General features: G+C 40.1%; 1 protein-coding gene across 4 annotated transcripts; it reads right to left on the bottom strand.

The window, feature by feature from the left end:
• Positions 1–64,700: 64,700 nt before the first annotated feature.
• NHLH2 (nescient helix-loop-helix 2) lies at positions 64,701–68,334 on the bottom strand. Of its 4 annotated transcripts, none has more exons than XM_058439824.1 (3): positions 67,691–68,334; positions 66,223–67,285; positions 64,701–65,126 (listed from the first exon to the last, which is right to left on the bottom strand). In XM_058439824.1, exon 3 carries the CDS (start codon positions 65,116–65,118, stop codon positions 64,711–64,713), a length of 408 nt encoding a protein of 135 aa, XP_058295807.1. In that variant the 5' UTR covers positions 65,119–65,126; positions 66,223–67,285; positions 67,691–68,334; the 3' UTR covers positions 64,701–64,710. The 4 variants fall into 4 exon arrangements, with proteins under 4 accessions (XP_058295807.1, XP_032010783.1, XP_058295806.1 ...); XM_032154892.2 differs by having other exon boundaries at positions 66,957–67,285; XM_058439823.1 differs by lacking the exon at positions 67,691–68,334 and having other exon boundaries at positions 66,957–67,487.
• Positions 68,335–69,070: the final 736 nt, after the last annotated feature.

Raw genomic sequence — 69,070 nt, 5'->3', positions numbered from 1 at the left:
AGGAAGGAAGGAAGGAAGGAAGGAAGGAAGGAAGGAAGGAAAAATTTAATTCAGTAGACAAGAACAGATAAATGGAAAGCTTAAGGCTACTTTGTCCTGGAACAAGGGGGGAAATACAGGGTTCTCAAGGGCAGCAGTAAAAGAATAGGAAAAAAAAGCCCTAATATGGAGGTCATATCAAAGGGTCCAAATGGAGGGTATGGTAGGCGGAATAGTGCCCCCCCACAGAATGTCCAGTATAATCCTCAGAACGTGTGTGTGTGTGTGTTGCCTAATATGACCAAGGAGTCTTTGCAGATGTGATTAAGTTACGGATCTTGAGATGGAGAGATTAGCCTGGATTATCCTGGTGGATGCTTGTGAAACAGAGGCAAGAGGGTCAGAGTGAGAGAAGGAGATGGAGGATGGAAGCAGAGGCTGGAATGACACAGGCCAGCAGCCAAAGCACGTAGGCAGCCTCTATCTAAGAGGTAGAAAAGGCCAGGAGAGGATTTTCCCTGAAAGCCTCCAGGAGGAATGCAGCCCCGCAACCAATTTTAGACTTTTAACCTCCTAAACTATAAGACAATACATTTGTGTTGTTTTAACCACTAAGTCTGTGGTAATTTGTTACAGCAGCAATAGGGAACTAATAGAGGGTGACAGTGAAAACTGACTCCTAAAATGACAAAAAGCTGCCTATCCTATAGCCTCAGCTGTTTTATCTGCAAAGTAACCTGTACCTTCACCTAGCCCCATTGCCTGTACCAAACAGATGAGAAAACAGCTCAGCACAGCTCAGTTGACAGGGTCGTTTACATTTATGGTTCCTTTGATCCTCACTCCATGAGGGAGCTGGGACATATGTCTCTTGAGGCAAGTCACTAACACCTCTGAAGGCCTCTAAAATAATCTAGATCCACATTCTCCTACCTTTTTGACCTTTCTTTTTTATGGTAATATACCGTCTCTCAAGATCTCTCCTTAGGAGTTTTTTTAAAGTTGCCGTTTTTGTGTAATATATTTGAAAAGAAATAATTTTCAAATATGTCTAGGTTGATGTATTATTACAGACTCTTATAAAATTCATTTTAATATCATTCTTAATAATTATACAGAATGAAGATAAATTATACTTTGCCAGTTTATAAATGATTCATTGTTTAATTAAAATAGACAACAGAAAGGTTGATTTGTTAGCAAATGTTTAAATGGCATATTGGTTTAGGAAACATATATGAGAAATAAAGATTGAAGTTTTTCCTTTTTTTAATTTTTTTAATTGAGATATAATTGATAGACAAGGAATTGCACATATTTAAAGTGTGACATTTGATACGTTTTGGCATATGCATACATGCATGAAACTATCACCACAGTCAAGATATTGAATATATCCACTGCCTACAAGTTTCTTGAGTCCTTTTATCATCTATCCTTCTTCCCTCTTTCTCCCCTTAGTCCTTAGGCAACCTCCAATTTTTTTGTCACTATAGATTAGTTTTCATTTTCTATAGTTTTATGTAAATGGAATCATACATTACCTATTCTCTTTTTTTTCTTTGATGTGGCTTCTTTCACTCAGCATACCTATTTTGAGATTCAGTAATGTTGCCTATATTAATTGTCTTTCATTTTTATCACTAACTAGAATTATATTGTATCAACATATACAATTTGTTCTTTCCCCATTAATGGAAATTTGTGTCATTTTTACACATAAAGCTAAAATTAAAATCTGTGATTCAATCTAGTTAATATAGTGTGAATAAGTATGAATCAAAGTAGGGGTGTTTTGGCATATTCCATTATTCTGTATTATACTATTTCTTGAAAAGACTCCAATTCTACTGAATTGCCTTAACATGTTTGTTAAAAAGTGGTCACCCAGCCAGATGTGGTGGCTCACGCCTGTAATCTTAGCACTTTGGGAGGCTCAGGTGATCGGATCACTCGAGGTCAGAAGTTCATGACCAGCCTGGCCGACATGTGAAACTCCATCTCTACTAAAAACACATAAATTAGCTAGGTGTGGTGGTGCGTGCCTGTAATCTCAGCTACTCTGGAGGCTGAGGCAGAAGAAGCACTTGAACCCGGGAGGCAGAGGTTGCAGTGAGCCAAGATGGCACCACTACACTCTAGCCTACAGGACAAAAGCGAAATTCTGTCTCAAAAAAAAAAAAAAAAAAGTGGTCATCCATATATATGTTGGTCTATTTCTGGGCTCTCTGTTTTGTTCCTTTTATTTATCTTTTTAAAATGTCAGTGCTGTGTGTTAGTTTTTATTACTGTAGCTCTGAAAGTCTTGAAATCAGGTACTGTTAGCTGTCCAACTTTCTTCTTCTTTTTCAAGTTATTTTGGCTATTCTACGTACCCTACATTTCCATATGAACTTTAGAATCAGTTCAACAAGTTCTAAAACAAAAATCTGTTGGGAGTTTTATTGGGGAGAATTCATATCTTTGCAACACTGAGTCTTCGGAAACATGAACAAGATATATCTCTCTATAAATTTGTCGTTAATTTTTTTAAGCAATGTCTTATAGTTTTCCCTATTTAGGTACTAGATCCTTCATCAGATTTAATCTTTAAGTATTCCATATTTTGGTGCTTTAAAAAAATGATAAAGTTTTAAATTTTTTATTTCAATTTGTTGATAGCAAATATAAATATAATTGCTTTTTGTGTGTTGGTGTTATATCCTGTAAACTGGCTAAATTTATTAGTTCTAGAAGCTATTTTGTAGATCCCATTGGATCTTCTTCATAGATGTTATTTCGTCTGCAAAGACCTATTTATTTCTTCAGTTGAAATTTGGATGCCTTTTTTTTCTTTGGCTTGTTTTATTGCACTAACTAGAACCTCTAGTACAATGTTAAACAGACATGCTAACTGTCTTGTCCCTGATCTTAGGAGAAGAGTTCAGTTCACTTACTGGCAGGGTGGTAGCTACAGTTTTTGTTTATTTGTTTTATACAGATGCCCTTTGCTAGGGTTAGGAAATTGACTTCTTTTCCTGGTTACGAGTTTTTCTCAAGAATGGATATTGCATTTTCTCAAATACTTTTTCTACATCCACAGAGATGATCATATGTTGGTTTTTTTTAACTATGTTGATTTGGTAAATTACCAAATTGATTTTTTTAAGTTAAATCAAACTTGGACTTATAGTATAAACCCCATTTGGTCATGATGTATTATCATTTTTATAAATTTTTCAATTTCATTTATGAGAATTTTGTTTAGAATGTTTGCACCTTTGTTCATGATGGATATTGATCTGTAGTGCTTTGTGCAGGTCCAGATTGCCATTTGGTATCATTTTCCTTCTGCCAGAAAAACTTCCTTTAACATTCTTGTGGTGCAGGTCTGCTGACAATTCTTTTAGCTTTTGTTTGTTTGAAAATGTTTTTATCTTGCTTTTTGTTTTTTGAAAGATACGTTTACTGGTTAAAAGTTTTAGGTTGACTTCTTTTTCTTTCAGCACTTTAGAGTTGCTCCACTGTTGTCTTGCTTATATTCTTTTCTATAAGCAATTACTGTCATCCTTATGTTTGTTCCATTGTATATAACTTCTTTTTTCCTCTGGCTGTTTTCAAGATGTTGTTTTTATCAATAGTTTTGAGTAATTTGATTATGATGTGCCTTGCTTTCATGATTTAGGTTTTTGTTTTTGGTTTTGGTTTTTTTTTTTTTTTCATGTTTCCTGTGATCCTTGGATCTGTGCATTCACAATTTTCCTCAGATTTGTTAAATAGTTGGCCATTATTTCTTCAAATGGCTTTTCTGTCTCCTCCCCATTCTTAAGGGATTCTCATTATATATATTAAGCCACTTGGGGTTTCCTAATTTATGTTCTTTTTATTTTCTAAAATTATTATTATTATTATTTATGCTTCATTTTGTATAGTTGCTATTGCTGTGTCTTCAAATTCACTAATCTTTTCTTTTTAAACATATAATCTTTTGTTAATACCAGTTAGTGTTGTTTAATCTTGGAAATTATGGCTTCCACCTCTAAAAGCCTGATTTGGGTCTTTTAAATATTTCTTTGTCTTGAATTAGGTTTTTCAAGATATGAAATACAATTACAGTAACCATTTTTAATGTTGTTGGCTACTAATTCTAATATCTGTGTCAGTTCTGAGTCAGTTCCAATTATTATTCTTCTCATCATTATGATTCATATTTTTCTGCTTCTTTGAGTACCTAATAATATTTGATTAGAGGCAAGACCTTGTACATTTTACTTCATTAGCTACTGATTTTAAAAATATTTTTAAATCTTTTCTACTTTTGTTCTGAAATGCAGTTATTTGGAAACAGTTTGATCCATTCAGGTCTTAATATTAAGATTTTGTTTTGTTTTGTTTTTGGTGGGACAAAAGCAGCAATGAGCCTAAGACTAGTTATTCTCCACTATTGAGGCAAGACTTTTCTGAAAGCTCACCCAATGTATTCATAATCAGAATACACAGGTATTCTGAGGTTTTCCAGCCTGGTTGGTGAAAGTTGGCATCATCACTGGCTCTGTGTGGGCCCTGGGTACTATTCTCTCTAGCTGAATCCTTTAGATTGTTCTTTTCCCTAGTCTGACATAGTTTCCTTAAAACACATGCATTGATCAGTGCTCTGCTCAAGAACCTGAGGGTAACGCCCTGCCACTCTTCCAGGTTGTCTCTCTGTGCAGCTTTCAGACTCCTTGGTCTCCTTGGATCCTCAGTTCTATCTTCCCAACACAGGATTCCACCTTAGTTACCCCTCCCTGTGCCACTGCCTAAAAGCTCTCTCCAGGCATTCTGTGGGGCAATTGTAGGCTTTAAATGATTTACTTCCTATCTCCCAGGGATTATGCTCTTTTGTTGCCTACTGTGCAGTATCTTAAAAACTGTTGCTTCAAATGTTTTTTATTTTTTTATTTTTTAGTTGTTTCAGGTGGGAGGGGAAATTGGTCCCTGTTACTCCATTTTGCCTGGAAGCAGAAGCCTTAGAAAGTTGAAATTTTGTGTCTTAGTCAATTTGGACTGCTATAACAGCATACCATAGACAGGGTGGCTTATAAAGAACAGAAATTTATTTCATACAATTCTGGATATTGGGAAGTTCAAGATGAAGCTGCCAGCAGATTTGGTGTCCAGTGGAGAGCCTGCTATCTGGTTCATAGACAACTGTCTTCTCTTTGTGTCCTCACGCAGTGGCAGGGCTGAGGAATCTTACAGGGGTATCTTTTATAAAGACACTAATCTCATTCATGAGGACTACCTTTCATTACCTAATCACCTCTTGAAGGTCCCCTCTCCAAATATCATCACATTGAGGTTTAGGACTTCAACATATCCATGAGGTAGGGGCCATAAAGTTTCAGTCCACTGCATTTATCTATGTATTATACAAGTAAAAGTAGACAAAAACTGCTTTCATGAGCTGATGGTGGGTATTCTTGCAGATTGCTTATTTCAAGTAGTTTAGTTTGTATAAAGTTTTGTTTATTTCTAAATAATTAGAAAAGCTAATGATAGGCCGGGTGCCATGGCTCATGCCTGTAATCCCAACACTTTGGTAGGCCAAGGTGGGCGGATCACCTGAGGTCAGAAGTTCGAGACCAGCCTGGTCAACATGGCAAAACTCCATCTCTACTAAAAAATATTTTAAAAATTAGCTGGGCCTGGTGGTGTGCGCCTGTAATCCCAGCGAAACTCCATCTCAAAAAAAAAAAAAAAAAGAAAGAAAAGAAAAAAAGCTAATAGTATATCAGTAAGATTATGCTAGAATGCAAGTAACAAAAATCCAATGCAAGCTAGCTCAGCTTGTGTAACTAGAGATGGGGAAGGCTGTAGGGTCAGTGTGATTTGTCTGCTCAAGAACACCTTCAGATGTTTTCTGTTTTCATCTCTCTGCTCTGCCTTCTCTTGTCTTTTTTTTTTTTTTTTTTAATACTTTAAGTTCTAGGGTACACATGCACAATGTACAGGTTTGTTACATATGTATACATGTGCCTTGTTGGTTTGCTGCACCCATTAACTCATCATTTACATTAGGTATTTCTCCTAATGCTATCCCTCTCCTATCCTACCACCCCACAACAGGCCTTGGTGTGTGATGTTCCCTGCCCTGTGTCCAAGTGTTCTCATTGTTCAGTTCCCACCTGTGAGTGAGAACATGCGGTATTTGGTTTTCTGTCCTTGTGACAGTTTGCTGAGAATGATGGTTTCCTGCTTCATCCATGTCTCTATAAAGGACAAGAACTCATCCTTTTTATGGCTGCATAGTATTCCATGGTGTATATGTGCCACATTTTCTTAATCCAGTCTATCATTGATGGACATTTGGGTTGGTTCCAAGTCTTTGCTATTGTGAATAATGCTGCAATAAACATACGTGTGCATGTCTCTTTATAGTCACATGATTTATATTCCTTTGGGTATATACCCAGTAATGGGATCACTGGGTCAAATGGCATTTCTAGTTCTAGATCCTTGAGGAATTGCCACACTGTCTTCCACAATGGTTGAACTAGTTTACACTCCCACCAACAGTGTAAATGTGTTCCAATTTCTCCACATCCTCTCCATCACCTGTTGTTTCCTGACTTTTTAATGATCGCCATTCTAACTGGTGTGATACAAAATCAATGTGCAAAAATCACAAGCATTCTTACACACCAATAACAAACAGAGAGCCAAATCATGAGTGAACTCCCATTCACAATTGCTTCAAAGAGAATAAAATACCTAGGAATCCAATTTACAAGGGATGTGAAGGACCTCTTCAAGGAGAACTACAAACCACGGCTCAACGAAATCAAAGAGGACACAAACAAATATAAGAACATTCCATGCTCATGGATAGAATAATCAGCATTGTGGAAATGGCCATACTGCCCAAGGTAATTTATAGATTCAATGCCATCCCCATCAACCTACCAATGACTTTCTTCACAGAATTGGAAAAAACTACTTTAAATTTCATATGGAACCAAAAAAAGAGTCCTTATAGTCAAGACAATCCTAAGCAAAAAGAACAAAGCTGGAGGCATCACACTACCTTACTTCAAACTATATTACAAGGCTACAGTAACCAAAACAGCATGGTACTGGTACCAAAACAGATATATAGACCAATGGAACACAACAGAGGCCTCAGAAATAACACCACACATCTGCAACCATCTGATCTTTGACAAACCTGACAAAAACAAGAAATGGGAAAAGGATTCCCTGTTTAATAAATGGTGCTGGGAAAACTGGCTAGCCATATGTAGAAAGCCGAAACTGGATCCCTTCCTTATACCTTATACAAAAATTAATTCAAGATGGATTAAAGACTTAAATGTTAGACCTAAAACCATAAAAACCCTAGATGAAAACTTAGGCAATACCATTCAGGACATAGGCAAGGGCAAGAACTTCATGACTAAAATGCCAAAAGCAATGGCAACAAAAGCCAAAGTAGACAAATGGGATCTAATTAAACTAAAGAGCCTCTGCACAGCAAAAGAAACTACCATCGGCGTGAACAGGCAACCTACAGAATGGGAGAAAATTTTTCCAATCTACCTATCTGGCAAAGGGCTAATATCCAGAATCTACAAAGAACTCAAACAAATTTACAAGAAAAAATCAAATAACCCCATTGAAAAGTGGGCAAAGGATATGAACAGATGCTTTTCAAAAGAAGACATTTATGCAGCCAACAGACACATGAAAAAATGCTCATCATCACTGGTCATCAGAGAAATGCAAATCAAAACCACAGTGAGATACCAACTCACACCAGTCAGAAAGACTGACTTCTCTTGTCTTAAACCCTCACCATAGTAGTGGCTAAGCCTGTTGAAAGATGACTGCAAACAACTCCCGGGCTCCATAATTTTTCCTCTAGAAAGAGCGTGTGAAGATTTTTTTCCCCTCAGAAACCAGCCCAGCCATCTTCTCCAATCTCATAAACTAAAATTGAATCATGTGCTCACAACTGAAAAATAGAATCCACTCAGACTCCGGTGGGGTCAGTTCCCTGAAAGCTGGGCTGCCAGAGAGGGGTGGAATACCCAAACAATACTCAGGTCACTGTCAAAAGTCAGAGGATTGAGGGGACTGAGGGCACTGCAATCACAATGTCCACTTGGGTGGGCATCAGACCATTTGTAAATGCTTTGAGACAGGTAATGTAAGTGTGAGCAATCTCTTCCTTCCTAATAAATGAAAAGCCAAATTTGTTATAATTATGATAGTATCTTTTGCACTCTCATTTTAGATATTTTTGGAGACAACTGGATGTGTACATGGGATTTAGGTCATATAAATTAAACTAATAGAGTTATGAAGATCACCTTGAAGTGAACTTGCAGAATTAATAATATTGGTATGTTCCTCTTCCCTTGTGTTTCAGTACCAAAGTTTCTTGTATGTTCTTGTCTTTATGTGTTATAGGCACAAATTAGGCAATATGATGACTAAGAACAAAGACAGTTGAAGGCTCTGCAAGAGTCAAAACCACTGTGGCAGCTGAGTGATCATCTGAGAGCCTGAGTCAGGAGCTGGCCCGTCTGACCCCACTAAGGGCCATGTGGACTAATATATTTAATCAGAGGCACTCAGCAGTTTTATTTTAAGTGGCAAGACATTTAGGTTAGTATTTTAGATACTTATAAAAAAATAAAATTGAACAAGACGCCTTAGTGCCATTAATGTCATGAACCCTGGGAACACTGTCACAACCCCCAGCTGAGAAGTGCTGAAACAGGCCATTTGTAGGACTCTCCACGTCCCAAGTGCTATACCGAGCATCTTACATGCAATGAAGAATATATATCCTCACAGATATATATTCTGTGAGGCAGAATAGAAGATTGCCAGAAGTAGTCACTGGCATTGTCTACATTTTACAGATAAATAAAAAGGTGAAAAGAGGTGGTATTCCCTTGCCCGACGTCACCGGATAGTAGGCAGTAAAGTTGTGTCCCAAGCAGCTGGGATTCTGGCACCAGAGTATGTGTAATTAACCACTACACTGTACGCTTCTGTAAAGTGCTTGGGGCAAATTTTTTAGATTAAATAATGGCTTTGGCTTCACAGATATGAATAAATCAACATAAGTGTTGGATTTTTAGCAGAGGTCTCTGTATTTCACGCCAAGCTCTAGTCTCAGGAAGTATTGTTGCAAGTGCTTTCACTTCTTTTGAGACTTAATACCAGAAGTCTAGATTAGTCGATTCTCAATCAGAGGTGATTTTGATTTGGCAGTGTCTGGAAACATTTTTGATAGCCACAACTCAGAGATGTGTTGGCTGGGGTGTTCCTGGCCCCTAGTGAACAGAGCTCAGTGATGTACTAAATATTCCACAATGCACAAAACAGCTCTCCACTACAAAGAACCGTCCAAACCAAAATGTCACTAGTGGTACGGTTGAAAAACCCTGAGCTACACTGAAACAGAGCTTGCAATGTGTGCATTGAGATCCCCTCTCTGTGGACACTTCCCGGAGTTCTGTCCCTGTGACTTGAGTAGCAGTCATCATGCCTAACCCTGCTCACAGAGCCTAAAGAATACATGGCACATTTCATTCCTTGTTTGGTATATGAGCACTGGTTCAGCTTGTGTTGTCCTTTATAGCCCTGTCTCCTTGCCTCACAAGCTATGGGATAAGTTTAGAGTGGGAGGAATGCTTTCTCCTTAACTGTTCCAGGACAAGCATTCTCAGTGTGTCTGGCTCTTTTATGTTTTCTGAGTCATGCTTTAATATAGTCCTTTGATTCTTCTTTCTGCCTGTCCTGTTTGCTAGGTTCTTGTGGTAGCAGCCACCCAGTCTCTCAAATCCCCTGTCATCCTCAGCACACAACCAGCCTGTTGGAGCTGAGGTGCTCAAGCTTCTGTGTGATTTTGTCCTGTGGTCAGAGCTCTCAGGTGCTTTGGGGTACACAGACACATGACCGAGGTGAAGCATGGGGCAGTTCCTTGCGGTGTTGGTGCAGTGGCACCCCAAGGCCTGTGGGCTCATAAGAACAGGAATGATATCTGCTAGGGCAGCATCTCAGCACTGCTTCCGGAATAGCTTCTGTATCTTGCAACATGTGGTCTGCATTTGTAGCATCCAGAAACATTCCATTGCCACTCCTTCCTAGAGCAAAGGAACTGCTAATCCTCCCTCTGACTCATAACTAAAGCCAGCTTTCAAAGTGGTGAGGTTGCAGAGCTTGAGGGAGGGGCCTCATGGTCCCAAATACCTACTCCACTTGTTTGCTGCTCCAAGGAATTCCTACACAGTCAGTTAATATTATTATCACTCACTCCAATTTTATAGATGAGAATCCTTAAACTCAGAGAAGTTAAGTGACTTTTCTGAGGTGACACAACTAATAAGCTAGGTGATCCATGTCTATATATTTCACATTCACTACTCTCTGCTGGGTTATTACCAAGAAATTCCTTGGCCTTATTTAATACTGGATAGGACTAATTAAGTGATCCAAGTATCTAAGCAACAAGGGTATGTCTGCACCAACAAACCTGAATGTAACTTCTGGATCTGAAAAATAAAATATTGATGGTCCCCAACTTATGATGGTTCAACTTAACAATCTTTAAACTATACCATGGTGCAAAGGCAATATGCATTCAGTAGAAACCATACTTTGAGTACCCATACAATTGTTCTGTTTTTCACTCTCAATGTAGCATTCAATAAATTACATAGGATAATCAATTATTTCTTATAAAATAGGCTTTGTGTTAGATGATTTTGCCCAACTATAGGCAAATATAAGTGCTCTGAGTATGTTTAAGGTAGGCTAGGCTAAGCTATGATGTTCAGTAGACTAGGTATATTAAATGCATTTTCAACTTATTTTCAACTTAGAATGGATTTATAGGGACATAACCCTATTACAAATAGAGGAGCAAATGTATCTGGAATAAAAAATATACCATATGGGATTAAACCCAGATTAGACATTGGGGTAAAAATAGACCAGTGAACCAGAAGAAATAGCAATGAAAACTACGTAAATAGAGTACAGACAAACAAATTGGAAAAAAATAGAATCCCAGTGACCTATGAGACAATGATAAATAGCTTATCATACCTATAATTGGAAGCCCTGAAAGAGCAAAGAGAGGAGAGATCAGAAAAAAAAAAATTCAAGAAATAAATGGCTAAAAGCTTTCCACACTTGATGAAAACTATAAACCTACACATTCAAGAAGTTTAACAAACCCCATCAGAGAAAGGATAAAAGGAAAACAAGGCAAATTATAATGAAATTTCTGGAGACAGAGGATAACAAGAATTATTAAAAGCAACTAGGGAAAATACTTTATCTACAGAGGAACAAGTATAAGAATGACAGCATACTTCTTTCTAGAAACTATCCAAGCCAAATAACTGTAGAGAAAAATGAAAGAAAAAAAACTGTCAACCTAGAATGTTTTGCTAAGAGAAAATATGTTTCAGAAGTAACAAGTAAGAATGGATTTTAAAAGGGCATAAAGAAACTTGTGAGGATGGAAAAGTTTATCATCTTGATTTTGGTAATATATACATGCACACAAATGTACATAAAATTGTACATTAAATAGTGCAACTTACTGTAGGCAAATTATGTATCAATAATGCTGTATAAATTATTAACAAAAAGGAGAAATTAAGACTTTTTCAGATAAATAAAGGCTGACAAATTCATGACCTACAGACCTTCACTACAAGAAATGTTCAAGGAATTTCCCCAGGAAGAAGGAACATGATGTCAGATGAAAATTTGGAAGTCAACAAAGGAATGAGTAGCTCCAGAAGAATCTGGTAAGTATGACTGTTTAAAGCAAAAATGATATAAATGTATTATGAGATATATAGCCTATATAAAAGTAAAAAGACCTTGACTCTTTTTTTAAAAAGTAAAATGTATTATAACAATAGCATAAAGAATAGAATGGGAGAGATGGAGATTTACTGTTGTAGGGTTGTTATTTTATATATGAAGTAGCAGTATACAAAATGCAGATATGTTAAAGATAAAGGACAGAAAAAGAAATTTCAAGTAAATATTAATACTAATCAAAGGAAAGTTGGAATGGCCATATTAATTTTGAAACTAGGAATTTACCAGAGATAATGAGGAACATTTCATAAGGATAAATGGGTCAATTCACCAATATACCTAAAATCTATAAGTCTGTATGCATCTAATAATATAGCTTCAAAATAAATAAGACAAACCTGATAGAACTGAAGGAAGAAATAGACAATATACTACTATGGTCAGATATTTTAATTTTCCTCTCTCAATAACTGATTTTAATATTTCTATATAGTCAGATATTTTAATATTTCTCTCTCAGTAACAAGTAGGCTGAAAATTAGGGTATAGACATCTTGAATAGCACTGTCCATCAATTTGAACTAACTGATATTTATGGAATACTTCACTTTTTAATGTGGCAAAATGTGCACACCTTTTAAATACACATGCATCAAGAAGGTAGACCATATTCTGGGCCATAAAACAAGTGTCAGTGGATATAAATGTTGAAATCATACAGAGTGTGTTCTCTGATTACAGTAGAATTAAATTAGAAATAAATAACAAAGGCCAGGCGCGGTGGCTCACGCCTGTAATCCCAGCACTTTGGGAGGCCGAGGTGGGTGGATCACCTGAGGTCGGGAGTTCGAACCAGCCTGACCAACATGGAGAAACCCGATCTCTACTAAAAATACAAAATTAGCTGGGAGTAGTGGCACATGCCTGTAATCCCTGCTACTTGGGAGGCTGAGGCAGGAGACTCACTTGAACCTGTAGGTTGCGGTGAGCTGAGATCGCACAATTGCACTCCAGCCTGGGCAACAAGAGTGAAACTCTGTCTAAAAAAAAGAAAGAAAGAACAAAAATATGAAAACAATCATCAAATATTTTGAAATTAATAAGACACTTCCAAATAGCTCATTGGTCAAAGGTAAAATCACAAGAAAAATTCAAAGATATTTTGAATTGGATAAACATAAAAGCACTAGATATCAAAACTTGTAAGATACTTCTGAAGTATTTCTTTAAGGGAATTTTACAGCATTAAATGCTTATTTGAGAAATGAGGAGAGGTCTCAAATCAGTTATCTCAGCTTCACTTGTAAGAAACCAGAAATAAAGCAAAATTAACTCCAAAATAAGCAGAAAGAAGGAAATTATAAAGATGAGAGCAGAAATTAATGAAATAAAGAGAAAATAGAGAAAATTAATGCATCCAAAAGATGGTTCTTTGAAAAGATACATAAAACTGATAAAAAAAGTCACCAATACTAATCAGAAAAATGACACAAATTACCAAAATTATGAATGAAAGCAGGAACATCATTACGCATCTTACAAAATTCCTTGAAAGATACAAACTACCAAAATTTGTTCAGGAAGAACAGCCTTATATCTATTAAGAAATTTGAATGTGTTGTTAAAACCCTTCTCACAAAGCGTACTCCAGGCCCATATGGCCTCGCATTTAAGGAAGAAATAATCCCAACCCTACTCAAACTCTTCGAGAAAACAAGAAAGAAGAAAACCGTCCCCTCTCATTTTTAGGAAGACAAGAAAACAAGAAAATGATATTGTAAGAAAGAAAACTATAAACCAATATAATTTTTGAACACAGACACAAAAATTCTTAAAATTACCTTAGCAAACTGAATCCAGCAGTATATTATCATGACCAAGTGGGATATATTTCAGAAATCCAAAATTGGTTTTGAAAATTAATCAATGTAATTTATCATATAAACAGAAAAACAAAAAAACAACATATGATCATTTCAATAGATGGATAAAAAAGCATTTGAAAGCTCAACATCCATTCATGACTAAAAAAAAGAACTCTCAGCAAATGAGAAATAGAAAGGAATTTCCTCAACTTGAAAAGGAGCAATTTCAAAAAATCATAAATAACTTCATATTTCATAGGGAAAGACTGAATACATTTTTCCCCCTAAAATTAAACAGGAATTTCAACTCTTACCATTTTTATTGAACATTGTACTGAAGGCCTAGCCAATCCAATAAGACAAGAAAAAGAAATACGACATATACAGATTAAAAAGAAAAAAAATTGTTTCCATTTGTAGATGACATGATTGTCTATGTAGAAAATTCTAAGGAATTTACAACAAAAGCTTCTACAACTAATCAGTGAGTTTAGCAAGGTTAAAAGATATGTCAGTATGCAAAAATCAGCTTTATTTCTATATGACAGTAATCAAAAGTTAGAAAGTAATTTTAAAATACTATTTACCATAGCAACATTTACAGGGTTAGATTTAATAACATGTATAAAACCTTTATGCTAAAAACTATAAAATATTGCTAACAGAAATAAAAAAATACCTAAACAAATGAAGCAATACACCATGCTTATAGATTGGAAAATCCCATTTTGTTAAGACTTTAATTCTCAACAAACTGGACTATATATTCAATATAATCCTAATGAAAATCTCAGAAATCATTTTTATAGAAATTGGCAAACTGACTTTAAAATTTATATGGAAATAAAAATGATCACCACTAGTCAGAAGAATTTTGAAATAGAAAGCTTGAGGACCTACCCTACTTGATTTCAAGACTTACTGTAAAGCTACATTAAAGAAGATAGTATTATACTGGCATAAGCCTAGACACAATGTAACAAAACAGAGGGCTGAGAGCAGACTCAAATGAATATGAAGAATTGATTTTCAACAATGTTGTCAAGATAATTCAATGGGGAAAAGATAGTTTTCAAAAATAGTCTTGGAAAAATTGGATATACCTCTGAAAAATAATTAAACTTAAACCTTGCTTCATGCTATACACAAAAATTAAATAAAAATGCCTTGCAGTCCTAAATGTAAGAGCTAAAAACTAATGATACTTTTAGTTATGTGACAGAAAATATTTGTGACTGTGAATTAGGCAAAGTCTTCTTAGGTAGAACATAAAAATAAAGAACCATTAAAAAGTGATAAATTGGACCTCGTTAACATTAAAAACCTTTTATCTTTAAAGGATATTCAACCTCATTAAAATTAAAAACCTGTGACCTTTAAAGGATATCATTGAGAAAATGAAAGCCATAGACTGCATGAACATATTTGCAAAATATTTATCTATCTGATCAATAACTTGCACCCAGAATATAAAAGTAATTTTTACAATAATAAGACAAATAACCCAATTAATAATTGAGCAAAATATTTGAATGAACACTTCACCAAAGAAGATACATGAATGGTGAATAAACATGTGAAACAATGTTTTACATCACTAATCATTAGAGAAATATATATAAAAATCAAAGTAAGATGCCACTGCATTACTCACTGGAATGGCTAAAATTAAAAAGACTGACCACATTAAGTGTTAGCACATGGTGCAACTGGAACTCTCAGACATTTCTGGTAAGAATGCAAAATAGTACATCCTCTTTGGAAAACATTTTGGTGGTTTCTTTTGGGGTTAAACATCCTTACCGTACAACTCAACGATCCTCTAGATATTCATCCAAGACAAGTGAAAACTCATGACCAAAGACCTGTAAACGAATGAATGAATGTTCCTAGCAGATTTATGCATAATAGCCAAAAACTGGAAACAAATTAAATTATGAACAGATAAAACTTTGTGGTGTATCCATATAATGGACTACTCCTCATCAATTAAAAAGTACAAACTGCTGATATATGCAACAACACAAGTTGTCATGCTTAGTGAAAGAACTCAGAGTCAAAAGACTACATATTATATGATTCTATATAAATGAAATTATAGAAAAACAAGCTATAGCTATTAATTTTTCAATAGGTGAAAATTTTATGAGGTGATTATTAAATATGACCAATGTTGAAAATTAAATTATATAAACATGATTACATTATATTAAAACTAAGTTAACAAATACCCCAAAGTCATACACTTCTTGCTTATTTTACTATAATTTCCTAACAGATATGCTCTTCAAATTATTTTAATCTATTGTATCTGTATTGTAGAAATTCTGTATGATGATGCTGTATTGCACGCCTCTTACCAACTCTGCATTCAGTGATGTCATGTTGGTAACATGAAATTGACCATGATGAGAATATTTACACCATGGAAACTGGCAAATAATAAATTAGGGTTTTGTTTGTTTTCCAGGAGCACTGTTAAACATTTGCCAGCACACCATTGAATATATGCATAGAAGATTCTATCTCAGGAAAAGGAGAGAATATATAAGATGGATGAAAAGATCTTTCTGGAAGAGGCTGGATTTGAACTGACCCTTGGAAAACGTACAATATTTAGCTTGATAGAGAAGGAAGAAAAGGACATGCCAGGCACAAGAAACAAAAGCAAAAACGAAGGGACAGTCTGGCTGGAGTGAAGGCTGTGTATAGCCTTAACGAGCAATAATGCTGTGAACGTATGCTGGATCCCGGCTGAAGGAAGCCTAGAATGACAGCTGTGATGGATTTCTGTTATCTCTCTTTCTTCTTACTTTGCCCCTTCTTCTCATAGTAGCCTTCTGCCAGCAGCCATGCTGCACCAGTGGATTCTGCCCCACACAGAGCACACCCCACCCTCTGTCCATAGTGATAGGTCCTAGGAGAGACACACAGCCCAGTATGGTCCAAGCAGAGCCCCCAAGCAGATGTTTCTTAACTGGATATGGTATGCCAAAAGATATCTTCCCCTTCTGTAGTTACTAAGCTTGAAGAATGGCAGTCCAGAGCTGACTCAAGACACATCAGGAGGAGATAAGAGAATCAACACATAGTAAAAGCAGAGATAAGAGAAGAAGAGAGGTTTTGAATCTTTTGTTTCCGTTGTCTTCAGATCAAGTCTCCCTGATCTTTCTGAAGTTGAATGTGCAAGCCAATAAATTCTCCCTATTTTGCTTAACCTGGATCAAGTTTTTTTTTCTGTCCTTTGCAATTAAAGATTTGAAAATAGTACACTATGCTCAGAATTTTTAACGTATATTCTTTATCCCTGAAAACCTGAACTTGTGTGTGAAAGAGCAAAAGACAGGAGGCCAACTCTTTTATAGCCATGTGTCCCACTGTTGGGAGGGGTTTAGTTTCAATTTTTCGCCTGTCTTAGAGGGCACTCTAGCAGATGAGGTGAGCCCTGGGCCTTGGAACAGGAAGGACGTTTGAGGTCATGTAAGCCAATAATTTGTTGTGGTTTGCCAACTAAATTCCTGGAGCTGTTGGCTTCCACGGAAATGCCCCAGGATGTGTTAAGTGGGCCTACAGGGAAGTTCTCAGCTCCCCTGCTCTATTAATAGCAATGCAGCTGTGGATGGCAAGGCAACCAGAAGGATGCTGGCATAGTACGGATAGCACATTGCATGTATTTATGCTGTAGTCCGACACATCACGCACACTGCAAAGAAACTGTTTTCTTCTGAAATCAAACCCCAGTATCCTCCAAGGTGTGAGCAGAGAAGAATGCTGGAAGAAGAATCCACCCAAGCAGGAGAGGCAACTGAACAAGAATTTTTAGAAACCATTCTCCTGAGTTTTCACCTCCCACTTGAGATTCTCACCCCAGAGCGCATCAGTTTCCATTTAACAGTCAAGTTCGAAGGTGGACAAAATTGTTTCCCTTGGTTCTTCATAGCACAGCTGAGATAACCTGACATTTCCAAAATGAATTTAAATACTAAGGGAGAACAAAAATGAAATTATAGCAGTCAGTACAAATAGCGACTTTCCAGAGTTACTGGTTTCTGATCCTAAGGTAACCACGGGGTGGTCTTAAGGATAGTGTGATAATTTAGATTATCGTTCAGCAAATATTCATTCCCTATCCCTTCCCACTGTGGACGGAATATACATCCCTGTCTCACTGATGCTGAGCCATGCCTGACTTTCTTTGACCAATGGAATGTTAATGGACGTGACATTGACAGAGGCCTTAAATGTGCGTGGGTGGTTTGGCTTTTGCATCCAGTGATCTTCCATGAGAAGATAAGCCTTCAGTAGCACTTCCCCTTCAGCTTGGACCCTAGAATGACATGTGGACCGGACCTAAGCCCAACCTGAAGCCAGGAGCACCACCTAGAAAACCCACAGCCTGAAGCAGAGACTCCTGGGCGGCTCATCCTAGAGCAGCTAAATTGTAGAAAACCTGCAGACCATAAGTATGAGGCTGGTTGCGGTGACCACTGGGTGCTAGGCCAACTTGTTTCTCAGCATTCCAATAAGAATAGTTGATTAATACACATGATGTAATATCACAAGTCTTGTCTAAAATGCCTTCCTTAGAGGAAGTCCTGCCCATCTTATTGCTTGCTACCCAGGTGCCGTATCAGGACATCTTGACCTCGTTCCTACTGGCCAGTGAGCCAGTGACACTGAGGAAAACATGATACCTGCCTCCAGCTGCTGATGAAGTGTTAAGCTTATCATCCTGCTCGAGAAGAACCCCTGCCACATCACACATGCCCACTCCCACAGTGGAAAGCAGTCTTGCTCTAAAGAGTAGTATAGTATAGTATAGTATAGTATAGTATAGTATAGTATAGTATAGTATAGTATAGTATAGTATAAAATATGTCTGAACCAGACAATAATTGCAGTGAATAAGAAGACCTGGCACACTTGCAACTGCCATGCTCTTCCAGCAGCTTGGAATGCCCATCCTTCCCTTCTTTGTGGAGTGAACTGCACTTACCCGTCAGCTCTCAGCACAGTTGACATTACCTCAGTGGCCTTCCCTGAGGAGACAAAATGCTCCACTAGCCACTTCCATAATTCTTTTCTTCTTCACACCACTTAGAGGTACAATTTCACACTCACTCATAGGAAGATTTGTTTACTGTCCATTTGTCCCAATATGTGAGCTCCATGAAGGCAGGAGCAAGCTTCAGGTTGCTTTTGCCATGCCTGGCACATGGAGCGCTTAATAAGTATCTGCTGAATAGACTAGACTCATAGGCTCATGTTTTTTTCCAAGCCTCAGAGCTGCCCCTTTTCTAGGTAATCATTTGATTACCTGGGTTTTCTTTCCTTAGTATAGCACTTTTTATCCCACAGCTCATGAACTCATACGGTTCTGACCACAATTGCAAGGTTTCTCCCAGCCATTCAAAGTCATAGAAACAAAGAAATCACACAAAAAGGTCTTACCATCTTCATCTTGGAAGTGAGGACACAACCTCTTCAATTAACAAAGGAAGAAACTGAGGCACATTCTCTCATCCAAGTTTACTTGGCCAGCCATTGGCAAGTGTTAGAGCTGTTGACAGGAAATTGGTTCTGCCCCCTTATGTTGTCACCGTGGGCATAAATTGTTTTCCTCCTCTAACGATGACTTTGGCACCAAATACCATAGGTCTGAAACACTGGTTTCTTATTAAGCAGCCCTGGCTTTAGAGGGTCTGTGAGTGAATAAGGACGGATTGGGAGCTGTCCACTGGCCAGGTGTTTGGTAGCAGCTGCCACTTTCCTTCCTTTGTTTTTTCTACCATCACTGGTTTTAACCCTCATCTAGAAGGCCACTTTGTCTGGGACAGGGAGATAATTTAGTCTTGCATCTGTTTGGCAGCTTCCTGATTACCAGCTGAGCCTGATTACACAGTCTGTGTGCCTGTCCCAGGACAGACGTGCTGCTGCGTCCTGGAGGAAGGAGGCGGCTCCAATGGTGGAATTGCATTTGGGGTCTCATTTCTAACACCTCTCTTTGGCTAACCCAGACCCAGTCCCACAGGCGACTGGCTCTGAGTTCCACTGTTAATTTCAAAGCACTTTCTCTCTCCAGCAGGGGTCCTAGTGGATAGACCAGGCTCTTCTCTCTCTCCACACCTTAGATCTGCCCCTTTCCTAGGAGATCCTTGGTTTTCTGTACTTTCTCTAGCAAAAATAACTTTCATTCATGAATTCAACAAGTTTAACTAAAACAGTTGGCAAACATTTATTGAGGACTTTTGTGCCAGGAATTTGAGATATGAGTTGAGTAAGACACAGTTCTGACCCCAGGAGCTGTCAAAATAGAGATAGAGACAGATATGCAGCAGTTCCAATAGTGGGAACCCCCAGAAAAAGACTAGTTTTCTCAGAGAAGGGGTGGCAGGGAGTAGTTCTGGAAGGCTTCACAGAAGAGGTGCCACCTTAGTGGGTCTTAAAGAGAATAACTGGGGTTTGCTACTATGTGTAGCTGAGTAACACACAGAGGCATGGAGATCCAAGGCAAGTGAGGTAGGGGGAACAGCATTGGTAATCATGTCCATGATGGGTCAGAGAAGGTGAGTAATCAGATATGCCTGGAAGACACCAGGGGAGAGGTGGCTGAGGCTGGAAAGTCTGGCTGAGGATAGAGGGTGAAGGATGCTATCTGACATGCTGTGAGGCAGGCAGAGTTACAAGCATCAGTTGCAAATATCAGCACCTGTGTGAACATGAAGCAGTTTGTGAAGCTTCTACTTCATATAAAAATATTACTTTTATATGATAGGTTAAATATTTTCCTGGAAAATAAAACACATATAAGTAAACTAAGGAAGATTACTTCTAAAACATTTGAATAATTGTCAAAGGGAATGCTTGACATCCATTGAGCTTGCAGTGTATGAGACACTGTATAAGCACTTGATATATATTCACCTCCCTTGGCCTTTACAACTTAGCTAGGCAGCAGATATTATTTTTATCATTCCCATTTGGTAGATGAAGAAAGTGCCTAGTCATAGGCTTTTGGTGAGGAATACAATTTGAAGTCAGTCAATCTGATTTCAGGGACAATGCCACAATCTTTATGTTCTTTGGGAGATAATCAGAATCCTAAACTAAAGAATGCTTAAGATTTCCTAATTTCTACAGGCAGTGGGGAGCCACAGAGGATTGCTGAGCATAGGGGAGATTTAATAAGTTGATGATGAACTCTCTCTGTTGAGCAAATGAGGAAGATAGAAGAAATACTTGCAGAAGTTTCAGGGGTAGCACTTCATACAATGAGACCACTGGGAAACTTCAGTCCTAGGGAGGCTAGGCATGTGGGGAGGGCTCTGCTGAAGAAAGGCTTTGTGCTAATGTGTGTCTATGGAGCCAACTGTGTGAAGTGACAGGCTCTGAGGATGGAGGCTGCCTGTGCACATCAAAGAATGGCCTTCCTATGTCTCCATGGCACAGACCCTGGTCACATACTGGTCTTTTTAGCCTTCCATATCCCTTAAATCACCCCTCAGCAGGAGCACCTGCAATTATGAAGTCAAATATTCTAACCTGAATTCCTTTTCTATTCGTATGACCAAATTCAGCAATCTAAGGACAATCTCATAAATGTTAGGTGGAAAAGAGCTTTACCTTGCCAGTCCAAGTACATAAAATGATGTGTGTGTTCCCCAACAAGCAGAGGCGAAACCTGCTTTTATAAATGACCTCTGCCAGAGCATTTTCAGAATTCCTGCAGCGTGAGACGCCTTTCACCCACCACACTGGAGTTACTTCCCTCAGATTCACCACTTCATGGCTTTCCAGTCTGTATTGTCTTTGTTCTTCTCTGACCATCTTTCCAAACTAACCTCAGAATTATGTTCCTGCTTTTCCTGGGGTCTGCAAATCCTCTGTAATGAGCAGCCATCTGCAGATTCATTTTTATGCAGTTTCCCTTCCCCCTTCAGACTGGTAATAAAAATATTAAACAGGACTAAACCCAGGGCTGACCCCTGCTGCACCCTGCTAGACAGCCCCCCTTGGGATTGGCTGCCTTTTATCATTGGCCTTTTTTTCTTGCAATTTTTTGTCCAATTTACAGTCACCTCCCCCTGTCCTCAGCCTAGTCAATTAGAGCCGAATGTGGGAGTAAAAATGTTGAGAGATATCCCAAGCTTTTCCAGTGAAAGTCCAAATCTATGTCTGTTTCTATACATCAGGAAACAATTTTGGGTAAAAACTGAATGACACCATATTAAATATCAACATATTTTTATGTTAACCATAATCTGGACTGTTGACTTAATATTTTATTTTCAACAAGTTCTTTGGTATCCTGTCTTCATGAGTTAACATTTGCTAATAAAAAGTAAAAATTTCACTCAGTTTCTCTTTTTGATTGTAAACTCAGACTAGGGGCATTTCGTACTTCAGTTTCTTCAGATGTAAATAAAATGAACAAATTTGTTTACAACAAACTCCAAGAAATGTTTGATAGGACTACAAAGGATTGTTTATCCTTTAGAAATGCTTTGTCTTTTGACACAATTATTTCCCCTCATTTGGGGATCTTACCAAGAAAGATGCTGGGTAAATCTCTTTCATTTTTATTGTGTGTATTCCACACATCTAGAAGTCCTGGAAGAAGAAGAGGAGCATATCACTCCACTGGGACTGCTTTCTGAATGCATGGATGTGCTATGAAATATAAATGTATCTCTTCCTGGACAGAGTTTTCTTTTTTCCCTTGCTCTCCTGAGACGCAGGGCTCATGGCGTCAAAAGCTCAGGTGCATCTAGCCATAAGAAGGCGTCTTTTCAGCTCTCTTTATCTTTGCCTCAGTACCCTCATCATAGTAATGAGGATGGACAGAGATTTAAAAGCAAATATGATCTAACAAATAGGCCAGACCCCTTTCTAATCCACATTCAGAACAAAAGATAGCACTTCCTGGAATTAACTCCTCGGGAGAGAAACACTCTCATCTAGTTGTGGAAAATCTTTTCCTTTCTCTCAAAATATTCAAAAAGCCTTATACTTTTAAAAGGACCATAAAGAGAGAGGCTTCAATATTTGGCCTATAGTTTAAAATTTTGTGTGACTTTTTCTTGGTCAGGAATGCTTTAACAAACAAGATCATCCAAACTAGAAACTTCAATAATAATTTTTATGTTACAACTGCACAGAAGTGCATGAAATAAGAGAAACCCCACCATTCTTCATATATTTTGACTGTATTGTATACAGAAAAGATATAGTAAAAATAAAAAGGATTGTGTAGTTCACAGAACACTCAAGATATCACTCTCCATGATGAATGAATTTCTGAAAATAATATATATTAAATATAGCACATATGACGGATTGATTTATTCTATACCCATAATATTTGTGTTGTATATTATTCAGGTGCTATTTTCACAAATGTATGTCTAAAAACATCTATAAATGTGACTTCACTGGTTAGCTGTCTCATTGATATGGTGATGTGGGTCTTCAGCCCGGCTTTCTTTGTATCTCGGTACATCAGGTCTCAATGGCAATGGAGTGGGAGCTGTCCCGCTTCTGAGTCCCTGAAGCCCAGGTTGTGTTTGTGTATGGGGAGAGTTAATGAGAACAGAATGGCTTTCTTCCCCTAGCTTCCCCAATCCCATCTGTTCAAACAAAAGGCCGAAAGGGAAAGAGAACTGAGACCCTGCTGGTCAAGGGGGGAGGAATAATAACACATATCCTTGGGCAACATTTCAGCACATGCAACCCTTTTATACTGTGCTTAAGCTTTTATTCAGACAAAAGGAAGTCGGGCCAATGTAGGTTCTATTTAAAACTAAAATTAAAAAAAAAAATACATTAGGCCCAAAGGTCATTTTTTTTTAAATAAGAACATTTGTAAGTCTAGATTGAAAAATGAGAACTATGAAAGGAAAGGAAAAAAGCAATCTGTTTGTACTGAAATCTGCTGAGTAATCCACCTGTGTAGACAGTTGTAGAAGACCAATTTCACTTACTTTGAATGAAGTTGAAGGACAAGTAATGAGCATTATAATAAAAGGAGTTAAAAAAAAAAAAAGGCACTTCCTTAACTTCCTAAGAAGAGTCCACGAAAATATTGTGATTTCCAGTTGAGGACAAGAAAACCAGTTACCTTCGGTTCATCAGGTTAGCGGCTTGCCCACAGAAGCATGGCAAGCAACTCTGGAAGGTCAGAGCAACATTCCCTGGAGCAGTTCATTGAGGCTGACTGGCTCCTAGAGACGGCTGCTTAAATCCCAATGGGCCACCCTCAAGGGATTATTTCACAAGATTTGCCAGTGCCCTGATACATGCTGCTGTTCATTAAGGCAGGAGAAGAAAAGATTTCCTGGGTATTTACTCTACGATTTAAGCCAGAGCTATTGGGCCATCTTACCATCCATAGGAAGGTGAATTTGCAATCAGTTTTCTTTTATCTGTATTATAAATCATATATTTTAAGTCAGTCACCACAATAGCTGCATTACCATCACATACATACAGACTTACCATTTTTTTGAAAGTGTATAAAATAAATTCTACCCTCTCCTCTTGAGTTAACTTTGATGCTATCACTTCTGTAAAAAGGAAAATAAGAAAGGATGAAGATATTCACAAACTGAGATTGCCAGGAGTTAAGATGTTTAGGTCACTGTATATTTGGAAAAAGAAAAAAATCCACATCTTCAGGATATTTCCCAAATGACAAAAAAAGAGAAAGGAAGGGGAAAATAAAAAGTAAATGTGAGCATTAAGAAATGTCATCTTAGGACCTCCTGGGAATTGTGAAAGCCTGAGAAAATTTTATAAGAAAATGCAATTAGAACACCTAGGACACGCTGAGACACAAAGTCTGGCTCCTTCCATAGAAGGGCCATCAGCTACTTAAGAAAGGCAAACCAAACCTGAAATCTAAGGGAAAAGAAACTTCCTGAATGATGGGGGTGGCCTCTGAAGGATAAGTAAGCTTGTGTAAAGTACGAGTTTAGCAAATCTTGATTATCTCGGTGGACATTTTCTCATAAATGTTCATTTGTATTGTGTCATCAACGTTCAATTGTGCATGCAAATGTAAGGAAAAGCAGGGAAATGACAGTCCAAAGTGGTGATTGAGCAAAACCATATTATCTGGCTTTCACCTGCATCATATTATTCTTTTCTTTCCTCATTATTTATTTTTGCTTGGGCTAATTTTAAAATGAGTTTTTATTCCCTTGGTACAACAGTGTTGGCCCAGAATGAAAAACACACCCCAGTAATCCACAGAGAATGTAATCTACAACATTAATAACTGGCGGCTGAAAGCATTTGCCTATTCCATTTTCCTCCTTTATTCCTAAAGGAAAACAGGAATATAAATTACGCCTACTTTATAGAAGACCTGAGTTCTTTAAAGGGTCAGCTACAAAAAAAAATTTTTATTAACAAAATTAGATTTTGCCGTGAATGTCCATCTCAAAACTAAAGTTGTATACCATGTAAAAAGTTTGCTCTTGGAGATAATGGGAGCCATATTTACAAAATAATATGACTCTAAATGAAACTGCCTTTGCAAAATTATGACAGTAAGAGAAATCTGACGTAGTTGACTTCATCTTGCTTCTAACCTCCAAGCTGTTCTTGGTCATTACTGGGCATAGGCCAAACTAACTTTGGGAGAAATATAGTTTATAGTTTAATCTTAAAGCAAGGATGATAATAGCCCTTCCCAAAACTAAATTGCCTTTGTAAAACTAATGAAAGCTTACAAGGTTAGGATTATGAGAGGGGCCTGAATTCTGCTAAGATATAGGCGTAGTTAAATGACAACTAGCCATTGTTCCAGAGGTCACAAGAATTGTAACTTCCCCAATTACTCCTGTAAATAATATCACTATTGTAGAACCTATGATTGGCCTTTTGAGATGTTTTTCAGACTTTTGCATTGCTGATGAGGGCTGACCCTACCCAGACCCCCAAATGATGTCTCAACTGGTCCTTTGGCTCCCACCCAGAGACCGACTCAGTGCATCAAGACCTTTTTCCACACCCCTATGATTTCATACCCAACCAAGCCACATTCCTCATCCCCTAGTCTCCTGCCCACGAAACTATCCTTTAAAAGCCCTAATCTCTTAGTTTTTAGGGAGACTGATTTGAGTGATAAATTAAGTTCCTCCTCATGGGCTGGCTTCTCATCAGTTAAACTCTTTCTCTACTCCAATGCTGTGGTCTCAGAGAATTGATTTTGTCTGTGCAGTGGGCAGGAAGAACCCACTGGAAAAATCACATAAAGATAGTACATTTAAGGTTGAAAAAAATGATCAAAGCTAATTATTGGATGATCTCCATTGGAGGATTTTCACTATGCTGTCCACAGTAGCCACAAGAGACAAACATGCCATGGTTGGGACAGACTCCTTAGGTATGACAAGGACTCCCCCAACCCATGCCCCTATCACTGCAGTTTGAGGCTACTTTAAAAAAAAAAATTTGTTCTGTAGTTTTTGCCTCCATTTCGTATGAGGTCATTATGCAAGTAAATGGGACCCCTTCTGTCTATATATATACATTTTAAAGAGGCAATGCATTCTTCACATTTGACTTAAATTTAGACATATCGATTTATTCTATAACCATTCATTGTGAGACTTGAATTTAGATGTATCAATTTATTATATGACCATTAATTGTGAGACACTAAATAAAGGCTGTAATGGATTAAAAAAATGCTGTGTCCAGGTACATGTGAGGGAGTGGAGAATATGGTCTGCCAGGTTGGGGCTTGTATATTTATCCAGAGGGTGATGAGGAGGCACTAGAGCCGGAACACAGAGGAGGTGTGAGCAGATCACTGAGAAACAAGCATACCTCAGATATTGCAGTTTCAGCTACAGATCATTGCAATAAAGCAAATATCACAATAAAGCAAGTCACACAAATTTTCTGGTTTCCCAGTGCATATAAAAGTTATATTTACATTATACTGAAGTCTATTAAGTGTGCAATAGCATTCTGTCTAGAAAACAGTGTACATGCGTTGATTTAAAAGTACTTTATTGCTAAAAAAACTGTTAACAATCATCTGAGCCTTCAGCAAGTCAGAATCGTTTTGCTGGTGGAGAGTCTTGCCTCAGTGTTGACGGCTGCTGACTGATCAGTGTGGTGGTTGCTGAAGGTGGGAGTGGCTATAGCAATTTCTTAAAAGAAGACAACAGTGAAGTTTATCCCATCAGTCAACTCTCCTTTTCATGAAGGATTTCTCTGTAGCACGCAATGCTGTTTGATAGCATTTTGCCCATAGTAGAACTCCTTGCAAAATTGAAGTCAATTTTGTCAAACCTGCCAGTGCTTTATCAGGTAAGTTTATGTGATATTCTAAATCCTTTGTTGTCATTTCAACAATGTTCACAGCATCTTCACCAGGAGCCGATTCCATCTCAAGAAACCACTTTCTTTGCTCATCCATAAGAAGCGCTCCTCATCCATTCAAGTTGTATCATGATAGATAAATATGATATCAATTTAGCATTGATGTCATCAATGGGAAGCAACTGCAGATGTTGCAGAAACAGCAGAAGCACTAGAATTAGAAGTGGCGCCTGAAGATGGAACTGAATTGCTATCAGTCAGTTCAGACGAAGGTTTTAGCATTGACTTCTCCTCCCTAGCTATAAAAGTCCTAGATTGCATCTTCTTCCAGTGCAAGGCTATTTCATCTACTTTGAAAATGTGTTATTTAGTGTAGCTGCCTTGATCAATAATCTTATCTAAATCTCCTGGATAACTTGCTGCAGCTTCTGCATCAACACTTGCTGCTTCATCTTGGACTTCTTTGTTTTGGAGATTTTTTTTTCCTTAAACTTCATGAATCAATATCTGCTAGCTTCCAACTTTTCTTCTGCAGCTTCCTCACCTCTCAGCCTTCATAGAGTTTAAGAGATCTGGGGCCTTGCTGTGAATTAGGTTTTGGCTTAAGGGAATGTTGTGGTTGGTTTGATCTTCTATTCAGACCATTAAAACTTTCTCCGAATCAGCAATAAGGCTGTTTCACTTTCTTACCATTCACATTTTCTTTTAATTTCCTTCAAGAATTTCAAGAACTCTTCCTTCAAGAATATTTTCTTTACATTTGCGACTTGGTTAACTATTAGGTGGAAGAGCCCTAGCTTGTGGCCTATCTCAGCTTTCAACATGGCTTCTTCACTAAGTTTAATCATTTCAAGCTTTCAATTTAGAGAGCTGTGTGACTCTTCCATTCATTTGAACACTTAGAGGCCATTTTAGAGTTATTAACTAGCCTAATCTCAATATTGTTGTGTCTCAGGAAATAGGGAGACATGAGGCGAGAGAAAAAGATATGGAATGTTTAGTTGGTGAAGCAGTCGGATCACACACAACATTTATCAATTAAGTTTACTTTCTTATATGGGTATGGTTAATGGCATCCCAAAACAATTACAATAGTAACATCAAAGATCACCAATCACAGATCACTATAACCAATGTAATAATAATGAAAAGTTTGAAATATTGTCAGAATTACCAAAATGTGACACAGACATCAAGTGAGCATATGCTATTGGAAAAATGGAGCTGATAGATTTGCTTGACACAGGTTGCCACAAACCTTCAATTCGTACAAAAAAAAAAAAAAAGACTGTAAAGTGCAAAAAAATGAGGCACAAAAAAGTGAGGTATGCCTGTATTTGTAGCTACAGTTGACCGTTGAAAAACAGGAGTTTGAACTGCACAGGTCCACTTAGATTTTCTTCTACCTCTGCCACCTCTGAGACAACAAGACCAACCCCCCTTTTTCTCCTCTTCCTCAGCCTGCTCAAAATAAAGACAGCAAGGATGAAGATCTTTATGATGATCTACTTCTACTTAATGAATAGTAAATATATTTTCTCTTCCTTATTATTCTCTTAATAATATTTTATTCTCTCTAGCTTACCTTATTTTAAGAATACAGTATATAATGCCTATAACATGTAAAATACGTTTAACTGACTGCTTGTTATTAGTAAGGCTATGGTCAACAGTAGGCTATTAATACTTTAGTTTTGAGGTAGTCAAAGTTATATGCAAATTTTCAACTGTGTGGGATAGGTGTGCGGGGGGATAGGGAGATGGTTTCTCTAACCCCTGGGTTGTTCTAGAATCAACTGTATATTCTTTAGTTTAACCAAATTCTTTCTCACTAAATGAATTAGTGGCATCGAGAGATTCCTGCAAAGACATAGCAGACTAAAGCAAAACAACAGAATGGCAGAGCCAACCTTCTACTCTTAGCCTGAGTTCTTTGTCAGCCATGTTATGAGATTAAAGCAAAGACGATATAATAAACTCTGACAAAAAGTCAGCCAAAAAAATTAAAAATTATCAAGAGCTTTTGAAATACAGCTTTGTATCATTAACCACAGGGTATGATCTATATGGTGTGTGTTATGTTTTCATGAAGTGAGGTATCTTTTTGGCTACGTCTGCCATGAAAATCTAGTAGATAAATAAACTGGGCTTAGAATCACAACTTTGAATTACCACATTGTAAAACATTAAGCTAAATTTGATTTTAAAAAATAAAGTGTATCCAACTACATTACTCTCACTAAAAATATTATTGTGAATTATAATTATAAAAGAGTACAAAAAGTTTTCATATATTAATAAAAAATAATTTTAGAAATGTTAATTTCATCTTTATTTTTTTTTCCAGTTACTGTGCTACAGAACAATTCATCCCAAAACTTACTGGCTTAGAACAGCAACAATATTGATTTTGCTCACTATTTTGCAAGCTGGGGAAAGCTCTCAGGGATAGCTTGTCTCTCCGCCACATGGTGTCGTTTTGGTTGGCTTGAAGGCTGGGAGCTAATGCTAACTGTCAGCTCCTTTCCATGTGGGCCGTCTTCTCGTATGTTGGCTCAGGGCTCCCAAGGCACGTGTCCCAAGAGAAAAAGAGCTAGGCAGAAGCATTATCTTCGTTTATGACCTAGTCTAGTTAGCCAGCACAGTTATAAAGTTCTGCCAGGTTCAAAGGGAAGGAACATAGCCTTTCAGTCAAGTAGTGTCAATGTCACACTGCAAGATGAAAAGGTAGGAACAGATTATGTTGATATGGCCATCTTTGAAAAATGCAATCTTACAAAATTATCAATTTTATTATCATACAACATTTTGTGTTTTAAACAACATATCAGCACATCTTCATATTTTATACATAACTAAATATGTATATATTTATGACTGTCAGAATGCTTTACAAATTGGAGTGCATAATCAAAATTGTTTGAAAACTTTTCTCACTTAGGAAATTGAAGGAGAGTGAAATACAATGTATCTTTGCATGGCATAGGAGATACTAAACATATTTTTTCATCCTTCCACATTGGCCTTCAGACTAATAGGGGGGTCAGTACCTTGTAAAATAGTGTTTCACTAGGACTCTTTGCAGTAGTTAATCTCCCTTTCCCCTATATTCTAATAGCAAATTATGCCTTTGGTACCACATTTCTCACATTACATTTTGCATTCAAGTTATGTACATATATTATATAAGACAAAGTCTTATTCAGCTCTGTGTACTCAACAGTTTGTACAATGCTTTTTACATAGTAGATGCCCCCCAAAATACTGAGTTGAATGGACTAGCTAAAGTTTTAGGATCTTTACTCCAGCGTGGAAGTTGGTGGTGGAAGAGCTGATTTACTTAGAAGAAGAGAGAGAAGGGAATGTGCAATGGTAGTCTATTTTCCAGACCACAGCTCTCCCTAGCATGTACTATGCATTGTCTGAACCAACTCTGAGGGCCATAATAAGTAAGTGGGTAGAGGAAGATGAGTAGGTCCTTAATCCAAAGGATTGTAAGTATCTACTGCCTTCCGTTGTCAAAGATGCTGATGTTTCTGATCCCATGATCATGGTGTAGCGGAAGTAGCTCCAGATTGGCAGCCATGACATTTGTCATGGGGTAACCTTTTGGCAGTTAACATTTGGTTTCTCCATCTGTGAAGGAGTGGATTTGTATTAACAAATTCTTAGGTGCCCCGCAGCTTGAAAATATTCCGATTCTCAAAACCCCTGAGATGCAGTTCTATATGAGTAGTTATGAAGGTGAAGCAAGGTTGGTGATCCCAATTCATGATCTGAATATGGCACTGTCTTATGATTTAAAGAAAACCATTGAAAATATAGATTATTATTCTTATATACCTAATGCCTAGAATAGTACCCAGCTCAAGATAAATGTTCAGAATATTTATTGAATGTGATATAATAAAGAGTGTAGTTGATTTTTGCCCATGGTTCCTGGCTCAAAATTTCTTGGAATTTTCTGAATGATAGGAGTGTCTTTTGTTTTCATAAGAGCCCCTTTTGATCATACCTCAGTTTATGCTAATGAGGTAACTCATGGTAAAACCTTAGTTTTAAGGGAGAGGCTGACCATGACAGAAACACCAAGATGTAATGGAATGTTGGAATTTTCAGCCTCACCTCCTGAGCTCCAAAGAGGGGAAAGGAGCTAGAGATTGAGTTCAATCACTTGGCCAATCATTTAACCAATGATACCTATGTAATAAGACCCTAGATAAATACTCTGAACACCATAGTTCAGGGGAGCTTCCTTGTTGGTGAAGAGGTTGATATGCTAGGAGGCTGACACACCCAGAAAGTGCAAAGAAGCTCCAAGCCTTTCTCCCAGACCTTGCTTTTCTCTTCCATTGGGGTGTTCTCCGATTGTAGCTTTTATAATAAAACCTTAATTTTAGTGTGCTTTCAGTAAATTCTGTGAGTCATTTTAGTAAATGACTCGAGTGTGGTCATGGGAACTCCTAAATTTGTAGCCAACTCAGACAGAATTGCAGGCATCCAAGGACACCACTTTCAGCTGACATCTGAAGTAAGGGCAGTCTTATTGGGGATCTTGCTCTCTAACTTGTGGTATCTAATGTTAACTTCATGTAGTCAGTGTCAAAAGCAAATAACTTTGCCCTTAACTTGTAGAGTCTGCTCTAACTGTGGGTAGTTAGTGTCAAAATTGAGTTGAATTCTAAGATATCCACTTGGTGTTGGAGAATTGGGGTTAGAAAGTAGCAAGTCATAATAAATCACATTAACGAGTACTCATTCTATGCCAGGTACTGTTCTGGATGCTTGATGTGCATCACCTCATCTAATTCTCACAAGAAAACAATGAGGTAGATGATCATCATCCCCATTTTACATGTAGGAAACTGAGGCATAGAGGGAGTAATTTCAGTGTTATACAGCTGACAAAACTGGATTTAAACCCATATCCTAAACCACTACCCACACACAGTCGTACTACTCAGCCCTGTCTTCTTGATTCTCAGGCAGCTGAAGCAACAACGAAGAAGTCAGACTTGAAGATTCTGGGCATTCTGACGGCAAATGTTCAGAAATATGGAACAGATTGCTTCTGAGACACTTCATAAAACAGGCTAGGATGTGGTTGCCAGTTCCCCAAGAATTGAAATATGCCACATGCCTCACCTCCACTCAGGTATGAAGTGTGAAATACCTCAGACCCTATTAATCAGACCCATCACCAGAATCAATATTCATTAAACAGCCATGTGCATGAACAAAAGCTAATCACAAAGAAGACATAGATGCTCCTCCCATGTTGGTTCTGCCCAAAAGGAGAGATAACACTAATGGAGGCAAACCTTCCTTTCTGTCCTGAGAAGAGGGAGGGTAGAAAAAAGTCCCACTTACCTGAATGGATTTGGAGCACTCCACAGCTGCCCCTATGCCCTCCTCATATCTCTTCATATGTAAAGTATTTTCTATTTGGAGGACAGAGCAAGACTAGATTAATGGCAGGTCTGATGACCCCTATCTGTAAAGGGCCTTAACCTCTCATAAAAATACTTAATAGAGTTCTTTCCCTTTAATTGCATGCCACAATCTTTGGGGGCCCATCTATCTCTATGGATGCTCTGGGCACTAGCCTTCCTTTGTAATGTGGTTCTGCCTGAGTGTGGAATCAGCTGATGAGGCCAGGGGTCCCAAGGCAATACACCATCTGGCCAAGGTCATGGGTGGCAGATTACCAATTAGGAAGCATGGCAGGGAGGATGTTGTGTGGCTGGGGGCCAGGAATAGATGGTGGATCAGCCATTAGTAAGGGAACCAGTGTAGGTGTTGCAGCGGATTAATACACAAATCTTTGCTCTCAGGGGATCCTGCATGAAATCTTAGATTTGGTCACTAAGATCTTTCAGAGGTAGAAAATGGAGCAACTCTATTAAAACATGAGCATGCACTTAGAGCAGTGTTTCTCAAACTTTAATGTGCATGTGAATCACCTAGAGATCTTGTTAAAAAAGGCTTTGGATTCAGTGGGTCTGAGGTGGGCCTGAGATTTTGCATTTATAATAACTCAGGAGATGCCAGTGCTGCTGGGTCATGAACCACTCTTAGATGCAAGGGCTTAGAACACATCCCACCTTGTTCCCTGCTTCCCTCTTGAAGATTTCACCTGTTGGAACCTGGTTTCTACAGCCCTGCCTTCCACTCCAATTCCATAAATTAAATGAGGTCCCTCTCGCATGCTAATGTGTGTTAATCACAAATAAGAAAGGCCAGGTTCCTTTTTTTCTCTTTTGCTTTTCACTTACTTTTTAACTGTACCAGTAATACATGAATATATCTGGAGTATTTCAGCCAACTGAAACATCATATCATTTAATCTATGAGTTCTTTTTTATCTATCTTTAACATAAAGACTCTAAAAAAAAACCACACACACAATACCATTATTACTCTCAACAAAGCTAATAATAATTCCTTTATATTGTTTAATATCTCATCTATATTCAATTTTAAATGATGTCCCAAAAATTTCTTTTTATAGTTAATTTGTTTAAATCAAGATCTAAATCACAGCTACACATTGCATTTGATTGATTTGACTTTTAAATCTCTTTTAATCTCTAACAGTTTCTCTTATTTCTTTCTTTCTTTTGTTATTTCATTCAATTTATTTGTTGAAAAAACTAGGTTATTTGCCCTGTAGAATTTCTCTCATTCTGAATTTGCCCGATTGTATCTACATGGTGTCATTTAACATGTTCCTTTATTCCCTGTATTTACTGTAAATGAGTAGTTAAATTCAGAGACTTAACTAGATTCTGTACCTTTTTTTTACAGTAATACTCTAAATGGTATACTCTAATGCTGTGTGCTTTGTATCTCCATCACATTTCAGAGAACATTATTACTGGTTGTTTCACTTTTAGAGATATTGGAATTGATCATTGGGTTCTGATGCCATTTAGCTGAACCATCTATTATAAAGTCTTCCATCAACCTTTCACTTAGTGGTTTTAGATGTTATGGATAACCCTTGTTTGCACTCTTGAAAGTGTTTCTCTGTCATGTTGTGCTTCCCTAGTACAATAGTTTATTCCTCAATTTTCTCTACTTGATGGTAAATTCCCTCAAGGCAGGGTCATGTCTCTTCCTGTCTTCAGCACCTAACCCGATATCTGGCATATAGTTGGTATTCGATAATTATTGAATGAATGAATTCTGCCCCTAACATCTCCTGAAACCAATGGATGCATGCCATAAATTGGTTCTTAGGTTACATATGTCTAGGGTGTTTCAGGGGCTTTTAAAGCCCTGCTAATATCAAAGGCATTCCTTCTAGAAATTCTGCCACCCTATTGGACTCAGTAGGGGCTTAGAAACAAGGTAGTATTTTAGCCATGACTGGGTTTCCCAAGTCCATGGTGCCACAGAGGAGATAAGGAGAGAAAAGGAAGGGATACTTTTATAGAGCCTTTTCCAGTTGTTGAGTTAAGAAAACACATCTCAGGGTCAGACACATGGTCACAGGCAGAGACTCACTGAGGATACAGATAAGCACATGCTTTGGGAATGAAGCAAGGAGATACTCCAGGTAACAATGTTTTGTATGACAATTGGCTGACTTGAACCCTGATATCGCATTTCAGAGTAGAGGAGTCACTGATGCTTGCACTGAACTTTGTCCTGTCTTCCAGGAAGTCTTTAAATCTAACTAGGACTGTAAAAGGCCCTTGAGTAGAACTATTCCACTAAAGAGAAGGTAGATGGCCTCTGAACTTCTTTAGTACATTAGTGACAGAGGAGAAAGGGGGTGGTTACTCTAATAGCCTAACTAAGATCTTAGCTTTTGGAAACTGAAGGCTTAAAGACATCATGCCCAGAAGGGGGAGCCCTTATCAATGAAGATGCCTGTGGGATGTTGGAATGAACAGGAAATGCTAGGAGGAAGTGTTTGCTGAGGTCCTGAAGACACCCTTAAAACAAATATGTAAGATTAAAAGGAAACTGCTAACTTTCCAAGTTCCAAATTCTACCAACTTTGTTCTCTTCCCTATTATTCCCATTGCTAATGTGAGTCTACACACTGATACTCAAGTCCAAACTGTAAAACAGTGGTTCTTACCTGGAGGCAATTTTGCTCCCAGCTATCCCCTACCCCCCAATCCCCTACCCCTTATTCTCAGGACACATTTATCTGTGTCTGGAGACATTGCTAGTGATCAGACACCTGCACAACAAAGAATTATCTGGCCCAAAATGTCAATAGTGCTGAGGTTAATAAATCCTGCCTTAAAACAATCTTTTGTTTGTTTGTAAGTTATAACGATATTGAATTGTACAAACTCTCCAGCTCTTAGTTTCTCATCATTCTTCTGTCTTTCATCTGAATTCCTAAAATCACACTCTCAAATTTCTTGAACTCTTCGTTCAGAGTTATCCTGTAAATATTTCTGTTATATCCTTCAAAATCACGTCCCAGATGTGTTTCTCTCGCTAGACAAGTCTCCAGCCTGTCACCGGCTATCCCAAGTACCCTCTTTCTTTCCTTCCTTCTTTCTTTCTTTCTCTCTTTCTTTCTTTCTTTTTCTTTCTCTCTCTTCGTTTCTTTCTTTCTCTCTCTCTTTCTTCTTTCTTTCTCTCTCTTCTTTCTTTCTCTCATGTTGTTTTTTTTTATACTTTTTATTATTATTATTATTTTGAGACGGAGTCTCACTCTGTCGCCCAGGCTGGAGCGCAGTGGCACTATCTCAGCTCACTGCAAGCTCTGCCTCCCCAGTTCCCTCCATTCTCCTGCCTCAGCCTCCGGAGTAGCTGGGACTACAGGCACCCGCCACCACACCCAGCTAATTTTTTGTATTTTTTAGTAGAGACAGGCTTTCACCATGTTAGCCAGGATGGTCTCGATCTCTTGAACTCTCATGATCCGCCTGCCTTGGCCTCCCAAAGTGCTGGGATTACAGGCGTGGATCCTACTTTCTACTTACATATCTAAATTTTGTTATATATCCACCTCCACCTCTTACAAGACATGAAACAGCTCATAAGTTTGAAATCATAGTTTTAAAAAGCTATGTACTCTTCCCATGAAAACCTCCAAACTATTAAGGCAAAGCTTCAGATTCAAGTTTCTTTGGGTTTCTCTTCACTCCACCATGTGATCTGGAAATTATTTCTTCCTATAGATGGTAGTGGAAGAGGAGATGGTAGTAGAAGGCACACTTCTCTATATATATTATTTCCTTAAAATTACTTTTTCTTCCTCAGGATCCTGGTCAGACATGGAACGTTAGATCTTAAAGGGACCTTACCAGCCTGTGGTGAATATAGCAAACTGCTTGACTCAACCTCCATCCTCTCACTTCCTGGTCTGCTTCCTGTACTGTGAGTGCTGGAAAGTTCAACATTTCATTTCTCAAGCTTTCCTTGCAAGCAAGGTCTTACCGGCAACTTAGGTTCTGCCATTTACATGCACAAGCGAGATTTGAATAGTGGAAGCAAGGCAGAGGCTGCCTTCCTGTCCCATTTGTTGTTGTTGCTGGTAAGCAAGGTTGAGACAGAGGGCATGTCCTGTGGTAGTGTCCGTCTCTAGCTTCTTGGCATCAAGAGGTGGTGGAGGCAGCAGAGGATGTGGATCCTTGGGTAGCAGGCATGGCGGCATGTCTTTGAACTCAGCAGTTCCAGTGGTGGTCCTAGAATCCCCTCCACCCACCCTTTCAATCACTTTGTATTGCTTCATTTTCTGTATTGCATTTCTGTGTGCTTATAATAACCAAATTTCTTTATTCTGCATAGAATGCTGCCTCTACGAGGTCATAAACCATGAAGAAATTCCTGTCTTGCTTGCCACTAACCTAGGTGCAGAACCGAGGGCCCCAACAGTAGTGGAGAGTGGGAGATAATGAAGAGAAAACCAAACCAGGAAGTGGCAGGGCCAGGGGAAGGGGGTGTGCTGTTACATGTGCTGTTACACTTGGTTGTGGGGAGACCTCAGAGAGGCTTTCCAAATATATACGAGGATGTCATCATGTTAACTGGAATGTAAAACGTTCATAGTGCCTAGGCTTGTCATTAAAAAGAAGAATGGGCTTGGACTACATGGTGAGCAGAAATACCTATTAATCTAAGTCCTCGTCTGGATAAAGTGTAGAGGAGGTGGTCACCACTTATTAAATGTATCTTATGTTTTATAAACCAGCTGACAAAGTGATAAAAGTAAGGTGTAAGATTGTGCACAAAAAGCTTGTATTCGCATGAAATCAAACCTCAGGTTTTCTGACTATGGATTATACCAATTGCTGAGAAGTTTAATTTACCAGTTATTCACAGCATGTTATTCAAATAACCTATAAGTTGCTGGCACAGCAATGTATTGCATTTCTAGGACATACTGTAGATTCTTGCAACTGTTGTTCAGTGTAAATTCTGCTTTACAGTATCTGAAAATTGCCTGCAGTTCTGGGCCCAGTTTGGACATGACTATCTGGCAAAAGAAATAAGCTGGAGAGTTGAAGAAGGCCAATTAGACTTTTTGGAAAAGCTGAAAATTAAAAGGTGAAGTCCTGTGTTGGACAAAAGGTCAGAGACAAAGCAAGACCCCCAAGGCCACTTGGAGAAGAGTGGAGTGGCCTTGGACTCTGGATAAGCTGGGAAACATCCTCCCAGTGTTTTCTGCAAGCGTTCATTCCTGCCCATCTGTTCTGTGCAATACATAAGTGCCCCACTTATGTTGTTTGCACAGAACCTACTCTGTGGTGAAATGCCAGGTTCTGGCTGCATGCTTTCCCAACAGTCCCTTCTTCTGTCACTCCAGTGTTGGGTGTGTGTCAGGGGTCCCCAAGCGCTCAAGGCTTCATTGACAATTCATTAGAGAGATTCACAGGACTCAGAAAGCTGTTGTACTGATGGTTACAGGTTATTCCAGCAAAAGGATATAGATTAAAATTAGCAAAGGGAAAAGATACATGGGGCAAAGTCCAGGAGAAACCAAGTGCAAGCTTCCAGGTGTCCCCTCCCAATAGAGCTGCACAGGATGTATTTAATTCTCTCAGCCTCAGTGTGTGATAACACATATAAAGTGTTGCCAACCAAGGAAGCTCACCCAAGCCTTGGTTTCTAGAGTTTTTACTGGGGATCTGTCATGTAGGCATGCTGTACCTGTGTGACTGGTCTCAGCTACTCAGACTCCAGCACTCCTAGACAAAAAGCAAGTGTTTTTGCCACAAGTCACATTGTTAGCACAATCTGATCCAACTGGTAACATGTGACCCAAGGCCTCAAGCAAACAAAATGTCCCTTATCAGGCAGAATATCCAGGGACTCGGAGCTCATCTCCCAGAAACTGGCCAAGGGCCATTGCGGAAATCAGGCCTTTCTTGGGAATGTATAGGGTTTGAGCAACTCAGATCTCCTGAGCTAACGCTTTCCTTCCTGGCAAGAAGGGGTAGTTTGGAGGGGGAGGGACTCTTTCTGGCCAGTGGCCTCAGGACTGAAGCCTTTCTGCATAGAGACTCAGCTCCCCACAATAGCAGTGTCTTGGTAACCATGCGCATTTGGTCAGACCATCTGTGCTGGGCATAAGGGTTGATAGTGTCCACACTACCTATGCTACTGCTGAGAGTGGGAAACCTGCTGGAGGATTCCTTCAAGGATGAGTCATCCTCAAGGGGCCTCAACCCTTTGTCCCCAACCAGCATCGCTCCTAAGTGCTGCTCATTTCACCCTTAAACATTCCTCAGACCTGCCCTTCCTCTGAGCCTCTGCCAGCATTCCCTAGTCCAGATCAATGTCATCCTTCACTTGTACCACTGCAGCAGGCTCCTCCCCAGCCTCCTGCCCACTGTCATCCCACTACAGTCAGAGTGAGCTTTAATGAAGTTAAGTCTCCCCTTCAGTGGCTCCCCATGACCTGTAGGATGAAATCCAAACTCCATGGCTCTGAATGGAACATTCTCTTGCCCCTACTCCAGCCTCTTGTCTCCCCTGCCTCTCATCATTGCCTTTGACGATCCAAATTGCTTGTAGATCTCAGTATAGAGCTTGTTGTTTCTGTCTGTTGTTTCTTTGCACCAAGAGCCAGTCATAATCCCAAAAGACACAATCTCAAATGTGATAATCCCACATGTTGAATTCCCCAAAAATCAAAATCACAAAATTACAATTCTGGGAAAAGTAATTTTAAAATTAGTTTAAAGATATTTTATTTGAGAAACATACAAAAATGACAGAACACTCACAGGCCACTTTATACAACAAAATAGGTAAAAGCAATACATTTTTGCAAGCATAACTACTCAGGTATAGTGACAGTCACATCATGATGAGCAGACAACTGTATTCATAAAGAAATAGGTCAAAAGGGAAATGTATATATAAATATCATTATGGTTGGCAACTGTGTACACCCAGCCTCAAAACTATAATCATCTGAAATACTGTGATGAACAACCTAAGTCTTTTGATGAAATGGATCAAAAAATGCAATGGGTAACCAACTCATCATATGCACTTTCTCAAAGAGCTGAGAAATCATTTTTTGGTTTTTTTTTCTGTTTTTGTTTTTTTGTTTTTTTTTTTTGAGACGGAGTCTCGCTCTGCCGCCCAGGCTGGAGTACAGTGGCACTATCTCGGCTCACTGCAAGCTCCCCCTCCCGGGTTCACGCCATCCTCCTGCTTCAGCCTCCCGAGTAGCTGGGACTACAGGCGCCTGCCATCACACCTGGCTAATTTTTTGTATTTTTAGTAGAGATGGGATTTTACCATGTTAGCCATGATGGTTTCGATTTCCTGAGCTCGTGATCCGCCCGCCTCGGCCTCCCAAAGTGCTTGGATTACAGGCGTGAGCCACCGTGCCCGGCCGATCTCGAGAAATCTTATCTTTCATAAATACAGGTGCACAAAAAGGACATCTCTTCATTTGTTGAGGAAGTTTCAGTGTTTTCTAATGTCCAAGGCAGCAGAAGAAAAGTCTGTTCCAGCTATCAGATACCAATAGCCTTCTGTATTTGTTCTCTCCAGGACTCTTGCCGATTGGATGGTGTCCTCTAATACTGGGGAAAGATCTTCCCCAGCTAATCCACTCAGTCTCAGGCACTAATCTCCTCTGGAAACACCCTCACAAACATACCTAAAATAATGCTTTACCAGATTTCTAGGTATTCTTTAATCCAATCAAGTTGACATTTAAAATTAAGTCCACAAGTTCACCCCTTGTCAGCTTGGCACTCACACACATCTCCTTAAACATACCTCATTTCCAATGAAGACAATAACAAGGTAATAGTTCTGCCTAAACTGGTACGTCTATACTGTGATTGTAATTTAGGCTTTAGGGGTTTAAATCTTTTGGGATTTCAATATTCAGGATTATGACATTTGGGATCATGTCTCTCAGGATTATGATCCGAACCCCTTTGCACCAGTCTTACTGCCTGGAACATTGCTCTCTTCTCACTTCCTTGCCTTAGCCTAGCCACCCTCTACTCTTGGACTGAGCTCAGGTATCACCTTAGAAAGTCTTCTCCAACTCCCTTCCTTAGCCCCACAAGCCAGGTTAGCTGCTTTCCTCCTCTGTGCATTATAATTATCTGTTCATTTGCCTGCCTTCATTTCTAGAATATTCTCCTTGAAGACAGACATTTTGTCTTATTAGGTTTTTTTAATCCCAAATAGCTAGCACAATGCCTGCACAGAGCAGGTGCTCAGCAATTGTTTAGTGTATGAATAAATGAAAGGGTAAATTAATAAATGCATTAATAGACATGAGAATGAATCCAATTTGAGCCAGACTTGTCTTGCCTGCTTTTTGAGAAGTCTGTCTTCCTGTTAAGCACTTTCTTGCACTGTCATAAGCATAGACTCTGGGTGTGTATCTCAATTCTGCTTAGTATGTGAGCCCAGGCTAGTTACCTAATCTGTCTAAATCTCGGTTATCTTATAGTACAGCAGGGACCATAATCATGAGGTTATTGTTAATATTCAGTGAGATGAGGTCTATCAAGTGCCTAGTGCAGTGCCTGCCACATGGTTAGTGCTTCATATAAGGAAGTGTTTTTATTGCCCCTAATTGATTTGCTTCTACATCTTGTCTGGTCTCCCACCTGGACCAACTGGAAAAGCCTTCATGGCTATAATCTCCTGAATCTTCAAGTCTCATATTCAGTGGATAGCAAAATGCCCCTTTCTCCTGAGATTGGGATTTTGGTGGAAGGTAGGGGAGCTAAGTTCCCAAGACAAGGGTCTGCTGGCATTGTTTACTAGATCCCCTAATCACTTGCTTCCTTTGACCCCAGGAGCTAACTGGCCACCAGGTCCTCTGATTCTGCCACCTCAGATTTCTAACTCCAGTTCTCATTGCCATTGTTAGTAAACTTTACAATTTAGGGACAAGGGACTAAATCACTGAGACCATGGCCTCTCCTACTGTATCATCCCTAACCATTCATTCTGCTTCTAGCCCATTCTCAAACTACTGTCCAAGTCCACCATCCTCATGGGGTGATTATGAAGGCTAAGTGAATGCCTGTGAAGTGTTTAGCACGATGCCTAGATTATAGTGAGTACTCAATAAATGGTCACTATCGTCAGATCTGATACCATTCCTCTGCTTAGAAGCTTCCACTGGTCCACAACTGTCTATGGAATGAAGTTCAAATTCCTGAGCACAGCGTTGAAGGCCATTGATGATCAGAACTCCACCTACACTGAACTTTTCCAGCTCTGTCCCCATCTTACATTGTTCTCACTTGGAATGCCTTTTTCCCACCTTGCCTGTTGAAACCTGCCCACAGAAGCCCAGTGTGAATACCATTTCCATGAAGCATTTCCTGATTCACTTAGTTGTAATTAATCATCTTTTCTCTTGGGATCCCACAGAGTTTAATTTATATTTCCACCCTACCTCTTTTTGCCCTTTTTGTATACTAATTCTGCTATTGAACTTCTTATCCTTCGCTCCTACTAGGGAATAAGTTCATGGTACAAACAAACATTGGCTACAGGCATCTTGGCAATCAGCAATAGAAAATATGTGGGTGGGGCAGACCAAGCCTACAAAACAGAGCTGCCAGAAAGCCTGTTGGAGTAGACTTAGAGAGAGCGTGTGAGGCTAGTATGCCAAGGAGAAGCTTATCAGGGTCAGAGTGATCAAGCCTAAGCTAAGGGCTGGAGATGTCTGGTAGCCAATAGTCTTGCAAAGATGTCTGCTCTCCAAAGAGAATGTGGACTTTATTTGAATGGAGACTGACCTAAAAGTAACTGGCACCACCTTTTTGTGGGTCATATTGTCTCAGGGACACAATAATAAATAATAAATTCATGGTGCAAACAAATGTTGACTACAGGCCTATGTTTGTGTCCACCTCTCACAAGTAGTTAACAGAGCTGAGCACAGACTCTAACTCTTTGCATTATCTTTGCATTATCCCAAGCCAGGTGAAAAACAGGGTTAGGGAGAGGCAAGACCTCTAGCTATGCACCCAGAAACTTAGCATTGGAGGGAATGGGATTCTTCTGCAGGTGGTTCTGAGGGTAGTCTGGTCCTTTGGCCTGTGAAGGGCAAGGGAGAGAGGAGCTTGAGGCAAAGGCAAACTTGTCCCCCAACTTGTATTCTGTCATAATTCCTCCTCAGACACAAAATTTTCTAGTTGTCCATCATTGCTGCTGGTCTTTTCCCTCCCCTTTCTTGTTATTCTTTTTCCCCTTTTTTTCTTCTCCTTCCCTCCCATATCTGGGTCACGTTAGGTCATCTTGTCCTTAGTAATTCTTCCAGTGCCCAGACTGACAGCCTCTTGGTTCCAGGCAAATGTTTACAACCATGATTCATTTTCCCCGAATAAACATGCAGTAATTCTCAATGACAAATATCAGGAAACTTAAGTAGGATGGGGTGGTTTTCAAATCACAGCATTCAGGAAGGAAGGCTTTGGGACCTTGTGCTAACTGCCTCCACACTCTATCATCAGGAGTAGAATAGAAACACAAAAATGTACCGTTTCAGTAGTTTGGCTTTGAATAATCTCCAAAACAAAGTAGCACTCTATTTAGCCTTGGGTGAACACTTTCCTGGAAAGCTAATACCCAAGATGCTCCATGAGGGCCAGGAGTGAGAGGCTGGGAGATATGAGGGTGCTTGTCATATTGCGATTTTCCTTTATTCATGGGAAAAGCTGTCCTTCTGCTCTCTCCAGCTCTTTTTACTTTTATTTCATGATCACCATAATCACCAAGCACTCTTCAAATTACAGTTCACTTGTAGGCTCACCATAGGAAGAAGATATGCAGGCCAGGAAAGTGGAGAATCCAGTCTACTTAATAATCTTTTTTTTTTTTTTTTTTAGACAGAGTCTTGCTATGTTGCCCAGGCCTAAGTACAGTGGCTCCATGTCAGCTTACTGCAACTTTGACCTCCCAGGCTCAAGCAATCCTCCCACCTCAGCCTCCCAAGTACCTGGGACTACTGGTGCACACCACCATGCCTGGCTAATTTTTGTATTTTTGTAAAGACGGGGTTTCACCACGTTGCCCAGGCTGGTCTGAAACTCCTGGGCTGGAGCGATTTGCTAGCCTCAGATGCCCAAAGTGCTGGGGTTACAGGCATGAGCCACCATGCCCACCCTTAATAATCATCTTTCTTTTGGTAAATTTAAAACTTGGAATGTAACTTGGGAGAAACGGGGAAAATGATAAAAGACTAGAGATCGCACTCTGTACTCTATTACTCGTTTCCCAAACCCCACCTCTATTCACCACCCCACATATTTTTAAATCCAAATATGTAAAGGAACAGCCCTAAAGGATAAAAAATAAAAGGCATAAAAGGGCAACCTGTGGCCAGAGGGAAGCAGGTGGAAGTGGGGAGAGGCTTTGCTGGGAGGTCATGGAAGGATTTAGGCGCTTGTTGTGTAATTGAGGCTGGGGCTTTTTCTAACACTGACTGAGGGAGCCTCATCCTTTTACACCATTATCTATTAAATAATTCCCCAAATCACCAATTAATTAAATCCCGGAACTTAATAAAAAGAAAAAAAAGTCCTTGGAGTACAAGGATAAGATGAAAAAGATAGAACGACACTCATTGTCTAGTTCTTGTTTCTCCACCCTCAATCCGTCTTGTTTTTCCTAGGGTGGGGAATTATTGCACATTAATTGGTGTGCAACTTCCTGTCTGCTGTTTAAAAAACCTCCAAAACAAGGTTGGGTTTAAAGGTGCTGGTCCAGTGAAGGCAATTTAAGTGGCAGCAGCCCAAGTTTGAGAACAAGGCTCAGATCTTTAAGGGTGCCTACTTCCCACAACTGTCCATTAAATAATCATTTTACTGTGGTCTGGCTTCCCCAAAGCTATTATATCAGAAGTAGGAGGCTGATCGTTAATTGGGTATTATCTTCTAATATCCAGGCAGAAGAGATGTCTAATTACTACTCAATTACTTTCTCCTACTTAAGGAAATAAGTTAATAAATAAAATATTTATCTTGAAGTTGAGCAATATACAGCTATCTTTTAATTTATGATATACTATAATTATTAAAATATTTTTACCTGGATGTTATATGCAAATAGCTAAGAAATCAGATAGTAAAAAGGGTGTTTATAATAAAATACCACAAGCTCTTACCTGGCTACCCAAGTCTGCTCTCTGAGGAGCAACTACTTTTAATTGTTTTTGTGTTGAATTCTTAGAGTGGTTCCTTCCATATTTCTAAATTATAGGATTATCACATTAGACGTTACCTGTTAACTTCTGTCAAGGTGGACAATGCTTTAGCTCTATACACCTTCCTGGACTTTCTTCCTTCCTACAATTTAGTTATATAACTATTTTTTTATTTCTCTACCTTTAGTAAAAATACATAAACCCCTCGTTTTTGTTTTGTAAACTCTGATTTCTTACTTTGTAAGTTGAGGATATTAAAATCCCTATACTTCTTTCTGTCCCTTCTCCTCTCCTTCTATCCCTCAACTGCAATCAGCTATACTCTTTTTTTAACCTTAATAAGATTGATAACATTCTGTTTTGTAACTACTATTAAGTGTGCTATTTGTCTATAGCTTTATTCTAAAAGTTAAAAACTAATAAACAAAAGAGATGAATAAACGAAGAAAATACATGTTCTTGAAAAGGAAGACTGAACATCTTTTTTTCCTAAATTTGTAAACCCAATGTAATACAATAAAAAATACCACCAGGATTTTTTTTTCTGTTTCTGTATCTACACAAGTTGATTATGAAGTCCATTTGGAGGGGGAAGAAACAATAACTGATGGAAAACCTTTGAGAACAGTAGTGGGGCCAGGGTCTAGACCTACCAGATATTAAGGCATATTAAAAGCTTCTCTGAGCCATAATGAAAACAGGATGGCATTTGCCCATGACTAGACAAACAGAACAATGAAACAAAATTTCTAAAAATGTAGCAATACTCAACTACATATGAAAATTTAGTATATGGGCCAGGCGCGATGGCTCATGCCTGTAATCCTAGCACTTTGGGAGGCCGAGGTGGGCGGATCACCTTGAGGTCAGGAGTTTGAGACCAGCCTGGCCAACATGTTGAAACGCCGTCTCTACTAAAAATAAAAAATTAGCTGTGTGTGGTGGCGCGTGCTTGTAGTCCCAGCTACTCAGGAAGCTGAAGCAAAATAATCGCTTGAACCCTGGAGGCAGAGGTTGCAGTGAGCCGAGATCATACCACTGCACTCCAGCCTGGGCAACAGAGTGAGACTCCATCTCAAAAAAAAAAAAAAAAAGAGAAAGAAAATTTAGTATATGATTAAGGGAAAAGTTCTGTTATTAGGTGCATGCACAGTCAAGATTGTTATGTCTTCTTGAGAAATTGATCCTCTTACTATTACAAAATGTTCCTCTTTATCTCTGGCACTACTTTTTGCCTTAAAGTCTACTTTGTCTGATATTAATACAGCCACATCAGATATTTCATGATTACTGTGTGCATAATATATCTTTTTTCATACTTTTAGCCTATTGGGACTTTGAATTCAAAGTGCATCTGTCCTTGATTTTCTCATTATTTGGGATAGGAGAGTGTTGAATACAATTTTAGGTATTTCTGGTTCACCTTCGAATTTGACTCTGGTAAGTGTCCAGAATCCAATCACTATGAGAAGGCATGGAACTGCATGATTTCTCTGCTTATTAGCCCCTCCTCTGCTGCTATTTTCTCAGAAAAGCCTGGGGTTTCCTACTTCTAGGAATTTGCCCTACATATACACTAACAAAAATACCAAAAGACATATGCACAAGATGTTATATTGCAGTACTATTTATAATAGTAAAAGACTAATAACACCCTAAACGTCCATCCATAGGGAACTTGTCTTATTAGCTATGATACATCTACACAACAGAGTACTGTGCAGCTACAAAAAAGTAATTACCTAGGAATGGAATGATTGACTTGTGTGATACATATACATTTAACTTTTAAATAAAATTATATGTCCATACGAGTACTGACACATGAGTGTTCATAGCAGCTTCATGTGTTACAGTCAAAAGCTGGAGACTATCCAAATATCCAAACATTGGTGAATGACTAATTGTGGTATATCCATTCAATACGATACTACTCAGGAATAAAATGAAACAAACTACTGATACATAGATAAATCTTAAAATCATTGTGCTTAATGAAAGAAGCCAGAAATAAAAGAATATATTCTATTATTCCATTTACATAAAATTCTAGATTACGAAATTTAATCTATGGTGACAGTAAGCTGATCAGGGATTGGAAATGGGTAGATGGAGAAATAAATTATAAAGAAGGGCAAGGAGATTTCTGGAAGTAATAGAAATGTTTGTCATCTTAGTTTTGGTGTATGCACATGTCAAAAGAGATCAAATTGTATACTTTAAATACCTGTAGTTTATTATTGTCTTTCAGTGATACCTCATTAGACTTGGGCAAAAAATATTTTTAAAGGGAATCTGAATATTTCTACCTGTTGTTATGGAGTGATTTTCAGGATATACTAAATGAAAACACAACATGAAGACAAATACATAGAGTATGCCACCATTTATCTAAGAAAGTAAGAGATACTAACATACACAAGTATGTGGGAAGGTGTGCATATATATCTGTATATATACACATACATATGTACATATGCACATACACATATATGTGCAGATATGTATGTATACATATACACACACTTGTTTGCAGAATAAAAGAAGAACAAACCATAAGGACAAGTTTCTATATATAGAGAAGAAACAGAGTGGAGTGGGTCATGGGAATATAAATTCTTAAAATATACCTAATTTTATAGATGTGGCCTTTGAAATATATTCAAAATAATTCTAAAATAAACTCTATATTCTAACATAATTCTAAAATAAAACTAAATTTAAAAAAGCAAAAGTGAAACAAATGATCCAAACTATAAGTCCAGTTGGTAGCATTACCACACAGAGAGAAACTATTCCAAGTAACTGTAAAATACAATAGGCTGGGTGCAGTGACTAACACCTGTAATCCCAGAACTTTGGGAGGCCAAGGCAGGCAGAATGCTTGAGCCTCGGAGTTAAAGACCAGCTTACGCAACATAATGAAACTTCATCTTTATAAAATATAGAAAAAATTAGCTGGGTGTGGTGGCATGTGCCTGCAGTCCCAGCCACTCAGGAGGCTGAGGTGGGAGGATCATTTGGGTCTGGGGAGGTCAAAGCTGCAGTGAGCTGTAATGGCACCACTGTGCTCCAGCCTGGGCTACAGAGCAAATACCTGTCACCAAAATAAAATAAAATAAAATAAATATGACAATTTTATCTAGTGGTATATACTCTAAGACAAAAAGGGCTGTCAGAAAAAAAAAAATCTTAGACTGTATCAGTTCTCATATTTTTACAGTAATATTGGTTCTGTTATTCTTAAGACTGTGTTTTTATGTAGGATAAGGCAAATAAAAAAGGAATCATATTGGTGTCATTGAGAACTGATATATTCAGCATGAAAGAAAGGAGATAGAGATATAAAATCAAAAGAAGGCAACTAAAAGCCCTGTAGTCTTGACTTTGAATTGAAAGTTATAATTTATCCTAAGGCAAAACAAGGAACCAAAAATATTTCCTAGCTCTTTACATTGAAAAGATTTGGTAGCAACAGCCAAGCTAGTAGCAATGAGGACCCCTATTCACAGATTGTGGTTTATAAGCACCACTGTGCACTAAAAAGAACTAGAGTACCTTGGAGAAATGGCTGATTCACAATCTGAGGAAGGAAATGTATAAGACGAACTTGGAAGATCTTGTCATATCAAAAGCAAGAATATTATGAAACACTACTGAGATCATGTTGAAAAGACCTAGAAGCCAACCTGAAAAGGCTGTCATTGGCCAAGAATGGGGCAATTTAAGTATTAATAAGGATAATAACTGCAGTGGATGGAAACACATCATCTACTTTAAAATCATGATTTTATAACACATAGAAAACATATTTAAAAATCTTATTAGTCACCTTTGAAAGATGCTAGAGAATCAACTCATTAATGAAAACTGGTAAATTAATGTAAAGAAACAGCAACTGATCCTGTCTTTCCTATTTGATGAGCTGTACCTAAGGTTAACCAAATTGTTGATGACAAGAAGTTTATCTTCATGAAGTGTCCCAAATAATAGATGAAGAAAGAATGATAGAATTAGAAAAACAATTTATAACTGCTAATGAATTAATGAACCTAAGCCATGGTCATCAGTGGCTGCTAATATCAAAAAAAGAGAACCAACTAGACATCATGAGCCTTCTGATAGAAACACACACCACTGCCTATGAAGCAGATTTGCCAACAATTGAAAACTGAATCTGATCAAGCTTCTAGATCCACTTACCAATTTATAGAAAATACAAAATCCCTACAATGGAGATTTAATTAGAAAAATCCAGCGGTGAGAAACTCAATAGAGAAAACTATTTGGTTTCTACAAAAAATATATATAAATAAAAATAAATGCAAAGAAGAAGAAATATCCTATGGATTAAAAGAGATTTAGGGGGCATATCAAGCAATGTATAGAGTTTGAAAAACTATCGTTTAGAGCTAAATACTAAACTATTTATGGATTTCACGAAATAATGACTTAGAATATATTTCCAAATAATACAGGGAGTGGGGAGTATAAATGGAAGAAAATTGACCATGAGATGGATCAGCATTGAGGCTGGGTAATAGGCATAAGGAGTTCATTGTACTGTACAATATGTTTATATGTGTTCAAAATTTTTCAGAATAAAAAGTGAAAAACAAACTACAAACCACATTTACAGTTTATGACCGTGCAAATATTCAATGCAAAGTGGCATAGTGTACTATGGTCCCAAAGTCCCAAACTCTGTGCCTCTCAAAAGACATGTTTCTAACATCAAAGCTAAATGCTCATTCCTTTCTTGCAATGTTCTAATTGCTAAATATTTTGTTACATTTTGGTGTTTCACATCTGGACCATGTCTTTTTAACACATATTACCTTTGAGAACAGATTCCAGTTTTCTACTTGAAGCCCACTAACTTCTCATATTTGGATGGCTGCTTTATATTTTTAACTTTAACATTTGTATGAAGTTTTGTATTTTTCCTGATGTTTCTAGTGACCTTTCCAATTTCTTTTGCATACCCTCAAGTTTATTTTTCCACAGACCTCAAATATATAGAATCCCTTTGATAATGAGGGACCTCCATCCTAATATCTTCTCTCTCTGCTCCAAACTGGACTATTTTCTTTCTGGGTTAGTTGTGCCATTATCATCCTGGGACTTTGCTTCTTTGCTCTCCTAAACAGCATTCGCTCTTTTTTGGCTTTCATGTTATCTTGGTTTTGTTGTTGTTGTTTAAGCCCTTATTTTTCTTGCAGTATGTATTCAAATAATTTTCTAAGAAAAGGCATGTGAAAGGCAAACTTCTTGAGGCTTTGCATGTTTAAAAAAGGTTTTATTTTTGTCTTCACAATTGATTGATAACTTTGCTGGGTATACAATTCCGATTTCAAAATCATTTTTCTCTCAACCCTTTGAAGATACCGCTTCATTTTCTTTTGGCATAATATGTTGCTGATAGCAATACAAATCAGGTTCTTTTATAGGATACCTTTTTTTTCCTTTCTGAAAACTCGGAATTTTCTGTGTATCTTTGAAGATCTAGAATTTCCTAATATTGTGCATACTGAAGTTTCCTTTCCTTTATAGAAATTTTTATTGTGTTACTTCTTTATAATATTCTCCCCTCCATTGATTTCATTTTCTCTTTCTAGAATTACTATTTTTGATCTTCAGATGTTAATATCCATGATTTATGTTTTCTCTTATATTTTTCAAATTTTTGTTCAATGTTGTGAAAGATTTTCCTGTCTTAATTTTCTAACTCTTCTGGTTTTTCTGCATGAATTATATTGTTTTACTCTAAAAAGTTATATTGATCTCTTATTTTACTTTCTCTTATCTTGTTCTTTTAAGAATACAATATCTGAGGCTGGACGCAGTGGCTCACGCCTGTTATCCCAACACTTTGGGAGGCTGAGGCGGGGGGGATCGCCTGAGGTTGGGAGTTCCAGACCAGCCTGGCCAACATGGTGAAATCCCATCTCTACTAAAAATACAAAAAAAAATTAGCCAGGTGTGGTGGCACACATCTGCAATCCCAGCTACCCAGGAGGCTGAAGCAGGAGAATTGCTTGAACCTGTGAGGCAGGGATTGCAGTGAGCCAAGCTCGCACCACCGCACTCCAGCCTGGGCAATAGAGTGAGACTCTGTCTCAAAATAATAATAATAATAATAATACAATATCTTTACTAATATAATCTCCTGAGGATCCTACTCAGTTATTTTAATAGTTTTCTATTTTCTGAATTATCTTTCTTAATTCTAGTGTCAAATGTACTTATCTTAAGACTGACATCAGCAAGATGGCATAATAGGACTTTCTAGTGCTCATCCCCTCACAAAAACATCAATTTGAACAACTATTCACACACAAAAATACCTTTCTAAGACCTAAGGAATCCAGGTAAGTGACTATAGCACCTAAGTGAAGCACAAAGTAAAGACTCATTGATAAGGGTAGGAAGGACAATGCCAAACTATTTTCCAAAATAGCTGGGCCATTTTACATTCCCACCAGCAATGTATGAGAGTTCCAATTGTTCAACATCTTTGCCAGACCTTGGTATTGTAAGTTTTTTTTTTAAGTTAATCTAATAGTAGTATAGTGATATGATGGATTTAATTTGCATTTCCCTATTACTAATAATATTGAGCAACTCTACATGCGCTATTTGCCATTCATATCCTTTCTTTAGTGAAGTGGTTATTTAAATCTTGTGCTTCGTTTTTAATTGAATTGTGTGTTATCTTATTGTTGAGTTTTGAGAACGTTTTATGTTTTCTAGACACACTCTAAACACCATTTTGAACACTTTTTTCCTTCAAAAGTCCCTTGAAGAAAGTACTATTATTATACCTATTTTATAGATGATAAAATCAAAGAAGAGAAAAGTAACTTATTCAAATCTTGTGACTAGCAAGTAGTGTCAGCACTGGGATTTGAAACCAGGTGAATTAGAATTAGAAACATTGTAATTCTAGGGCTCTTCCTCTACACCAGAAGTTGGCAAACTTTCTGTAAGGGACCAAATAGTAATAGGTTTTGTGGACCATAAAGTCTCTCTTACAACTACTCAGCTCTACCATTGTCAGCTCAAGGACAGTCATAAACAACACATAAATAAAGTGTTGCTATGTTCCAATAAAACTTTATTTACCTACCTTGAAATTTGAATTTTATGCTGTTTTCATATTGTGAGTATTGTCAACCCTCAATTTAAACCATGATGCTGTACTGCTTTCTACTTGAACTACTGACATTTTCTATTCAAGTGTCCCCAAACACCAAAATGTTAAGTACTTTCTATAAAATATTTTTCTTCTTGCTGTAAAATTGTATATTCCTTTTACAGTTATTCATACTGTATGTGATACACAATGGCATGTAAGTACTCAGTAAGTATGTTGAATTGAATTGAAATAACTGAATTGAATTACTGGCCTATGGTTGAGACAACACATTTCATTCCTGATCCTATTCTAACTATTTTCTATTAATAATTACTGGGTACCTTCTCCACTGTTGTTGTTCTTTATATGTCATAGTTATTATCCTCCATAATAATAGGTTTCATGATTTCATAACATTTGTCTCCCTCCCTGTGAGATTTCCTTGTTACACCCTCTTGAACAATTTGCAAAGCTTGCTATGATGTTCTTCTAGTTTATATTAAAATATTGAGGGCATATTGTATACCAGGCACATCACAGGTGCTGAAGATTCAATGGCCAATAAGTCAGATTACCTGCCTTTGAAAAGCTCATAACCTAAAAGAGAAGTGAGAGAAATAAATATGCCAGTATAGTGCAGTGATATCAGTGTTATGATGGAGGCCGGTACAAGGGGTTATGGGACCATTTAGAAGGCTCCTAGCTTAGGGGAATCACGTTAAATTGACCCTTCCCAAAAGCCTTGCATGTTGGTATTGTAAGCCACAACCTAAGGAGGACAGGGGTGAGGGAAATCATTGAAACTGTCTTTGGGTGTTTCTGTTCACTTTCCAAATCCTCCTTTCTTTACCAATTTCATAACTTCTAAATGTAAAAAGCTAAAAAAAATTACCTGTGCCCCTGGTCCCTTTAATTTCATGCAAGAATCCAGATATATCAGAGGCACATTTTTGGTTTTTTTTGGCTGCATCATTCATTCTCACATGATTCAGAAAGATAGGCAATTGGTTTGGAGTCCCCTGTGAGTTCCCACTCAAATATTGGTTATCTGCTCTGGGAAGACAGCAGAACTTCCAGTGGCATTGTCAGGTCTACAGCCCAGATCAGCATACGTGGCCTTTGGATCTTCCCATTGCCTGTGAATCTTTCCCAATTTGAGTCCTGGTTTGTGGCTTCCTTTTTTAATTTATGCTGTGGTGTTAGCTAGGCTGCATTTTGCCTCATGCAGACCATTTTTTAAAATCAATGGCTGATAATAGTGTTATCTGTGGTTATACAGCTGATACCAGCATTAAGGACCAAGGTGTCTATACTAGTGTTTGTATTGCAAGAGGTGGAGAGGAAACAATACCATGAAAAGCAACAAGTTCCTGTGTGCTGCTATATTTGGATAAGAGAGGAAGAATGAGATGGAGGGACTTGTTACATACACTATCCTTAGATAATTTCCCTTTTCAGTCGTCATAATTATTGTGTGAATGTTTCACATATTGACTGTGCCTTTCCTCTGAGAAGCTGGAGAACATAGCTCCTTCCACAATCCCCTCTGTGCTTTGATTCCAGAGGCCATCTCTTAGTATCACCATCTCTTTGAGGGGCAAACCTCCAAAAGATAGACTGTCCAATAAAAGAGTAAACCTGATAAAAATTATCTTGTTCTTTGTACTAGAAAATAATTTTAGCATCACACTCTGTCCATCTGGACATCATTAATATTGTCAACCACTCCCTCCAATAGCCTTTAATGTCTAAATAATTACTCCCTGTGGCCACAATCCGACATGATGTCACTCCCCTCCTGATTTGCATTTCATAGATAACAGACAGCTTGGGAATTACAGGAGCCTTTGTGAGCTGTGCTGAAAGCCTAACACTCCCACCATCACCTCAATCACATGATGTCCCCTCCTCTAAATCTGTCACCAAACTGCACAACCTTCCCCCACTCAATTACCCTTTTCCTTCTGTTACACTATCATTGGCTCTATTTGGAGCTCAAAATCCTGACTGATAACTGGAAACAAAGTTGACTAATCAAGACATTTCAGTGCTTTGCTTAATGTGAATATCCTTGACTGGAATTTTGGCTTTTCATTTCTGAGTGTGAAAATCACCCCGCCCCCCCCCCAGTATATTAATCACTTTTCCATTTTGTAGCCTCTCCCCTTCATACAGCTGCCCTCCCTGGGTAAGCCTAATGCCCAGGCATTAGGGCCAAGGTTGCTTCCCTAGGTCTCCTCAGGATTTCTCTTCCCAGTCATTCTTTTAAACCTTCCCCTCAGCCTCCCCCCACCCCCTATCCCCCCATATAACCCAGACCTGGACAAGCAGAAATGCTTTTCATGGAGCCTGGTAAGAATGAGGCCAAGGTGTGGGCTATGAAGAAATAGAATGTTGTTCTTTTTTAAAAAATTTACTGGTTTTTATGTTTTACCTTTCTTTACATTTTTTGTCTTTAATTTCTCCTTTTCTTTCCCATCACCACTCAATTCTCCTTCTTGCTGTCCTCTTAACACCTCTCGGCTGCCTTCTTCCCACTTAGTTATTTTTCTTTTCCGTGTTTAGGTTTCGTCTTTGTCCACACAATACCAAACATCTGGATCTACAGTAAAAACGTGCTGTCAAATAGTCAGATGTTTGGAAACATCTGGGTATTTTGGCACTTAACAGCAGCAACAGCTGGATAATGGAATTAATTTTTCACTTTTCAGTCATCTCTTGACATGGGATGGACAGAGTCTTATCAGCCACAATCTAAACACCGGCCATTATCTGCTAGCAATTCTTTTATCCTCTCACATGGGAAATTATCTCTGTCAATCACTTTATTGTCAAAGAAAAGGGGAAGGAATGTGTGTCTTCCTGGGCCCGCAGTACATCCGCCCTCTCTGCCTCAGCTCTTTTCTTACTGAAAGAGCTCCCAGGAACTGACAATTTCTTTAGCCTTTCCCACCCCAGAGGCAAGGAGAAAGAACAAGGCATATGAAACAGTTTTCTCCATTCAAGTCTGGAGAATTTGACAAGAACTTGTTTCTTATTAGAAACGCTCTGTCTGGTTTGAGATCTTGTTTTCCCCTCATTCTCTCCTATAGTCTTTGTTGCTCTATTTATAACAGCAAACAAAATGACGGCAATTTATTATTCCTGTCCACTGCTGTCCACAAAGGGCCGGCGTTATTTATCTGTTGGTGTTTTTCTCAGGTAGCTCAGACTAACACTGCTGGGCCCCACTGGGGCCTTCGGTGGAGGGACGCTCTCCCGAGACTGCCGCAGACAGCGAGGTGTCATCATTATCGCCGGTCACGTCCGGCAGCCTCCGAGTGACTTCCAAGGTCCCGTGGCCGCGATCCCACCTGCGGCGTCCGCGTCGGCCAGCTCTCCCTGAGGGCCGCACTCTGAGAGGAGCGGCGAGCGAGCCAACCCGGGGCAGGGATCACTGTGTCCACAGACGCCCACTGGTGTGGCGTCCTGAGAGTGCGTGCGTGAGCGAGCGAGCCGCTTATCCTAGACTGAAGACCCAGGGAAACAGATCTGTGTGGAGGATGTTTCTGTTTGCAGCAGAACCAACGCAGCCCCCGAGTCAGTGCCGTCAGAAGACACGTCAGTCAATTCATTCCAGTGTGAGGCGTTCGCCGGCGCCCCTTAGACGCGGCCGGGTCTGAGGCGCCTCCCGAGCCGGGTGGCGCGGCCCGGGAGCTGTGGTCGAAGCCCCTGGGCCTGGCGTGTAGGCTGCGCGGGCGGTGGCGGGCTGGGGGCGGGGCTCTCCGCTCTCCGCGCGGACCCGCCTGTCCCCTCCCCCGCCCACCCCGCGCCCGCCTCGCCTCCCCCACCTTCTCCCAGAGGAGGTGACAGACGGGCCTGTAATTTGGTTCCATTCGCTCGACTGGAGCAACACCTGCCCCCTTCCCCTGGGACGCGAGGGTCTCATCCCAAACCAGACAAGAAGCCAAAGACAAATCCCGGCCTACATGCAGATCCGACGCGGAAAGGAGCGCGGCCTGCGAGGCAGACGCTGCCCACCACACACCGAGCCCATCCAGGGACGCCCGAACTTCACACTAAACATCACCCACAACTTTCAGTCTCAGATTTACACTTTTTAAAAAAATCAAGAGTTAGCTACTATTGCAGCAAGTGGTAGTTTCTTCCATTCACACCACCTCACAATAACACCAAGTGCCTGGCGTTAGGCTGTGTTGACAGCGAGGTTAGGAACCAGAGCCAGGTATAAAGAACAAGGCGATGGAGGTGTGCGGCTGTGTAGACGGCTGCCGGCCGAAGATGGGTGTGCGATCCCGGAGGGGATCACTTTCTTTGTGTAAGGCCTTTAGTGCCCATATCTAGCCTAAATTAAGAAGGACACTTATTTCTTTCTCCATTTAGTGGGCATTGTGCAAGGGCACTAACCACTAAGCCTTTCTGAATATTTCCCAAAGTCTAAGCATCCTCGTCAGGATCCTCTGGTGAGAGTGACTCATCGGGATCTCCTCCCCCAGGCTTGATCCAGAGCTTATATAAGGCATGATGTCAGCACAGAGCCTTCTCCAGACACACGCAGAACCAGCCCACACGGAGGCCTCCCTCACCTGCTCCTTTGCAGTCCCTTTGAAGTTTCGGACTCTCCGAGTGGCACCAGAGGACAAGTCCACTGAGCAGGGCCCATTTCTAGTCCAGGGCCCACGCAGCTTAAGGGAAAAGCTGTTCTCACTTTCAGTTGCTGTCGTTTATTTTTCTTTTCACAACAAAGGAAACTTATTTTTTTTTTCCTTTTATCAAAGTATTTGCTTTTTAATTGTATTGCCCTAACGACTCATTTTCCCATTTCAATCCTAACTAGCAATGTGACCTAGGGCATATCACCTAACTTCATATCTCAGTGTCTTCATCTATAATTTAGGAATAATAACACCTTCCACTTCACTGAATTTTTAGAGGATTAAATGAGGTGATAATGGACAGTGCCTTGCACAGGGTGAATGCTATGCCTATGCAGTTTTTGCTGATGTTGTTATTAGTCCCTAGGCCGCAGCCCAGGGTAGACAGTGTGGGGTCTATGTGTGGAAGGAGCACAGGATTGGTGTGAAAGGCTTCTAGGTGGCTCTACCCTGCAGGATGTTGAGACCGTGAGCAAGTCACTTAACCACTCAGGTCAGCTGAGCCCACTCTACCAGGGGCCTGAGGGACTCACAGACACAGAATGTGCAACAGACCTCAAAGAGAGGCACTGGCCTGTTGTAAATGACCCTCAGGCTCCAGGCTGCTGCTGCCAGGGAGGTCTAGGAGGTCCTCACTCCAAAGTTCCCTCCTGACTTTAGTGCCTGACCAATGGCTGAAAGAGTCCACCCGATTTTTATTTAATCTTTAAAATCTGCCTAAATTGGGATCTGGCAGCATATCCACTCTAACATGCTCCAGCAGTCCCTGATAGCTTCCCTTTTACCTGTGGCTGTATTTAGCCAGCCCCAAGCTGTCGGCTACCCCAGCACACCCCGCAGGGCAACTTTGGGCCATGGATAGGCTTCTGTGCTCAATTCTCCATCTCCTACTAACTGGCTGTGGCCTTGAACCAAGTACTTAATTCTGTTCCTCAGTTTTTCCACCTGTAAAATAGGGAAAATATAGTACCTAGCCAGTAGCATTGTTAGGAGGATTAATTAAGTTAACTCATGTTAAGTACTTAGAACATGTCTTGTGCTTGTAAAGAGCTCAATAGCGCTCACTATATTAGCATTTATGGCAGGCAACCTTTTAAACAATGAATTAAACAGTTTAATTATTCTTGAGATAATGGAGAGAGAAATCGTTGGAATTTCCTGCTTCATTTCAGTAAGTATTTCCAGGTCAGGAGGGAGTTCTTCATCTCCTTGCTGATCATTCCAGCAATATATCAGAAAAAGAGAAGATTTCAGGGGCTTCTTGAATCAGGAGAAAGGTGGTGCAATTGGTAGATATGTATATGGGGGAGGGTCCTCTTAGGATTCCCTGGGGTTAGGATGGAATAACTGAAAATAAAAGGCCACTGGAGTCAGTCTGCCAAAAGGGACAGAGGATCACTGACCAAAGACAAAGAAAAAAACTCTCTCCAGAGATGACTCTGTGGAGCAATACCTGGTGCATTCACAAAAAGTAACCAGGGCTAGAGATGGTTCTCTGAGTGGCATGAGGTGACTTGTGCTAGAGGTTGGACCTCTGTGAAAGGGGGTGGTGGCCTTAGTTCAGGTGGGAGTCGACTTCCTGCTGAGTAAAAATCAGCTGGCACAAATTTTCTGAGCAACTACATTTTAAAAAACACTCTTATGGAAAACTGTTAAAACATCTCCAAAAGCCAAGAGAATAGTGAAATGGATTCAAATACACACAACACCAATAAGTACATTTTATTTATTTTCTTATCCTGTCTTTCTCACTACCCCTTAAGACTTTTTGAAGCAAATCCCAAACATCACATCATTTCATCCATGAAGACATCAGTAAGTATCTCTTAAAAGATAAGTACTCTTTTTTCTTTTAACAACAAATATACCATTATCACAGTAAAACGAACAGTATTTCCTGAAAATCATCTGTGAGCACTTGCATATTTGAGGGGACTTTCACAGCTGATCTAACCCACCTTCCCTGATGACTCTTTTCCTTCTATCTTAAAAATGTACCCCTTTTCTGGCTGGGCGCAGTGGCTCACGCCTGTAATCCCAGCACATTGGAAGGCCCAGGTGGGCGGATCACCTGAGGTCAGGAGTTCGAGACCAGCCTGGCCAACATGGCGAAACCCCATCTCTACTAAAAATACAAAAAATTAGCCAGGCATGGTGGTGCATGCCTGTAATCCCAGCTACTCAGAAGGCTGAGCCAGGAGAATTGCTTGAACCCGGGAGGCGGAGGTTGCAGTGAGCCAAGATTGCGCCACTGCACTCCAGCCTGGGCAACAGGGCGAGACTTGGTCTCAAAAAAAAAAAAAAAAAATTTACCCCTTGTCCTCCTTAACTTTGGCAATTGCTCGTACACACACGTTGGATGTGAGTGCCTGCTCATCCCCCTCCGCCTGAACTATCATGGGTGAGCAGGCCTGAAAACTGGCCCTCTGCTTCTAGACCTATCTTTAAAAATTAGCTTTGACTGAGTCTGTGCTGCTGACCAGTCTGCTATAGTGCTTATCACACCATTCGTGCTATGGGAAAAACCAAGGTAAAAGAGAAAAGGCATAGACTGGGCCTTTATCATGAGTCGAGCGGGGCTTTCAGACCTGTAGATAACTCTACATGTGTGCATGTGTGGTGTATTCCATGGATCACTATTAATTTACCTATGTTTCCTGTCTTAGAAGACAGGGATGATTTCTGACTGAATGTTGAGTTAGTAATGTATCATATGCAGATGGATATAGTTGGTGGAAACCACACATCATTAATATATTAAAGAATTAAAACTGATTTTAGCTTATCCTATATTAATTCCTGTGCATATTATAAATACAAAGGTTAATAAAAATAGCTCATGTTTATTGAGCACTTCCCATGTTTTCCTATTCTGATAAGCACTATACATTATCCCATGGAAACCTCATAACATGCATTTGAGATTGGTACATATATTGTCCTATCTTATGGATGAAAATGGAGGCTTGAGGAGATGTAGTAACATGTTCAATGTCATACACTTAGAATAATTGGAGCCAGGGCCTGAACTTGGCTCCAGAGTCTCGGGTCTCAAACTTCAGTTATAACGATGTATGTATGTGGGACTCAGAGAACGGAGCAGCAAATGCTTCTGAAAGAAACGGAAAGCTTTGTAATGATACGTGTGGTTACGTGTGGTCTGAGTTGGGTCACAGTGGAATCATCGGAATTTTCTGGGTAAAAAATGAGGTTGGGGAAAGCATTGTAAGTAAAGGGGAAGTAAATGCAAAGGCCCAGGTCATAAAAGAAAAAGACTTGGCCTCTCTGGGGAAGTGAGGAAACCAGTTTGCAGGAATAGTTAATCTCTGGAGAGTGGCTGAAAATGGCACTAGTGAGGGTCTGGAACAAGACTGTGAAACATTTCTATGCCTAGATTGGGAACTTGAATTTTATTAAAAAATAAAATGGACATTCACAAAGGAGAATGGCATGCTAATTTTTAAAGATAGGTCTAGAAACAGCGTGAGAATGGGCTGGAAGGTGCAGAGGAGTGTAGATGGAGCCAGCCTCACCCATGTGGTGGTGAATGACGGTGCCCTGGTGGGGGAGTTGTCACAGGGCCACCATTATCCTATAGTGTTTTCTTGCAAAGTAGAAAAACGCTCCCCTTCCTCCAGATAGTTCAGCTTCAAGCCAGGGCACATGCTTGACTTGGCATACAGAGCACAGCCTTGGTTTTGGCCTCCACTGGTCCCACTGGCTGGGCAGCTGTGTGTACTGCAGACGCAGCACTCCTTAGGCATTACATGAGCTGAAGCTTTCCCTAGGCACATGGATGGAAAGACGCAGTGCAGGCACCAAGGGGAGGGTGTGTGCGTGGCACAGCTACCCCTCTATCAAAGGACAACTCTAGAGTATGATGGGTAGGGGCAGGCACTTTGATAAACTGATAAACATGGCTTCATAGCCCTAGGCAAGTCATCTAATTTCTTTAAGCCTCAAATTCCTCATCTGTTAAATGGAGACAATAAAAGTACCTACCTCACTGGGTGGTTGTGAGAATTACAGGAGATAATGCATGCAAAGCACTTTAGTAAGTATATAGTATACACTCAACCCACATTAGCTATTATTTCTACTACTAATACTGATAAATGAGATAGCACATCTAAGTATGGAAAAGGGTATTGGCTGTGCATGCTCTTAAGTTGGCCCTCTTCTCCCTTTAAATTCTCTCCACCCCAAACATCAGCAAGAAAACTGGCAGCCAGAGACGGCAGTGAGGAGAGTTGGATAAATCACAGCATCACAGAGGCTGGCTCTGGCTACTCACCTTATCATAGCGATCTGGTGACACATGTTCATGGGGCAGGGCCACTGGAGGGAGCCCCCCCAAACAGCATTCCTATGGGAAGCAGGTGTTCCCTCCAGAGTCCCCCACTCCCACCCAGTCTCATTTTCCTCCTTACCCATTCCTCTCTCCTCAGTTGGCCCTTCCTTTACGATCCCATCCCATCATACACTGCCCCTCCTCTTCCCCTCTCCCTGGAGAGGAAGGTTGTTTTGCCCAATACTTTTGCCCTTGTTCTCTGGAAGTTTCCGGGCAGTGGTAGAAGTGAGGGGAAGGCCATTTGGGTGGAGAAATATTCACCACAGGCAGCCTTGTCTGCTGGGCCAGCTGGGGCTAGGCTTTCTGGGGAGCAGCAATGGCCTGGCAAGTTGTTGAGTGGCTGTGGGCAAAGAGAAGAAGGTGAAGGGACAGCAGGAAGACATGTGGTTCTGGGTCTGTTTGGTGAAAGACCAAGCTCAGGGTAAAGGATGAGGCTGGGGCCAGCTGCGGAAAGGTAAGTGACCTGCACAGGCTGTTTTGGTAGCATGAGCACTCAGAACATTTTAATAGGATGAGAAAAGAAAAGGCAGCGCCAGTGGCAGCAACTGTATAAGCTGGTCCAGCAGGCCTAAGTCTCTAGGCAGAGGGTACCAACGTAGCAGAGGGTACCAATGTATCTCCTCAGAGAGGCTTTCTCCAACAGCCCTTTCTGAAATGCTACCCAGCACCAGCACATCCAGCCCCCATCCTGTGTTCTTTACCCTGCTTATTTTTCTTCATAGCATTTAGCAATATCTAAAATTAAATATTGGGTTTTTTTGCTTCAGTGTACTGCTTTTCTCCAGTAGACTTTGTCTCATGTGTTGCTCTATTTTCAGCATTTAGAACAATGTCTGGCACACAGTGGGTCCTCAATAAACAAAGGTTAAATGTAAGAATGAATGCTCACCATCGTCATTTAAAGAAGAATCGAGACCTCACCAATGGGTGAAAAATCACTGTGTCTGAGCTATGCTCAGGGAATGAGTCAGTCACCCTCTGGTCTAGCAGACTGCCACCATGCTTGTCTCTCTTGGAGGGTGCTCAGCAGCTTTGGATTTGAAATGACATTGCAAAGATCCTCTCCTGAAATCACATGGGCTGCATAGCTAGGAAGGGATGCTTCCCTTTGTCCAAATCCCAAAGCAAGGGCCTTTTGTCTAGGGCAGTGTATCAATAGGTTCCTCCTACATGTGAATGGGAGGACTGTGTTGGTCAGTTGGAAGTTGGGCCCCTAAACTGGGAAAGAGAGGCACTTGGAAGGTTTCCAGAGGTTAGAAATTGACTTCATACCCTTGACATAGGAGCATGGCTAATCGTTCTCTTGTATAATAGAGAGGTGCTATAAGAACTAGGAGTAGTTATCCCTCCACACTGCCTAGAGGTGAGAAGGCCTACAGGCACTCACGTGTTTTGCAGGTCACAGAGTAACCAGCCATTGCTGTAGTGGCCAGGACATTGTCCAGATACAAAGCGACAGAAGGTGCTGTTCTTTTTCACACACTAGGAAGTACTTTCCTACTATACACCTTCATATAAGGGGGAGGACGAGGTCCTTTCTAGTAGGTATCTGTGAAGCTGACAAGAAGACACCTGGGTGAAAAGTGAAGAATACCAGCAATCCCACAGACATTTTATATGCATAAGGCCAAGCATCCATCTAACTGCATTTACTCTGAAACCAGAGATTTGGTGTGATATAGACTTATACTTCATAATATTCTATATATGCATATGTATATACAGTTTTTAAGTCATTTATGTCTTCTATTTGTAAGCAATATATTTCGCATTTTTATACTAGCCACGGGTTTTTGCAGATGTCATTCTTCTTATCTCAAGGTTGGTCCAGGGCTCAATTTTTTTTTCTTGTTTGCAGGTGCCCTGTCTTGAATCTGTGTACTGATTAGATGTTTGAGTATTACAATAGTAATACACACCTTGTTCTTAATAAGTGCCATGAGGATTGAGAGTTATCATATCAGGGATCTTCTTCTCACTGCCATTAAATAGCTGTGTGTTTTAGTGTAGGTCACTCCTTGGGCCTCAGTTTCCCAACTCTAATTTGAAGAGGCTGGGTTAGAGAGTTACTAAGTTTTCTTTTAGAGGCAAAGAATCCACAATTCAAGTAATATTTTATATAAACACTATACTTCTTTTCCTCATTGAGAGTAGAATGATCTATGTCACCATCATATGTAGGGCATCTATTTATGGGACTGATCCACGTCCAAATTTGAGCATCAAATATTTCACTACATAAACATGTTTATGTTAAGATTTCATTGTGTTTACCAGTTCCTTTCTAAGGAATTGAGTCCATTAAGATATTTCATGCTCGGCTAACATGTCCATTATTTTTAGACAGTGTGCTTAAAATAAAAGAGAGGACTTTATTTGATACCTTTATTTATATGCAAAACAGCGCACCATTCATGAGATATGAAAAACTCGTCAGATAGAAACCAGATTATATCTATTTTCACTACAAAATATTGCATTATATAAAGCAACAGAGACACAAAAAAACCCTGAAAAAGACTAAAATCTTTGGATAGCAGATGTGGTTTTTTTCCCTTGTCTCTAAAATACACTCCTTGTTTTAAGAGTTTCACAGCAGAGAACATGAAACATTTTCAGGTTATAGACTTTTCTTTTTGGTGTCACAGAGGAAAGTAGTTCTGAATTCTTTTTTTCTTTTTTTTTAGGAAAATAACTTAATTTCCTAAATTCATCACACGCACAAACATCACACACACAAGCTACTCTCCTTATAAACAGCTTGTAAAGGATTTCTCAGACATAACTACAGATAAGAATAATACACTTTTTAAAAAACTATAATAGTGAAGTGCTAGTGTTGCTGATCTCACAACAAAAGAACCTTTCAAGAACAAACATCTTAATATATAAAATATGTTTAGAAACAGGGAGAAGTGGGAAATTTGTTATACAAGTGCAATATAATTAGAGCAGAAAGAAAGACCACAGTATAATCTCAACAAACACGTAAAAAGTTAGACATAATTATTCCACAGGAAAAAGTGTAAACACTTGACTATAAATAAATTGGCACAGAGTATCCAAAGTAAAAGTATCACCACTCTGAAAAATAAATGTCTTGAAAAAAATACTCTACTCCTTCTAACATAAATAAAAATAGGTTGTCTTTTTCTAACTGCACCTATGGGTCCACGTGTTTAAGGTCACAAATAGATGTTTTTGGATATATAAAGGGGCACTTCGCCTGCAAAAGCATTCAGATAATAAATTTTCCATTTAAATATGGATTTTCCTGTCTACGTTGGTGTCATATCTTGGGGATAAAATCTCACCAAGCTCAGATCCTCCCACAGTGTACTATTTGTTCTCAATTTGTCTTTTTAACCTTACTAAATATTCAGGGTTTATTTGGATTCTAATATAATCTTTATTTTCACAACAGAAAGGAAAGTTTCCTGTCGCACCTTTCTGTGCCTTCCATCTCTATGGGAGAGATCCCTCCTCTCTTCTCCTTCCCAATGTTTGGTGATTTGTCCATTAGAAAAATTCCAGATAGCCTAAAGTTATGAGCCTGCATACTCTGAACTTCTGCCCTCATTCTTTCAACACATTAAGATTTGTGGCGGATGAATGTAGGAGAACTCAAAGTCTCCAGTGGGTTAAAGCCACAACCCTTGGGGAGCCCCAGAGGGGGCTCATCTCGGGTGTCTCCACGAGGTTCTCCTGGCCTGGAAAATCCTCCCTGCGAGCCCCCGGGCTCGCCAGACAACCCCACCTGCCTGCGTCGGAAACCTTCCCTCGTCGCCCTGCTGACCAGAGAGAACAGGTAGCGAGCTTCTTCCCCGGCCCGAGTCTCTCGAGGCGGCCGTCTCGCTGGGCCACCGCAGCCTCCGCCACCCGAGCGGCCGCCGCCCAGATACGTCGCGTTTCGCGGACGCCGGGACAGGCGGCCCCCCGCGGCGCACCCCGCCCTACACGTCCAGGACGTGGTTGAGATAAGAGATGTAGCAGATGGCCAGGCGCAGGATCTCGATCTTGGAGAGCTTCTTGTCCGGGGGCAGCGTGGGCAGCAATTTGCGGAGCTCGGCGAAGGCCAAGTTGAAGGCTTCCACGCGGATGCGCTCGCGGGTGGCGTGGGCCGAGCGGTACTTGGCCGTGGCGCGCCGGCGGCGGCGCTTCTCCTCGCGGCTCAGCTGCTGCGGGTGCGGGTAGAGCGCGGCCCGGCTGCCGCCCTTGCCGTCGCCCTCGGCCTCCTCCACCGGCTCCAGGTCCGACACGCTGCCAAGCACCTTGGTGTCCGTGCCGCCCAGGGACTCCGGATCCGAGTGCGCCGAGCTGGGATGGTCCGAATCTGCGGCTTGGTCCGGACTCAGCATCATTTTGGAGGCTGAGGAGGGGTCGGAAAATTAATCAGTAAAAGGAATCAGGGTATTTTGCTAGAAGGATGGCTGCCGAGGCCTACCACGCCGGCCCTCCCAGCGGACGCGCGGCCCGGGCCCCCTCCCCACAGCAGGCCGGCGCGCTACGCGGGAGGGCGCGGATAGGATCTGGCCCGAGGGCGCGAGCCCCGCGCCTCCCCCTGGCGCGGGAGCCGGCGGGGACGCGGTTGACCCAGGCCGCATACTGGACCCGACACCTCGACTTGCAGACGGCCACAGCGGGCCTGTGGTCCCTGGGCCTGGGGAACGACCGCAGGCCTGTGGGGTCGCGACTGGGTTTTTGTGCCTCTTCCGGCCAAATGCCAACCGCGCTATTCCGCCTCCCTCCCTTCGTCCCCTTCCCAGACAAACGAGTGATTCCGAACAACGAATACATCTGGGTTTTCACGGGGGCGGGGAGACGCGGAGTGCGCTTCTCGCCCCGAGGGCCTCCGGCGAAGCAACCGGGCAGCCGCTGCGCCCGAGGGCCTGGCGCTGGTCTGGGGCTGCGCCGGGGGCGCCCGCCTCTGGGGTGCGGGCGGTCAGGAATCCCCATCCTGGAGCGCAGGCGGAGAAACAGCGGCTGGGGGCGGGAAGGCTTCTTGGACCCCTCGCGCTTCTCCGAAATCATAAAGAAATGACTAAACAAACGTGGGGGAGCCTTTAAAAAGAAAATTGACTCCGATGCCCTCGCAGGCTCCCGGAGCACCATCTGTCACGCAGACAGCCACACACATAGGGGACCTAGGGACACGGCGACGTGGGATCAGACAATGCGCCCGGCAGTCTGGCGACCACCTTGCGGGAAAATGCCGGCAGCCGGGCCGCTGAGGGAGGAGAGGATGCAGAGGGAAGGGAAGAGAAGGGAAGGGCCCGGGGCGGGGCAGGCGGGGACTAGCGGGTGCCGCGCGTGTTGTCCCGGCGGGAGCTGCATCTCTGCCGCCAAAGTTCGGGCGCTCCCGGAACCGGAGCTCGGCAGCCCACAGCTGTCCCCGGGTGGCCTGGCCAAGTCCGGGCATGTCGGTGCTTAGCCTTCCTCTTACTGTGCCCTCTTGGAAACGCCACCTGGCCAGGCTTCTCCGGGGCGCCTGGAGCACCAGCCCAGACTGTGCGCCTTCTGGGAGGGGGCCGCTCAGAACCGCTGGGCTTCCGGGTAATTCGGGCTTCGAGAAAGGGCCCGGCAGGAGGAGAAAGGCCCCTGCGGGGGCTGCACGCACCGCCCCCGGGAGTCGGGAGTGAGGACCCGGCTGCGAACTCGGGGCCCCGGCGTGGACAGCCACAGGGACGCTCGGCGCGGGAGAAATCCGCGTCGGCGACGTATAGGAGCGTTTGCTTCTAGAGAAACAAAAGCAAGGGGATGGGTGATCGGTTCCAGCACCGCACTTGCTGAGGAGCGAATTGGGCCAAAACAGCTTTAATTTCCCTGCGAGGAAATCAGGTCCTCTAAGGCAAAATAAAAACAAATGATCCCAGTGAACTGCATGTGACTCCCTACGGGCTTTTCTCGGGTACGTTTATGAGTAGAACAACTTGCACCTACACAGTCAGCTTGAAAGGGCAGAAATAAATAGACGAGTAATGGAAAATCACAATAAGCCACTGAATAGTTGTAGTTCTGGTAAAAAGTTCCTGGGTTGCCCTCAAAGCATATTAAATTCTCCTCTAGATCTTTAAAAATATTCATAAATAGTATGTCGTGTGTGCGTTTTATCTCTTTATGGAATGAACTGCATCTATAGATGCAGTATGAATAATCTAACTTATTCCAGGCTGAAAAAAATTATTTAAAGGAGTCTTACCTTGCAAAAGCCTTTTTGATAATCTGTTCTCCAATCTTTAGAGTTAAAATTCCAGGGAATAGCGAGGGGAGATTCCGGAAAATATTAAAAGCAGCAAATATTTATTACATTCAAAAATGAAAAAGCAGCTGTCATCTCGCTGGTGTCCGCAGCGAGGGATGATAATATCTCAGGATGTAGACGATATGAATGATTGTTCACTTAGTTGATAGATTTTTTAAAAAACGCTTTTTCCTTTTAATTGTTCTCAAACATTTCAAGAAATTCGTTGATGATGTTTTTAAACGATGTGTTGAAAAGTCTCGTGCCTTTTTTCCTCTTCTAGGTCTCTAAAAATAACAAAAGAGATGCAGAGATAAACACAATCACATCAAAGGACTGATTCCTCCACTTTCTAATAGCGGAATAATCAATAAGAAAGATGATTAAGATAAGATTCCGCTCTTATCGGACGCCTTTCTTTCCCTTAATACGGCTGAGCAGAAACTGGGAAGTGCAGGACAGAGATGTGATCTTGCTCAGAAGTGATTTTTTTTTTTTTTTTTTGAGATAAGGCTTTGTTCAGCTGATATCTCCCCAGTTCCTAGGAACACAATACTGTAACTAGGAGCTAAGGTTGCCTCTTCCTCTTCCCTCATTTACTTGTATGTTGTATAAATAGACACCTATTTTCCAGTTTCAAAGTCTTTCAAGGTTTGGTTATATCCCCCGTCCCCACCCCCTCTTCTCTTTACCTTGTAGCAAAATATATATAGTCAGTGGCTTGGAGATGCTTGGAGAAAGGTTGGTGAAAAGTGAACGTCTCCTGGAGTAACAGTGACAAGGAAGCAGAGAAAGACGGGAAGAGGGTGGGAGAGCCAGAGCAAAGAGGCAGAGATGCGTGTGTGGCTTCTGGGCTCTCCTGGTACCAATTGATTCAGCCTGGAGATGGTGGAAGAGATAAAGGCTTAGGAAGGGGGATGGAATTTTTTTCCCCTAAATTGATATTTAATGGGAAATCCTATTGGACAGAAACCTGGACATGAGTCACTTAATTGGACTTGACATCTGTCACAGTGTGGGAGTTTTCACAGCCCAAATATTTTAGCGGATCAGATTCCCACTGAATCTATGCCATAAAATATAACAGTTGAAAGCAGTTCATGATAGAAATCTTAGCCTCTAAACAGTCTCTAGCCGTAGTCAGGCTATTTCTCTTTTCCAGATTATTGATGAAATATTTAAGTACAAATAAACAATATATTGACTATCAAAAAATTCCCCTGGCATATTACAAAGCCATCACTTTCCCTTAATATTTAGAAAAATATTTGTGTCCAGAACATGGAAATATATACTATATAAGATGCTGCAATAAATATAAAGTATTTAGACATGCAACAGCTAACATTTATTAGAGATCATTTACATTTTAAAAGATACTTCAGTAAGGTTTGATTAAGCATATTAACATTTTTGAGAAATGATCTGCTATGAGACTAACTTATCAATAGATGGTAAGAATCTTTCAATAGATTAAGCCATTGGTGGAACTAGAAAGAGAATCCACATATTCAAGGACCACAATATGAGATAATTCTACTTTTCTGTATGTTTGTTTTTCTCTCCACCCACTCATTCATTCAAGCTGAAATATGACATGCTACATGTGTTGATTATTGCACTTCATTCTTGCCCATCTTAACATGCTAATATATTTAACTGTGTGGCAGTGCTTGTGCTAAGATGTAAACACAAATTACCAGTGTATTCCAGTACATAATGCCTTTGCCTTACATGATCCCATGGCCCTGAATTTATATACCTTATAATAAAAAATAAAATCTAGTTCAATTATTTTACCACTTTATGAAGATACTCATAGTTAATATCAATAACATATTATTTGTGATTATTTTAGCTTGTTTTGATCATACAAGCTTAAAGAAATAAAAGAGCATTATAGCCTTACTCCCACCCACCGCAGTTCCTAGGGGAACATTTGTGGAGAGAGGAGTCTTCACTTGCCTTCCTTAATTTTGCCCTAAAAGCAGATTTTATCACCAGGGGAGGCACGTTGAGCAGCCCACCCCTGGGAGTGACCCTCCGGGTTTTTCATGGCTTCCACAAGTACT

This window comes from Hylobates moloch, unplaced genomic scaffold, assembly GCF_009828535.3.
Source record: "Hylobates moloch isolate HMO894 unplaced genomic scaffold, HMol_V3 SCAFFOLD_5, whole genome shotgun sequence".
Classification (NCBI taxonomy): domain Eukaryota; kingdom Metazoa; phylum Chordata; class Mammalia; order Primates; family Hylobatidae; genus Hylobates; species Hylobates moloch.
This window is presented reverse-complemented; position numbering and strand designations above follow the sequence as displayed.

What these genes read in the sequence shown, in the direction of transcription:
- NHLH2 (XM_032154891.2), bottom strand. Translation starts at nt 65,869, where the DNA reads ATGGTGCTCCGGGAGCCTGCGAGGGCATCGGAGTCAATTTTCTTTTTA.